Source organism: Daphnia magna, unplaced genomic scaffold (genome assembly GCF_020631705.1).
Source record: "Daphnia magna isolate NIES unplaced genomic scaffold, ASM2063170v1.1 Dm_contigs172, whole genome shotgun sequence".
Lineage (NCBI taxonomy): Eukaryota > Metazoa > Arthropoda > Branchiopoda > Diplostraca > Daphniidae > Daphnia > Daphnia magna.
The window spans coordinates 50,587-122,675 of NW_025533152.1; the positions used below are offsets into that span (position 1 = coordinate 50,587).

The window sequence follows — 72,089 nt, forward strand, 5'->3', positions numbered from 1 at the left end:
GAGTTTTTACTTCTATATGTAAACAGCATCAAATATACTTGTATTCAATGTGAATACACTGTTATACCATGAGTTTCTACTTCTATATGTAAACAGGATCAAATATACTTGTATTCAATGTGAATACACTGTTATTCCATGAGTTTTTACTTCTAGATGTAAACAGCATCAAATATACTTGTATTCAATGTGAATACACTGTTATGCCATGAGTTTTTACTTCTATATGTATACTGCATCAAATATACTTGTATTCAATGAGAATACGCTGTTATACCATGAGTTTTTACTTCTATATGTAAACGGCATCAAATATACTTGTATTCAATGTGAATACACTGTTATACCATGAGTTTTTACTTCTATATGTATACTGCATCAAATATGCTTGTATTCAATGTGAATTCACTGTTATACCATGAGTTTTTACTTCTATATGTAAACAGCATCAAATATACTTGTATTCAATGTGAATACACTGTTATACCATGAGTTTTTACTCCTATATGTATACTGCATCAAATATACTTGTATTCAATGTGGATACACTGTCATACCATGAGTTTTTACTTCTATATGTAAACAGCATCCAATATACTTGTATTCAATGTGAATTGACTGTCATACCATGAGTTTTTACTTCTATATGTATACTGCATCAAATATACTTGTATTCAATGTGAATACACTGTTATACCATGAGTTTTTAATTCTATATGTAAACAGCATCAAATATACTTGTATTCAATGTGAATACACTGTTATGCCATGAGTTTTTACTTTTATATGTATACTGCATCAAATATACTTGTATTCAATGTGAATACGCTGTTATACCATGAGTTTTTACTTCTATATGTAAACAGCATCAAATATACTTGTATTCAATGTGAATACACTGTTAAACCATGAGTTTCTACTTCTATATATAAACAGGATCAAATATACTTGTATTCAATGTGAATACACTGTTATTCCATGAGTTTTTACTTCTATTTGTAAACAGCATCAAATATACTTGTATTCAATGTGAATACACTGTTATACCATGAGTTTTTACTTCTATATGTAAACTGCATTGAATATACTTGTATTCAATGTGAATACACTGTTATACCATGAGTTTTTACTTCTATATGTTAACTGCATGGAATATACTTGTATTTAATGTGAATACACTGTTATACCATGGGTTTTAATTTCTATATGTAAACTGCATGGAATATACTTGTATTCAATGTGAATACACTGTTATACCATGAGTTTTTACTTCTATACGTAAACTGCTTGGAATATACTTGTATTCAATGTGAATACACTGTTATTCCATGAGTTTTTACTTCTATATGTATACTGCTTCAAATATACTTGTATTCAATGTGAATACACTGTTATACCATGAGTTTTTACTTCTATATGTAAACAGCATCAAATATACTTGTATTAAATGTGAATACACTGTTATACCATGAATTTTTACTTCTATATGTATACTGCATCAAATATAATTGTATTCCATGTGAATACACTGTTATACCATGATTTTTTACTTCTATATGTATACTGCATCAAATATACTTGTATTCAATGTGAATACACTGTTATGCCATGAGTTTTTACTTCTATATGTATAGTGCATCAAATATACTGGTATTTAATGTGAATACGCTGTTATACCATGAGTTTTTACTTCTATATGTAAACAGCATCAAATATACTTGTATTCAATGTGAATACACTGTTATACCATGAGTTTCTACTTCTATATGTAAACAGGATCAAATATACTTGTATTCAATGTGAATACACTGTTATTCCATGAGTTTTTACTTCTATATGTAAACAGCATCAAATATACTTGTATTCAATGTGAATACACTGTTATACCATGAGTTTTTACTTCTATATGTTAACTGCATGGAATATACTTGTATTCAATGTGAATACACTGTTATACCATGGGTTTTTACTTCTATATGTTAACTGCATGGAATATACTTGTATTTAATGTGAATACACTGTTATACCATGAGTTTTTACTTCTATATGTAAACAGCATCAAATATACTTGTATTCAATGTGAATACACTTTCATACCATGAGTTTTTACTTCTATATGTAAACAGCATCAAATATACTTGTATTCAATGTGAATTCACTGTCATACCATGAGTTTTTACTTCTATATGTAAACTGCATGGAATATACTTGTATTCAATGTGAATACACTGTTATACCATGAGTTTTTACTTCTATATGTAAACTGCATGGAATATACTTATATTTAATGTGAATACACTGTTATACCATGAGTTTTTACTTCTATATGTATACTGCATCAAATATACTTGTATTCAATGTGAATACATTGTTATACCATGAGTTTTTACTTCTATATGCAAACAGCATCAAATATACTTGTATTCAATGTGAATACTCTGTTATACCATGAGTTTTTACTTCTATATGTAAACAGCATCAAATATACTTGTATTCAATGTGAATACACTTTCATACCATGAGTTTTTACTTCTATATGTAAACAGCATCAAATATACTTGTATTCAATGTGAATACACTGTTATACCATGAATTTTTACTTCGATATGTATACTGCATCAAATATACTGATATTCAATGTGAATACACTGTTATACCATGAGTTTTTACTTCTATAGTTAAACTGCATCAAATATACTTGTATTCAATGTGAATACACTGTTATACCATGAGTTTATACTTCTATATGTAAACAGCATCAAATATACTTGTATTCAATGTGAATACACTGTTATACCATGAGTTTTTACTTCTATATGTAAACAGAATCAAATATTCTTGTATTCAATGTGAATACACTGTTATACCATGAGTTTTTACTTCTATATGTAAACAGCATCAAATATACTTGTATTCAATGAGAATACACTGTTATACCAAATGTTTTTACTTCTATATGTAAACAGCATCAAATATACTTGTATTCAATGTGAATACACTGTTATACCATGAGTTTTCACTTCTATATGTAAACAGCATCAAATATACTTGTATTCAATGTAAATACAATGTTACACCATGAGTTTTTACTTCTATATGTATACTGCATCAAATATACTTGTATTCAATGTGAATACACTGTTATACCATGAGTTTCTACTTCTATATGTATACTGCATCAAATATACTTGTATTCAATGTGAATACACTGTTATACCGTGAGTTTTTACTTCTATATGCAAACAGCATCAAATATACTTGTATTCAATGTGAATACACTGTTATACCATGAGTTTTTACTTCTATATGTAAACAGCATCAAATATACTTGTATTCAATGTGAATACACTGTTATACCATGAATTTTTACTTCTATATGTATACTGCATCAAATATACTGATATTCAATGTGAATACACTGTTATACCATGAGTTTTTACTTCTATAGTTAAACTGCATCAAATATACTTGTATTCAATGTGAATACACTGTTATACCATGAGTTTTTACTTCCATATGTATACTGCATCAAATATACTTGTATTCAATGTGAATACATAGTTGTACCATGAGTTTATACTTCTATATGTAAACAGCATCAAATATACTTGTATTCATTGTGAATACACTGTCATACCATGAGTTTTTTCTTCTATATGTAAACAGCATCAAATATACTTGTATTCAATGTGAATTCACTGTCATACCATGAATTTTTACTTCTATATGTATACTTCATCAAATATACTTGTATTCAATGTGAATACACTTGTTCGGGAGCTCAATTCAATAGAGGAAAACTTCGTAGACTCGAGGGGGGGTATCCCTTAAGGGTGTATTAAACCGATCTCGGGGATACAGAGTAGGGTTGTAAGGCCTACTTGAGAATCACACCTTATGTGTGGGGAGTGTAGCTAAAGAGATCACACCTTATGTGTGGAGAGACACCAACAAAATCAGAGCCCCGCATACAATGCACGCGGGGTTAAATAGGGACAAAACAAAGGCTTTGGGTAAAGGTAAACGCGGGACAAACAAACAAATGAAGCGTACTACGCACAACCCAAAGTTGGCCTCTAGCGGCCCTTATACAAAATAAAACAATTTAATTCTTCGCCGGAACATCCTCCCCCGAAGCGGGTATGTCTGGGACGACATCGCCTGCTGAGCTAACTTCTAATAGCGCGAGAGTGTCGATTCCACGACGGAAAAGTCCTCTTTCCAGCTGCACATCTACGACTCGAACTAGGCCGTCTGGCCCTGGGAATACCTTCGCAATCCTGCCGATATTCCATTGTCCGCGTCGTAGGCTCTTGTCGATCTCCAACACAACATCCCCGACTTTAAAGTTGGGCAGAGGGGATTTCCACTTCTTTCTTCCGGCAAGTGACTGGAGATAAACTTTCTTCCAAAGATCCCAGAATAGATTGGCCATTCTCTGGACGTACCTATAATGCTCACGGGGCAGTGCGTCGTCGAATGTCCAGCTGGTGGGTCGGCCGAACTCGGACGGTTTAGAAAATCGTTAGGAGTTAACGGACGGAAGTCATTCGGATCTGTACTGGCTGCAGTGAGGGGACGACCATTTAATAAACCGGCTACTTCATATAGGAGAGTGCGGAGTGTGTCTTCCGCTGGATGTCGTAGCTTCTTACTCTCCAAGTCAAGAGCGGTATAAAGCGCCTTTTTTGCCGATCTTACAAGCGACTCGTGCGTTCCACCAAAATGTGGTGTTCTGGGTGGCTGGAATCTCCAGTCAATCCTTTTCAAATTCATGAACTCGGCTACTTTCTCATCGGCATACAGTTTTTCGGCTTCTTCTTTCAGCTCGTGTTCAGGACCGACAAAGTTTGTGCCGTTGTCGGAATGCATGACGCGAGGTTTGCCGTAAAGTCCGATAAAACGCCGAAGGCTAAGAAGGAAATCGTCTGATGAGAGTGAGTTCACGAGATCCACATAGACGGCACGGGTAACGAGACAGGTGTACAAAACGGCCCATCGCTTTGCTGTGCGATTTCGCGAAAGTCCTACTTCCAATGGCACAAACAGATCACAGGCTGTTCGAGTGAATGGAGCTGAGCCAGATTCTAGACGCGAATCCGGTAGTTCAGCCATAAGTTGTTCGCCTGGCTTGGCACGTTCTCGTTTGCACTTTTCACACTCGTATCTAATCCTTTTGACTAATTCCCGGCCTCCTGGTATCCAGAAATGCTGCCTTATGTAGCTGATCTGGTAGTCTGTTCCAACGTGCTTAAGCAATACGTGGAACGCTCGAACGATAGTCTTCGTAAAACTATGCTGCGCAGGCAGCAATGGCGGGTGCAATTCTTCATAGGGCAACTTAGCTCGCCCGGCTCGTCCTCCTAGTCTCAAAAGTCCATCCTTTCCGAGAACGGGACAAAGAGAGAGTAAACTTGAGTTAGGCTGAAGCCATTTTCCTTTCTTCAAACGACGAATTTCTTCGCTATACACCTCCGATTGACATCTTTTTACGAGATCGTAGAACACCTTTTCCAGTCTTACTAAGTCCGGAATGTCTTCTACACCGATCTTGACACTTACCCAATCGAACGTTGAAGTAGTAACGGTGGCTTGATGTGATCGCACCGGCCGTATCTCTTCAACCACGGCAATCCATGACAAATCTGCTGGCCATGTTTCTTCGTCGTCTTGTAGGAATTTCGGTCCGTCCCACCAGCGCGATGGAAGGGCTTCCTCTTCAATGGCTGAACGAGTTGCGATATCGGCTGTGTTCATCTTGCCCGGCACAAAACGCCATTCGTCTGGTTGAGTCAGTGTTTGGATTTCTCCAACCCGATGACTGACAAACATCTGATATTTGGACGCGGTTGCTCGAATCCAATTTCTTACGTTGCTGCTGTCGGTCCAGAAATACCGACGGTGCGGAATCCTTGTGAATGCTCCGATCACTGAGCGTGCGAGACGGGCTGCTTGCAGAGCAGCATTTAACTCCAACTTTGGCACGGAAATGCTTCTTTTCGGTGCCAATTTTGTTGACGCCCGCACGTGTCGTACTAGTACTCGACCATCAGAGTACACATTCCGAATGTAGATAACTGCAGCGTACGCTTCTTCCGATGCGTCTCCAAATGCGTGGAGTTCCGATCGGGTGATATTCTCTTCATCTGGGAATAAACAGCGTGGAATGTCGATGTCGTTGAGCTGCTGTAGGACGCTAAACCATTCTTCCCACCAATCACGGTCGTCGCTGCTGACGAGATTGTTCCACTGAAGCCCTTTTGTTCCGAGCTCCCTTAACTTGATCTTGGCTTTAACAATAAGGGGAGCTGCCATCCCTTGCGGATCGAACAAACTCGCAACCTTACTTGCAATTCCAACCCGTGTTTAGGTGATTTCTTCTAGCCCGCTCACTCTGAATTTAAGCGTATCCGAATTCGGGTTCCAGTAAACACCAAGGACTTTCTCAGAGTCGTCCTTGCTTAATGGAAGCTCGGCTGGGCTTTGACTAACACCTTTACTTGTAGGTGCTAAGATTTTCACAAAAGCTGCGGAATTGGAGATCCAGCTTTGAAGGTGCATGTCTCCTTTTGCTAGGGTTTCTTTAACGCCTACTGCTTCTTGAATACCTTCCTCCAGTGTTTTGGCGGAGCTGAGGTAATCGTCAACTTACATCCTTGTGATGATTGCCTCGATGACTTTCGGGTCATCGCTGAGATCAGCAGCAATTTTTCGCGTGGTACTGATCGCAATGAATGGCGAACAGGTAGCGCCGAATGGTAGCCGCTTCATCTCACACACGCACACTTTCTCCTCCCCGTTTCTTTTCCAAAGAAACCTAAAGTACCGTGCGTCTTCTGGTCTCAGTCGTATTCTGCTAAACATGGCTTCTATGTCAGCTGCCCATGTGATTTCGCCTTCCCGAAATTTCAAGATGACAGATGGCAATGGGGTTTGTAAAGCCGGACCACTGAGAATACTGTCGTTCAAGCACTTTCCCTTGAACGGTGCTGCAGCGTCAAACACAACGCGTAGCTTCGGACCTTTTCTCACTCCATGGTGAGCGAGATAATACTCCGGTGGGCCGTAGTCGGCGGGTGCCAACACAATTGCATAGCCCTTTTCGAAGTTCTTTTCCATGGCTTTTCTATACTCCTGCCCGAAATCGGGTTCTTCGTTGAACCGGTGCAGCAGGGTAGCCAATCTTCTTTCGGCCAAATGCCGATTGTTTGGCAGGTCTGGCTCCCCAACCTTCCAGGTGATGGGTGTTTCATAGCCGACGGCCAATTTTCGCGTTCCGCTTTCTAAAATATCGATAGCTTGTCTATCGTCTTTGGAAACGCCATCTGTCTTGTGTTCCGTCCCGAATTCTTCTGTGTCGCAAAAGCGTTTCATCTGCTGCGCTAGTGCGTCGCCTTCCTCTTCCATGCTGGTGAACACTGCGTGCGTTCTCGCCATAAGATTTCTGAATGTATTCCCAATTACTCCTCTTACGACCCATCCAAGGCGGGTACGAATAGCAGTAGGTTCGCCTTCTTGTCCGAAACGAGATTCAATGGCCGTTGTCAAATAGGCCTGATCTATTCCGAGAAGGATGTCTACTCTCCCGCCATTGCTTTCTAATGGCAGGTCTGCTAAATGTCTCCAACGCTTCTTTAAGGTGTTCCAATCTGTAAGTGGAACCGGACTGGCCACAGTAGGCATAGTCGAACCTTGAAGAGTGGCGAATTCGCCTGTGGGTAGCCGAACTCGGAGTTGAATACGACGCGAAGTATATTTTCTCAAAACTCCACCAGCGCCATCAACGGCGAGAGTCTGCGGAACACCTTTCAGTCCAAGTCGGCGAATAAATCCGTCTCGGAAAAGCGTACTGTCGCTACCTTCATCCAGAAATACATTGGCTTTCACAAGGTTTCCCTCTGCATCCAGAACATCCAGTTGGATCATTCCTACAGCTGCTTTCTTCCCCTTTGCTAGGTTGGTGCGGGCTGTAGCGGGGCGAACCGATTCGTCTGCGTCATCCGGCTGGTAGTGAAGCAGTGTATGGTGTGTGCGATTACAGTTAGGGACCGAACACGATTTCTTCATTCTGCAATCTCTAGCAGAATGTCCAGATTTCAGGCAATTGAAACATAACCGACGTCGGATACAAAACGACAGCTTATTTCTAGCCGTAAGACCCTTAAACGACGGACAATCTTCCAACTTGTGGGAGCCTTCGCAATTGAAGCAATAGCTACTGTTGGGCTGACGATTGTCTCTTCCTCTTGTTTCACCCTGAACCTGGTTGGTGCGGGTATGCTGTCTGTCACGAGCTTTACCCGGCACTCCACTTGTTTGGTCTGCCGCAATGCTGTATGCGTTTTGATACGTGGCGGCCCGGTTGCAAAGCCAAGAAACAAACTGGTCGAGGCTTCGCCTTTCAAGTCTACTTCCTCTATCCGTATTCCAAGCTAAGCGATCAGCTAGCTGTAGCTTGAGACAGATTCTTTCAATGATGTCTGCGGCGGCGAATTCGCCTATTCTAGTGAGATCGAACAAGTGTGTGCGGACCTTTTCCGCATAACGCTTGAAAGAAGCAGGATCGTTCTTCTGGAACTCCAGTTTCTCTAACGCTTGAATATGCGCTGCTCGCATGACGTCACGTCTGCCAAAACTGTCCTTAAGCCTGACCAATGCTTGAATGTAAGCAGCTTCTCCCCCCCCCCCCTAGACCGTATACAACGTCTAGACAGTCACCTTGGAGATGTCTCCTCAAAATCGCAAATTTCTCGCCGGCGGCCTTGGATGTGTCGTGTACCAACGCTCGGAACAAATCGATCCATGCGAACCAATCTAGAGCCTTTCCACTGTAATCAGGTAACTCAGCTCGAATTGACGAATGAGGTCCTGCTTCTACTCGCGGAAGGGGTCGTAATCGACCGGCACGATACATATCAATCCAATCGTCTGGAGCTTCTTCCTGTAGGCTCGCTTCTCCTACTGCTCCCCATCTTCTGTTGTCTTGGCACCAGCGATTAACTGCGTCAAGTTCGACTACACCTGGCAATGACCGATATTCTAAGTCATTGTCTTCTAACCTTAGTGACTGTAGAGCCCTTTCTGCTTCCTGGAGGTCCTGTTGCGCTGCAAGGACTCTCTGTTGGGCTTCTGTGTGGGATTGTGGTCTGTCGGCTTCGGGATGAACTGCTGACGACTGCCGGCTACTGTATACAGAGAGTACAATGGCGGGATGGCCATTTCGAACTGATGGTGGATGTGCACGGGGGGTAAGGTAACGTTGAAGCTCTGCTTCCACGGCCTTAACCTGCTGAACATACCTAGTATGTGCCTCGTGCTGCCGATCGAATTCGTCTAGGCCAGCTTCTTCAAGCAGTCTGTTGTTGAGATCACTAGCGGTTCTCAACAATTCCTGCGCGTACTCTGCAAGGGTTTGAACACTGTCTCCTGGGTCACCTCTTCTAATGGCTGTGGTGATTTGGCTGCACGTGTTCGTAATCTGACGCCTTGTAGTAGTTCGCAGGCGTGTCCACTGCGCCATGGCTGCACTGGTGGAATCTATCGCGACTGTTTGGGCTGCTTCCTCTAACACTGGGGCTGCTACCGGGATAGAGGGACTTACTGCTTGCGATCTCGCTGTCGCTGCTATTCTTGCTGCTGCGTTGTTGGTTAGATCATTCATGGCTGCTGCTGTGTAGACCTTGTAGAAAACGGAACGATGTACCTTGGTGTACTTGGTTCGGTAGACTGGGTCACGTGGCACGATGCTGATGATCAGGTGACTAGCCTTATGTTAGTCGAGAACTCTCGGGTCTTCTAAGTTTCCGATAGAGTTGCAGGTACACAAGAACTTACAGGTGCACCAAAACTTCTCTATGGCTTACTGACTTCGTTCCTAGCTTGAAGAACCAATGGATTGAAGACAGTCGGTTGAATAGCTCCGGTTCGAAGGACCAAAATGTTCGGGAGCTCAATTCAATAGAGGAAAACTTCGTACACTCGAGGGGGGGGGGTATCCCTTAAGGGTGTATTAAACCGATCTCGGGGATACAGAGTAGGGTTGTAAGGCCTACTTGAGAATCACACCTTATGTGTTGGGAGTGTAGCTAAAGAGATCACACCTTATGTGTGGAGAGACACCAACAAAATCAGAGCCCCGCATGCAATGCACGCGGGGTTAAATAGGGACAAAACAAAGGCTTTGGGTAAGGGTAAACGCGGGACAAACAAACAAATGAAGCGTACTACGCACAACCCAAAGTTGGCCTCTAGCGGCCCTTATACAAAATAAAACAATTTAATTCTTCGCCGGAACAACACTGTTATACCATGAGTTTTTACTTCTATATGTAAATAGCATCAAATATACTTGTATTTAATGTGAATACACTGTTATACCATGAGTTTTTACTTCTATATGTATACTGCATTAAATATACTTGTATTCAATGTGAATACACTGTTATACCATGAGTTTTTACTTCTATATGTAAACAGCATCAAATATACTTGTATTCAATGTGAATACACTGTCATACCATGAGTTTTTACTTCTATATGTAAACAGCATCAAATATACTTGTATTCAATGTGAATTCCCTGTCATACAATGAGTATTTACTTCTATATGTATACTGCATCAAATATACTTGTATTCAATGTGAATACACTGTTATACCATGAGTTTTTACTTCTATATGTAAACAGCATCAAATATACTTGTATTCAATGTGAATACACTGTTATACCATGAGTTTTTACTTCTATATGTATACTGCATCAAATATACTTGTATTCAATGTGAATACACTGTTAGACCATGAGTTTTCACTTTTATATGTAAACAGCATCAAATATACTTGTATTCAATGTGAATACACTGTTATGCCATGAGTTTTTACTTCTATATGTATACTGCATCAAATATACTTGTATTCAATGTGAGCACGCTGTTATACCATGAGTTTTTACTTCTATATGTTAACTGCATGGAATATACTTGTATTCAATGTGAATACACTGTTATACCAAGAGTTTTTACTTCTATACGTAAACTGCTTGGAATATACTTGTATTCAATGTGAATACACTGTTATACCATGAGTTTTTACTTCTACATGTAAACTGCATGGAATATACTTGTATTCAATCCCTAGCGGAGTTTTGTCGGGTCGGATCCCGTGTTGAACCAGTGTGCTTCACCCGTGTGAAGTGTGACACTGGTGAAACACACTGGTGTTACACCTCTTGTTCGCGTGATAGGGCGGGTTTAACACCGGTGTATGTTATAAAGCTTTACCCGCAAATTTTATAGTTATTTTGCACCGGTATTGTTCTAGTTAAATATACCCGTATAAAGCTCAAATTTGTCCCAGTGAACTTCTCTGATTATCCCTACTATATTAACCGGTGTAATACACTAATATGTAACTGGTGCACTTCTCCAGCTGAAATTTTTGTATAATGGGTGCATAAACCCGTATCAAACCCTTTACATGTACTGGTGATTTTCTCCAGTTTTAATCTCATGCAATTTGTTGGTAGATCACACTAGTGTTACCCTATTGCATTTTTTGGTGCATCGCACTGGTTTTGAACCCTTCAAACATACCAGTTTTCACAGTTACAATCTTGGTCCGTCTCTTTCACGAGTGCAAACAAGCTAGACATTTTCAGTAAACAGACAAGTGCTTTTTACTGCCACGTATTTTATTTCTATTGTACTGCTGAATGAAAAAGCATGACATTAGGGCACAAAACAAGTAATTGATTGACTGATGCAGTCCAGAAGGTCTAATAACCATGAAATGTTAAATAAAAATTGTCACAATGTAAAAACCTAACATTGGAATCTTCTTAGTATACCAACGACAAAACAAATTAAAGACTAAAACAGTTAACTAATGCTTGAAGTAACAAATTCACACAAACTCGCCAACAGGAATTCCCAACTGACATGCACGAGGAATAATTAAACATTAGTCGGGAAATATTAAATTAATAAGCTTAGTTTTACCATCGGCGTTATTCACCACTAAATGCGATCACCACGCGATGTCTTTTTTCCAAGTTCGACTGCGCTTTTTCAGCTTGGAGAATTCTAAAGGTATGGAAAGTCAAATAACAAAAGACGATTGATAAGCGACAGCAAAAGCATTCTTACTGCTGGTATCCATGGCTACCACAATATGTCGTCGTCTGCATTCCCACTTGTGTTTTACAATATTGTAAAGTGAGCGTTTGAAACGCAGTAAACATTGGATGGAAAACTATATTTATGAAACAAGATGTAGACGCGTTTCATTGCAGTGTCAAACCAATATGTTTCTTACAAACTGTGGTAACAAATTGAAATAAAAAATATGAGTGTGGCAAACCAATATGAAATGCATATAGATGTAATTTTAAAAGCTATATGTCAACCACTTTGATGAATATTTCTAAGTCCTTATCGCAGAAAAAGTAAACCAATATGCTGTTTCGTTAACTAGCCTACCCACGCTTTCAAACTGGTGTCACACACACTTAAAAAGGCGCAGAAACCACAAAAAATGTAAGTGTGTGACACTATTATGAAACCAATATTCCCCGAATAAATCCCCAACACCAACTAGATGAATTTTTATGGTGCTTAAATCTAGTTCTACCTAAAGTTCATATTGGTGTCAGACACCCTCCAAAAAATGCCATCAACTAGAGGGGAAAATATCATTAAGGAGTGTCCTGCACCCGTTAGGAATGCTCTTGAATCTGGTTTACAAAAATTACCTTTACTCTAAGTAAAAATGAGGCAAAATAGTTTCGTAACACGAGGATCCGAAGAGTATCAAATGCAGCTTTCACATCGCAAATTCAGAAATACGTTAAACGAGGCTTTTCATTTGAAATTCCTCGGTTGCGTGAAGCACACCCAATTTGAACCATAAATGAAGGGTTTGAAATAAGTGTTTTACACCACACACCAGATCCACACCAAAAAACTCCACTAGGGATGTGAATACACTGTTATACCATGAGTTTTTACTTCTATATGTAAACAGCATCAAATATACTTGTATTCAATGTGAATACACTGTTATACCATGAGTTTTTACTTCTATATGTATACTGCATCAAATATACTTGTATTCAATGTGAATACACTGTTATACCATGAGTTTTTACTTCTATAGTTAAACTGCATCAAATATACTTGTATATAATGTGAATACACTGTTATACCATGAGTTTTTACTTCTATATTGATACTGCATCAAATATACTTGTATTCAATGTGAATACACTGTTATACCATGAGTTTTTACTTCTATATGTAAACAGCATCAAATATACTTGTATTCAATGTGAATACACTGTTATACCATGAGTTTTTACTTCTATATGTATACTGCATCAAATATACTTGTATTCAATGTGAATACACTGTTATGCCATGAGTTTTTACTTCTATATGTATACTGCATCAAATATACTTGTATTCAATGTGAATACGCTGTTATACCACGAGTTTTTACTTCTATATGTAAACAGCATCAAATATACTTGTATTCAATGTGAATACACTGTTATACCATGAGTTTCTACTTCTATATGTAAACAGGATCAAATATACTTGTATTCAATGTGAATACACTGTTATTCCATGAGTTTTTACTTCTAGATGTAAACAGCATCAAATATACTTGTATTCAATGTGAATACACTGTTATACCATGAGTTTTTACTTCTATACGTAAACTGCTTGGAATATACTTGTATTCAATGTGAATACACTGTTATACCACGAGTTTTTCTTTTACATGTAAACTTCATGGAATATACTTGTATTCAATGTGAATACACTGTTATACCATGAGTTTTTACTTCTATATGTAAACAGCATCAAATATACTTGTATTCAATGTGAATACACTGTTATACCATGAGTTTTTACTTCTATATGTATACTGCATCAAATATACTTGTATTCAATGTGAATACACTGTTATACCATGAGTTTTTACTTCTATAGTTAAACTGCATCAAATATACTTGTATTCAATGTGAATACACTGTTATACCATGAGTATTTACTTCTATATTTATACTGCATCAAATATACTTGTATTAAATGTGAATACATAGTTATACCATGAGTTTATTTTTCTATATGTAAACAGCATCAAATATACTTGTATTCAATGTGAATACACTGTTATACCATGAGTTTTTACTTCTATAGTTAAACTGCATCAAATATACTTGTATTCAATGTGAATACACTGTTATACCATGAGTTTTTACTTCTATATTTATACTGCATCAAATATACTTGTATTCAATATGAATACACTGCTATTCCATGAGTTTTTACTTCTATATGTAAACAGCATCAAATATACTTGTATTCAATGTGAATACACTGTTATACCATGAGTTTTTACTTCTATATGTATACTGCATCAAATATACTTGTATTCAATGTGAATACACTGTTATGCCATGAGTTTTTACTTCTATATGTATACTGCATCAAATATACTTGTATTCAATGTGAATACGCTGTTATACCATGAGTTTTTACTTCTATATGTAAACAGCATCAAATATACTTGTATTCAATGTGAATACACTGTTATACCATGAGTTTCTACTTCTATATGTAAACAGGATCAAATATACTTGTATTCAATGTGAATACACTGTTATTCCATGAGTTTTTACTTCTAGATGTAAACAGCATCAAATATACTTGTATTCAATGTGAATACACTGTTATACCATGAGTTTTTACTTCTATACGTAAACTGCTTGGAATATACTTGTATTCAATGTGAATACACTGTTATACCACGAGTTCTTCTTTTACATGTAAACTTCATGGAATATACTTGTATTCAATGTGAATACACTGTTATACCATGAGTTTTTACTTCTATATGTAAACAGCATCAAATATACTTGTATTCAATGTGAATACACTGTTATACCATGAGTTTTTACTTCTATATGTATACTGCATCAAATATACTTGTATTCAATGTGAATACACTGTTATACCATGAGTTTTTACTTCTATAGTTAAACTGCATCAAATATACTTGTATTCAATGTGAATACACTGTTATACGATGAGTTTTTACTTCTATATTTATACTGCATCAAATATACTTGTATTAAATGTGAATACATAGTTATACCATGAGTTTATTTTTCTATATGTAAACAGCATCAAATATACTTGTATTCAATGTGAATACACTGTTATACCATGAGTTTTTACTTCTATAGTTAAACTGCATCAAATATACTTGTATTCAATGTGAATACACTGTTATACCATGAGTTTTTACTTCTATATTTATACTGCATCAAATATACTTGTATTCAATGTGAATACACTGCTATTCCATGAGTTTTTACTTCTAGATGTAAACAGCATCAAATATACTTGTATTCAATGTGAATACACTGTTATACCACGAGTTTTTACTTCTATATGTTAACTGCATGGAATATACTTGTATTCAATGTGAATACACTGTTATACCAAGAGTTTTTACTTCTATATGTAAACAGCATGGAATATACTTGTATTCAATGTGAATACACTGTTATACCATGAGTTTTTACTTCTACATGTAAACTGCATGAAATATACTTGTATTCAATGTGAATACACTGTTATACCATGAGTTTTTACTTCTATATGTAAACAGCATCAAATATACTTGAATTCAATGTGAATACACTGTTATACCATGAGTTTTTACTTCTATATGTATACTGCATCAAATATACTTGTATTCAATGTGAATACACTGTTATACCACGAGTTTTTACTTCTATAGTTAAACTGCATCAAATATACTTGTATTCAATGTGAATACACTGTTATACCATGAGTTTTTACTTCTATATTTATACTGCATCAAATATACTTGTATTAAATGTGAATACATAGTTATACCATGAGTTTATACTTCTATATGTAAACAGCATCAAATATACTTGTATTCAATGTGAATACACTGTCATACCATGAGTTTTTATTTCTATATGTAAACAGCATCAAATATACTTGTATTCAATGTGAATTCACTGTCATACCATGAGTTTATACTTCTAAATGTATACTGCATCAAATATACTTGTATTCAATGTGAATACACTGTTATACCATGAGTTTTTACTTCTATATGTAAACAGCATCAAATATACTTGTATTCAATGTGAATACACTGTTATACCATGAGTTTTTACTTCTATATGTAAACTGCATGGAATATACTGGTATTCAATGTGAATACACTGTTATACCATGAGTTTTTACTTCTATATGTAAACTGCATGGAATATACTTGTATTCAATGTGAATACACTGTTATACCATGAGTTTTTACTTCTATACATTGAACCAGCCAACTGCATTATTTACGCTTTACAGAAGATGGCTAATCTGCACGGACATTGAGTGTAGGCAAGGTGTACTCCAAGGAAACGCCCACATGACTAAGTGACAACACGCCACCGCCATCTAAGCCACACCCAATGTGCCACTTGCAATTCTGTATAAAAAGCAATGTTATTCGCAACAATAGTTAGAGTAGTGTCATGCTTCTTGGTTTGGTTGTATTGCTATTGTAGAAGTCAAATAAATACACGTCTGGCAAATCTTACAATTGGAGGTCCCAACGAGACTTGAAATTGAAAAAAAAGATTTTGTCACCGGTATAAAGAGACTTCGGAACAGTAGACAATATAATTGAATCAGGAGGATAAAGTGCTAATAATTTTTTTTTTCTTACTACTTGCGTCGGTCAACAAAATCCATCACGGTAAGCGAATGCAGAAATCTTTTTTACCACAGACTACTCTCAGGACCGACTCCGTTTACCCAGACTTAACTAACGAAACTTCACCACCACTAAACCCAAATTTGAAAATTCATGATATAACAAGTCCTGACTCTGAAATCAAAACGCCAAGAGCCGCATTTATTCTCAGCTGGAAAGAATTAGTTGAATTAGAATACAAGTATACTAAGGAAAAATCAAAAAGTTATCAAACAACTTTAACAACAACCACGATAAAACAATTGGAAAAAAAGAGGCAAATACAGCGGCGCATAACACCTTATACCAATTTGCGTACTCAATATTAAAAGAAACTTTAAATACGCCAGACGAAATCACTCACGAGACAATAAGTAAAACAACAAAAACTATAAGAGATCAGATTCAGTCACTCGGAGGAGAATTTAGTAACGTAGAAACTCTTTTACAACAGTTAAAAACTGTTAACGGTAAAGAGAAAGAATTCTTGATCAAAGTAAACACCGTTCTACAAGAAGAAGCACTTGCGCAACAAGTCGCAGAGAAAAAACGAACAGACGAAATCAGTTTAGAAAACTTTAACTTACAAAAACAAATTGCAAAAAAAGAAAGGAACCCAAATCAATCGACCGAAAAAATAATAGAAAGTAATGAATTCTTAAAGAATTCACTAGAAAAAACTTATCAGCGAATCAGTGAATTAGAACAAATACTTCGGAAAAACACAGAAAACGAAGAATATCTTAAAAAACTATTGAAAAAGATGGAAGAAACTACAGCACACGTGGAAACCGAAGGTCAGGAAAATATAAACAAACTCCAAAACGAAAACAAGTTACTCCTAGAAAGTTATAATACCGTTAAGAAACACGAAAAGGCACAGAAAGAAAGAAGCGACGAATTAGAAAAGGAGGTAATAGAATTGAAAAACTCTCTCGAAACAACAAAGGGAGAAAGAAGCTGTCTTCACAAAGGGCAACTAGAATTAGCCGCAAGGAATAGAAACCTCGAAAGACAAATAAGAGATAAAGAAACACTCATTTCAACACAGGAGAGCAAGATACAACGCCTTGAGGAACGTCTAGTGGAGTATAAGCAAAAAGAAGCTTTTTACATCGAAGCAGAGAGCTCAGACAATTCTAGAACAGAAGAACATACAGGAGAAGTTTCAAAACTAATAGAACAAATCAACGATCTAACATCACTAAGTGAAATAAACGACAAATCATTACATTTCGAATTAGATACAGAACACGTTTTAAAGCAACCGCAAACTATTGAAACTCTAAAAAAACAAATAGGTCCCAGAATAAAACAATAGAACTATTGCAGAAACAGAACAAACTTTGTAACAAAGAGAAACCAAATTTTAATATCATGGGAGTTGACCACGATACTTCCGAGGAAGCTGAGACTTCGAGACACAACCCAATAGGAAAATCAACAGAAAAAACCCCTACCGCAGAAGAAATAGACATGATCAAAACCTTTACTCAGCCAATAGTAAAAGTATTGGGGGAACTGTTCTCTCGAGAAGATAAAAAATCCATCCCCCCATACAAAGGAAAAAGCACAGACAAATGAAAACGGAATGGCTTAAAACAGCTGAGCACGTAGCAAGAAACAACAACTGGGACGAAACCCAAAAATTACGATTCTTTTCAGACAGACTTAAAGGTGAAGCTCTGGATTGGCACGAAGAATACGTATCAGAGCAAGGAGATGAACTTGAATACGTTGACTGGCGATCAGCAATCATAGCAAGATTCCAAGACGCTTATGATCTAGCAGCCTTAAAGAAAAAATTATTGCAGCTAAAACAGAAACTGGAAGAAAACTGCAGAGCTTTCGTGTCAAGACTAAACAACCTATACGACGGAATCGAAGGAAAAGAAGAAAAACTTGACCACAACAAGATAGTTGTGGAAGGCCAGCCTTTGAGTAAAGTAAAAAAGATGCGGGATATCACAAAAATCAAAATTTTTATCCAAGGGATCTTACCAAAAATAAAAACGGAACTTTACCTACGAATGCCAGAAGATGCCAACGACTTCGATGCACTATGCAAACAACTGTTTATTTCGGAACAGATCTTGCAAAACAAAGAAAACCATGACGACAAAAACTAACAGCAGTCATTGCCGGCATGGCACACCATGGAAAACAACAGGATTTCGAAATAGAGAAATTAAGACAGAAAATTGTAAAGATGGAATGTGCTAATAAAAATGAAATATCACAGGAAAAAACTGCAGTCATAGCAGCCACTGACCAATACGAGCCTCGCAGATCACAATCACGGGAACACAATTCAAGACCACAGTATCCGAGAGTACGATTTAACAATAATCAGCAAAACAGCCGCGAATCAAACTACTCACGCAGCCGAGAACCAAGTTTTTCCAGAAGCAGAGAAGCCAGCCCATATAGAGAAAACTAAAACGCCCAGAGGGGAAGGGAAAGTTTTCAAGAATCAACAACGCAACGCCAAACACCTTATTCATACGGGCCCCATAAAAATGGCCAACGGCAACTAAACCAAAGACAATTTTAACGGCCACAGAATAATTTGTATCAACCGCGAAGGAATATATACCAACCCTCAAATTTTGGGAACCCTCAAAATCAGTCATGGCGTGAATCGACTGGTGATCAGTATCAACAACGAGTACAACCTTTTCACAACACACAACCAGCGAAAAACAGTGACATTACGTGCTACAAGTGTAACAAAAAAGGACACATTGCAAGAGAATGTTGGACAGATATGGCACGTATCAACCGTCAACCACGACGTCAAATGTAGGAAACCACACACTGTATAATTCCAATAGCATTAATCATTATCATGTAAAACCTAACTTTACGGCGGAAATACCTAAACTTATATGTATCCCAATTAGAATTTGTGAAAAAGAAACAAAAGCTTTAGTAGACACTGGTGCCGCAGCAAGTTTAATTTCATCTAGCTTTTATTTTAACATAAGTGATAAAAATTTAAAACGAATAAGAAACAGCGATGATCCGATATTTAGGACAGGATCAGGACAAGAGCTCAAATCATTAGGCCAATATGAATTTAAAATAACAATAAATAAGAATCATTTCATTAACCACAACTTTTATGTAATGGAAAATCTTAATGAAAATTGTATCTTAGGATTAGATTTTTTGGCTAGCAATAACGTAAAAATTAACACAAAAAATAAGCAGATCAGTTATGATCACTATGGAGTAGAACATGGTTTTTGCGAAAGTATATTGCCATTGTATAGCATAACTTTTTCCGAAGTGGGAATAAATATCCCACTAAGGCCTTTATCCAATGAAGAAGAAGAGGAACTTCCATTAACTACAAAAGACTACATTAATTTAAAAGCTTTTAGTCAATTAGATTTATCAATCCAGGAAAATTGAAAATTAAAAAAGAAGGACTTTAAAATACTTAATTTTCCTAATGAAGTAAAAACAAAAAATGAATGGTTGCTTGTAAAAAACGAAAGATTGTTTGCAGATAAAGAATCAGACCTTGGGTTGGCTATTAATGTCAAACATTTCATTAATACGGGAGCTAGCGCACCAATTAATCAGCGTCTGCGTAGAACGCCTGAAGCGCTAAAAAATACGGTAAAATCGAAGATTGATAGTATGCTACAAAATAAAATAATAAGAGAAAGTCATAGTCCATTCTCAGCAGCAATTGTAATGGTTAACAAAAAGGATGGTGAAATGAGAATGTGCATTGACTATAGACAATTAAACAAAATAACGATAAAAGATAGATATCCCTTACCTAGAATAGATGATACCGTAGATGCATTGTGCGGTTCAAAGTATTTTTCAACACTGAATTTATTAAGCGGATACTGGCAAATAGAAATAGAAGAAGGCAATAAATATAAAACAGCCTTTATATGTGAATTTGGACAATATGAATTCAATCGTATGCCATTTGGATTAACAAATGCACCAAGCACTTTTCAAAGAGCAATGAATAACATCCTGAAATATGTACTTTTTAAGTTTGCATTGGTTTATCTAGATGACATTATTGTTTTAAGTAGTTCGATTGATGAACATATAAAACATTTAGAAGAAGTTTTTAAATTGTTGACAAAAGCGGGTTTAAAACTAAAACGAAAAAAATGCGAATTCTTTCAAGAGAAGTTGGACTATTTAGGTTACATAGTATCAGAACAAGACATAACACCAAATCTTAAAATATTGGAATCAATTATTAATTACCCTGCACCTAAAAACACAAAAGAATTGAGTTCATTTTTAGGACTAGCAAGCTACTATCGAAAATTTATCAGAGCTTTCGCTGATAAAGCTCATCCATTGACAGCACTGAAAAGGAAGTCAGTCGAATGGAAATGGGGGGAAGAACAAAGGGACGCCTTTGATTGTATAAAGAACTGCCTCATATCTAGACCTATTCTGAGCTATCCCAATTTCACGCGCGAATTTATCATCTATACGGATGCATCAGGATACGGAATAGGAGCAGTCTTGGCACAAATACAACCTCCACCCCAATCAGCGGATTCAGCTGCGACCGACGAACAGGATCACAGTGAATCAGACGACCTAGAAGTCGTCATCGCGTATACTTGTAAACATCTGAACGACTGTGAAGCCAAATGGTCAACAACAGAGAAAGAAGCATATGCAATCATTCATGCTGTAGATGTATTCAGAACGTACTTATACGGCCGGAAGTTCACGGTATTCACTGATCATCGACCTTTAGAATGGTTGATGAGCAAATCTGAACCGGCAGGACGACTAGCAAGATGGGCATTGAAATTACAAGAATTTGACATCGTAATCGGATATCGACCTGGTAAGTCACACCAAAACGCCGACACTCTTAGTCGTATTCCAATATTACCCATTGCTAAGGTAGAATCGAAAACAGAACACCAGGTTAATAATTTGGAGAAAGAATGGACTGAATTACAGCATGAAGATAACTATTGCCGAAGAATAATAGAGAATCTTAAAAAGATACAGAACGGCAATAAAAAAGGAAATATAAATGGATATAAGTTAAATGAGAAACAAGAACTAATTGATAAATATGGAAGGATAGTAGTTCCCATTGTGAAAATAAGAGAAATCATGGAGGGAAATCATGATCACATACTAGCGGGACATTTAGGTATAACAAAAACTCTAGCAAGACTACAAAGGCAATACTCTTGGCCTAATATGCGATCTGATGTCACGGCATACGTTAACCGTTGTTTAAAGTGTGCAAGACGAAAAGCATTTGGCACGAGTAAAGCACCATTGCAACCTTTGCCACCAGTAGATAGGGTATGGGAAAGAATTTGCAAGTCTTAAGGGATATAAATATATTTTAGTATTGTCAGACTATGCCAGTAGATTTGTCTTTACATTTCCAATGAAAAATCAAACCGCACAAACAATAGCCAATATTCTAGTAAATAAGTTAATAACAAAATATGGAGCCCCAGAAATCGTGTTGACAGATCAAGGAACAAATTTTTTATCAAATATTGTTCAAGAAATATGTAAATTATTTAAGATAAAACAGATGCGTACAACTGCACATCATCCACAAACCGATGAATTAGTAGAAAGGTTTAACAGAACGCTATGTGATATGCTTGCTTGTTATGTGGTAGACGAACCCGAGGAATGGGAGAGATATCTGCCATTCGTCAAATTTGCATACAAAACACGTAAAAACAAGCAACTCTTAAAGATAGCCCATTTTACCTTTTCTACGGAAGAGAACCCATTCTACCAAACGACATTAAGATCAACCGTCATTACGAAATGGAAGGAAATCAACATGAAGAATATTCTCGCCAGTGGAAAAAGGCACAAGAATTAGCAAACCAACATTTGTTCAAAGCTCAAACGAAGCAGAAAAAGTATTATGATGACGGGACAAAAAGTGTCAAGTACAATCCAGGTGATCTGGTACTATTAAAAGCACCGCCCCAAGCAGGAAAATTTATAAATAGATGGAATGGTCCATTTAAAATCATACGCGGTTTCTCAGAAATTTCGTACGAAATCCAAAACATGACAAATGAAAAACAAAAATCGATTGTTCACTGCAACCGACTTAAACCTTATATGGCACGAGATGTTCCGGCCAAACAAGAACAAGAGATCGTCAGAGAGAAAAAAGCAGAAACGACAGCCATTAGACGAAGACCAGGGAGGCCTAAAAAGCAACTTGGACTGGAACAACCCATAATATCATTCTTAGATCCAAGAATGCTATTCCCCAATCCAATAGACCAGACTAATTCTGACTTTAGGCAACCTCACGATATAATTTAAGATCGACAAATCAGGCATCCAATTTCTAAAATGCAATTAATTTTTTTTAAAACAGATGGAGACAAAGTTACTACTCATTGGCATTCTTACTACATTGCAAACAACCCACACAATCTTCTCGTCTGTATGCGATTGCAACTATGTTAAAACACGAGGAATTCTAGATATTAACTCACCATACTATTGCAAAAACACCAGCACTACCCATCAACCACGATACCTAATAAATTATACGCTAATGACTAAACAAAACCCAGTAAAAACTTGGAAAGGATGGACTTGCAAACAATGGATTAAGACAAAGAAAATAACCGGATCTTTCTGGATAGGGTCTTTTGACACAGTTTATTCACAGGAAACAAAATTACTCTCAGCAATTGAATGCCTGGAAATGGTAAATAATAAAAAATGCGGGGGTAATCTTATGCAGGCAGGAACAACAACGTTGAGTTTTACATCAACTCCTACAGGGGAAGGGAAGTGGTATGCTATCAAAGAATACCATGCATTAAATTGCTTAGCGGAAGAGATAACATTAAAACAAGAGACACCAGGAAGCTTAGTGGAAAGTCCATTTGGATTTTTAAACACCACTCAGCAAGAAGAGGAGTATACACAAAATCATAACACCATAGTATGGGGAGATAGATCAACGAATTCATCAAATTCACAAATTATTTTTAAAGGTGAAGGGTATATAGAATTTACAAACTCAATGATTAATGTAAACACTAGCGTCTTCTAGATAATAACAAACAGATAGAAATAACTTTCTCTAACAAACCAGATATAAATAATAAAGAATTTACCCAACCTGGATTTAAAGTAGTAGGGATGCCTTTGACATTTCTTATTTTTCCAGGAGAAACGACCACAAAGTTATATAACAATTTTAAAATTTCATTACCATCCTGTGAGAACCAAGTAAATTTAGATACATGGTCTTGCAATGAATACGCAGACCCAGTAGTGAGCAAAGTAAAACGGTCGACTAATAACGAAATTGAATTTCTTGACAACCGTGCTGAAAAAGAAGCTATGGGGAAAAGACTTTACGGCATATCGTATGCATGGGGTTCGATACAAATGGGACATCCTATAATAACAAACGTAGAAGAAAATGGAATAATGATTAAAAAAGATACAATTGCGTATCTCATGGTTAATGGCTCATCAATAAACACGCAAGTATCAGTCCACAACCAATATGATATCCAAGACCCTTTGCCAACAGGAACAAAATTTGAATACATCGTAGATCACACCATAAGGCTTATAAACACTAACATCTGCATCGTGGCAAATGAAAACAACCAAATTATGACAGAAAATTGTACCGAAAACACATCAAGGTGGATACTGGATTTAACTAACTACCAATGGATTTCTCTGGAAACAGGCCTATGCATCACCTTACATGATGAAGAAGAGGGACGAGTTAGATTGGCAACACTAAAAACATGCAGTAGACAGGGAACAATTAGTGAAAGTCAACAATGGGTTATCGAAATCCTAACAACAAACCCGGATGTGTTGGATAATTTCCCAGATGCATCCATTGACGAATTCGAAGAAATCCACTTGGAACAGAGGACATCAGTAACAATGACCGTCTGTTCGCCAATTTTCGGAGGATTATTAAAACGGAACCATGGGAGAGGAAATATCATATGGGACATGATAGGATGGGGACTAATGAAACATGGTAAGTCACCCGATGAAAAATTTTTAACACACAATGGCGTTAACAAACCAATAACACTCGAAGCATGCGATCCTAATTGGATCAAATGTCAAACAAGCCTACAAAAATTATTAACAAGTAATGACCCCTTGGTGCAATCACAAACAACCGTCGCTAACTGTAGCGAAGCATCCAGCAAGGGCCAAGCCTTCGAATATTCCTCCGACTTCACGATAAGACCATTTAACACAAACAACTGCATTAAAGCGAACACAACGATGCTCATCCTGCACGAATGCTCAGATAAAATTTCCATCTGGGGAACATTCGATCACACAGGACAATTAATGGCCAGTGATAGAACAGGACTTCATTCAGGCGCTTCGGACCGGAAATGCCTAACAAGACGGGTCGACAAATTATCGTTGGGACACTGTCATGAAACAAGCCAGAAACAACATTTTAGCTTCGAGTACCGGAATCCACATCAACCTAGAACATTGTCGGCAGCAGCAATAATATCTCTACATACGCAACACGCCTTATTTGGAAAAAATCTACCAATCTTGCCACCATTAAACCATCGTGATCCAAAGGAGATTAACTATAAAACAAACGCTACGGAAGGAATAACAAAAAATTCAACCATAACGACAAAGTCAGCAACATCCATGACTGCTACAACAGATAAATCAGTCATACCTCCATTGCAGTCACACTAACAACAAGTGCGAAGACAGAAACAACAACAACAACGATTAGGCCGACCACAACCACAACAAAACCGACAACAACATTCAAAACAACAACAACAAAATCAACTACTACCACAAAAAAGCCGACCACAACCACAAAAAAACCGACAACAACCACACAAAAACAGACCACTACCACACAAAAACCGACCACCATCATTCAAAAGCCAAGTACTACCACACTAAAAACAACCACTATCACACAGATACCAGCCTCTACACCCAAATCAACTACAACATCAAAATCTACTACAAAATCAACAGAAGCAGAGAAATTACCAACAAGAACATCAACAACCGCATCAACAACATTAACTAGTACATCACTCAAAACGACTATCACGTCACAGTCATCTACAACTACAGAAAAAGTTAACACAGAAACCACAACGACAGACACAATAAAACCAAAATCTAACCAAGCTAAAATTATTTCGTCCACCGAGCCAAATATAAGCCTAAAATATCTTACAATAAGTCAAATAAGAGAACAGCCAAGCGAAACAACAACGACTGGAATAACAAAATCAAAGGATAACGAAGAAAAAGATATAGACAAAATTAAGAGACAACACAATACAACCCGAGATAAGTCAGAATTTCAAGACAAAAATTCAAATGATCAATTTAAGGCTTCAAGACAACAAAAAGAAAATACAGCACACGAAATTGTAGTAGATGACTATCGACCGCTAAATGACGCTAGTACAAGTAACGGTCTACCACAAGTAACGGTTTCGTTTACGGAAAAAACAACTGTACGATCGGACTCGACGGATGGTCTATTCACCCGTATTCGGAGTGCTTTTGGAAATCACAATTGACAAACATCAACGGATATCCTCATACGTGGCAACATAACGCAACAGCAGGAGACTGGATTAAACAAGAGGCGACCATACACACCTCACATCTGGATTTAATTGCAGAATTCGAAGAACTGCACTTAAACAGTTTCGACTATGGATTAAGGAACCACCCAGCTCATGGAACAATGGAAATGTAACAGCTGAACATCCTAAATGACCTGGTGGGACGAATTAATTAAGGAGAAGGCAAAGAGTTACCTAACATCCTAGTAACAGAAGAACAGGACAATCAAATCGGAAACATGTTTTCCTGGTTTGACACCTTAAAAATCATGGCTATCTCCGCGATAGGATTCATCCTATTTCTCATCTGTCTAAGAATTTTTATTGCCTGTAATCCTATTCCACGGATTAAGGAAAGCTTCAGACGACGCAAACAATCACGTAAAGTGAGTGAAAGTGATATTCAAGAAATGGATTCCATGATACCAGAACCCATCTACAGCGCTGGAGGAGCAAATGAAAAACCATTCATTAGGGAATTTGCACCTTTAATGACGTCAGCGACAGAAACACCAAAAGAAAACCTTACGTCGATAAACACACCGAGTGCACCAAAGAAAGGAAAATTGTATCCTATCGAAGAATTAAAATGGGATAACGAGCAAAACAAGGAATGTACAGGAAGTCACACGACATGCAGCTATGTCGTTGGCTACGGAATGGTGTGGGAGGATCTATGCAGATGTACTCCAGAAGACCATTTAAAACGCACAATTAACAAATAACGATAAAAAAAAAATAATAATAATAATCGTAGATGTAGTAAAGGATTTTATTTCCAATCAGTACTTAAAAAAACAAAACAAAAACAAAAACAAAAACAAAACCATAATGAAAAATAGAGCACACCGACGGAAAGCAAATCAATCATCCTCAGCAAAACCATTCAAATGATTCAAAACAGCCAATCGGACTTGACGGTGCTCAAGTCGTATCTGAATCTCGGAATATGTCAGCTCCGGATATATATTCGAAACCGAAACCGAAGGATGATAAATATCATCCCAGGATTCTGCCCACCACAAGAACCGTGCGTGCAGCAGTAGAAGAATATCGTGAAGTCGGGCGTAGCCAGGATATTCACTATAAAAAAACAAAAAAAAAACAATAATAATAAATAAAAAGAAAATATAAAAAAAAAAAACCATGAAGGAATTCCGAAACAAGAAAAGGATAACACAAATGAACAAGAAGACGGATTTACTTGTAGTAGAAGTCATTACACCACACAGGCTGTACCACAGATACGGGAGCATCGGGACAGGAAACACCACTTCGAACCGTGTTGAATAATTCGTCGAACAACTATACATCGGCAGTGGTGAAGCGACGATATGCACAACACGGATTTGGAAACATCAACGGGTGGAAGAGTGAAAAAGTCGTTTTAATTTCAGCAAGATGCTGAAAAACGAAGTCTAAAGTATACATCACGGGAAGTGGGGATTCAAAAACAACAGCAAATGCAGTCAAGCGACAATTGAAGAACAAACACCACGCTACACCAGACTACTTCGATCGCCTTGACGCAATCTTTAAAAAAAAATAATAATAATAATCAAAAAAAATAATAATTTAAAATAATAAAAAAGGGGAGGGGAAGAAATAACATTCCATAAACCACTTTGCAGAAGAGAGAAATCGTGTACGAGACTGAAACTCTATATAAGTAGGAGTCGTTAAAATCTAGCATTTACATATAAGGTAAGAAGTTTTTTTCTTAAAAAGGAGGGATCAATTAAACAAAACATTCACATATACTGTAGAAAAGCTTCTCAGACTAGAAGATAGTTAAAGACAAAGGACATCTAATAAAACATTGACATTCAAAGTAGATTTCTTTAGTAGATAATCGTAAGCAACCTTGAGCATGTTAGGGGTGGGTATTCCAACTATATAACAGACAAACAAGCAAGAAAAAATTTTTTGTTGTATTACCAACCTTCCACGGAAAGATACATAAAAAAAAATGAATCAAACCAAGAAAAACGAAGAACTAACAAATGAAGACTGGAGTGATGAAATCTTGATGACTTGGATTGAAGAAGATACCCCGCAATTGGAAATAAGTGAAACGCTACCAACAGGAAACGACTGGGAAGACGAACTCTTAGCTAATCTAATGAGTAATGAAGCTAAAGGTGAGATACAAATTAGTGCGAACGCAAGTGAAAGTATGCAGGTATCACGGAATATAAATATGGAAGAAGACGTAACAAGATACAGCAATAGTGACAGTGATTGTGAATTTATGCAAAAGAAAAGATATAGCGATAGTGAAAGCGATTGTGAATTTATGCAAGAGAAAAGTTCTATATCACCATTAGAAACGGAAGAAGAAGAAACATCATCGAGTAAAGTGGGTCACTACTACAGTAAAATAGAAAGTGACTTAGACCCATCGTCGTCAGACAGTGAAACGGTCGCCAACTGTAAGGCAGTAAGTGTAATCAACAACGAAGAAGAACAGGAAACTTGGTCATTACCAGTTCCCTTAATAACACAAACGGCCTACTAAAAAAACTGTATGATGAAAACATTCCCAGCTATGGACACGGAGATGACACGAAGAAGAATCGTCGCCATAACGATGTTGATGAAAGGAGAGTTCAACTACAATTTGCTGGAAGTATCAAGAGAAATGATCAGAAACCACCTACTAGAAGCAAGAGAAAATGGGAAAAACATAAAACAAATTCTGGACACTGTTTTCCCCAATGGAACATCATTATTACACGGGAGTGTGATAAAAGAAAGATTCGATGTGACGGATATGTTCCTTCAATACGGAGCTGATAGTAATATTTACGAGGAGGGGATGACAATAGCACACCGAGCAACAGCAGATAATAATGTCCATTTACTCCGTATTCTATCCCATCACGGTAACACATTCAACATCCAAAAAAGCATGGGAGAGCCACCATTACTAGTGGCTATAGCTCTCAATAATATGAAATGTGTTAAATATTTGTGGATGGATCGAATTATTGTGCACCAAACGCTGGATGAAGAAACAGTGTTACATTATGCTGCTAAATATAACAACAAATTCGTCGTGGAAGTATGTCCAGTGGAATTCATCAATAGGAGATCACGCACATCAAAGGAAACTGCGTTGCAAATAGCTGTAAGGTACAGGCATACAGATATTATAGAAATATTGTTACGTCGAGGAGCTCGAGATGATAACCTCAATACGGACGGAAAATATGCACAGGACTATATAGATGACGAAATTAGCATTTGAAATCTATTCCGAAAATTCCGAGTGATAAAAAGAAAAAATAAGTGTACTAACAGCCAGACATCATCTAAAAGAAAATAACACCCCATTATTTTAATCAGCGCAAAAAGATACCAATGCTACAATATTTTAGACGCTTCTTATAAATATATATTATGGCGCAATTCACGTTGCCTTTCCTAAGACCTGAAGTCTGCACACAAAGGTGAAATTGGAAGACCAATTTATCCTGCCGCACAGGGGGGAAGGAATGTAACGAGCCAACTGCATTATTTACGCTTTACAGAAGATGGCAAATCTGCACGGACATTGAGTGAACGCAAGGTGTACACCAAGGAAACGCCCACATGACCAAGTGACAACACGCCACCGACATCTAAGCCACACCCAATGTGACCCTTTCAATTCTGTATAAAAAGCCATGTTATTTCCAACAATAGTTAGAGTAGTGTCATGCTTCTTGGTTTGGTTGTATTGCTATTGTAGAAGTCAAATAAATACACGTCTGGCAAATCTTACATCGTAAACTGCATGGAATATACTTGTATTCAATGTGAATACACTGTTATACCATGAGATTTTACTTCTATATGTAAACAGCATCAAGTATACTTGTATTCAATGTGAATACACTGTTATACCATAAGTTTTTACTTCTATATGTAAACTGCATGGAATATACTTGTATTCAATGTGAATACACTGTTATACCATGAGTTTTTTCTTCTATATGTAAACTGCATGAAATATACTTGTATTCAATGTGAATACACTGTTATACCATGAGTTTTTACTTCTATACGTAAACTGCTTGGAATATACTTGTATTCAATGTGAATACACTGTTATACCATGAGTTTTTACTTCTATATGTAAACTGCATGGAATATACTTGTATTCAATGTGAATACACTGTTATACCATGAGTTTTTACTTCTATACGTAAACTACTTGGAATATACTTGTATTCAATGTGAATACACTGTTATACCATGAGTTTTTACTTCTATACGTAAACTGCTTGTAATATACTTGTATTCAATGTGAACACACTGCTATACCATGAGTTTTTACTTCTATATGTAAACTGCATGGAATATACTTGTATTCAATTTGAATACACTGTTATACCATGAGTTTTTACTTCTATATGTAAACAGCATCAAATATACTTGTATTTAATGTAAATACACTGTTATACCATGAGTTTTTACTTCTATATGTAAACTGCATGGAATATACTTGTATTTAATGTGAATACATTTTTATACCATGAGTTTTTACTTCTATATGTAAACTGCATGGAATATACTTGTATTCAATGTGAATACACTGTTATACCATGAGTTTTTACTTCTATACGTAAACTGCATGGAATATACTTGTATTCAATGTAAATACACTGTTATACCATGAGTTTTTACATCTATATGTAAACAGCATCAAATATACTTGTATTCAATGTGAATACACTGTTATACCATGAGTTTTTACTTCTATATGTAAACAGCATCAAATATACTTGTATTCAATGTGAATACACTGTTATACCATGAGTTTTTACTTCTATATGTAAACAGCATCAAATATACTTGTATTCAATGTGAATACACTGTTATACCATGAGTTTTTAGTTCTATATGTAAACAGCATCAAATATACTTGTATTCAATGTGAATACACTGTTATACCATGAGTTTTTACTTCTATATGTAAACTGCATCAAATATACTTGTATTCAATATGAATACACTGTTATACCATGAGTTTTTACTTCTATATGTAAACTGCATGGAATATACTTGTATTCAATGTGAATACACTGTTATACCATGAGTTTTTACTTCTATATGTAAACTGCATGGAATATACTTGTATTCAATGTGAATACACTGTTATACCATGAGTTTTTAACTCTATACGTAAACTGCATGGAATATACTTGTATTCAATGTGAATACACTGTTATACCATGAGTTTTTAACTCTATATGTAAACAGCATCAAATATACTTGTATTCAATGTGAATACACTGTTATACCATGAGTTTTTACTTCTATATGTAAACTGCATGGAATATACTTGTATTCAATGTGAATACACTGTTATACCATGAGTTTTTACTTCTATATGTAAACAGCATCAAATATACTTGTATTCAATGTGAATACACTGTTATACCATCAGTTTTTACTTCTAAATGTAAACTGCATGGAATATACTTGTATTCAATGTGAATACACTGTTATACCATGACTTTTTACTTCTATATGTAAACTGCATCAAATATACTTGTATTCAATATGAATACACTGTTATACCATGAGCTTTTACTTCTATATGTAAACTGCATGGAATATACTTGTATTCAATGTGAATACACTATTATACCATGAGTTTTTACTTCTATATGTAAACTGCATGGAATATACTTGTATTCAATGTGAATACACTGTTATACCATGAGTTTTTACTTCTATACGTAAACTGCATGGAATATACTTGTATTCAATGTGAATACACTGTTTTACCATGAGTTTTTAACTCTATATGTAAACAGCATCAAATATACTTGTATTCAATGTGAAAGAACTGTTATACCATGATTTTTTACTTCTATATGTAAACTGCATCAAATATACTTGTATTCAATGTGAATACACTGTTATACCATGAGTTTTTATTTCTATATGTAAACAGCATCAAATATACTGGTATTCAATGTGAATACACTGTTATACCATGAGTTTTTACTTCTATATGTAAACAGCATCAAATATACTTGTATTCAATGTGAATACACTGTTATACCAAGAGTTTTTAGTTCTATATGTAAACAGCATCAAATATACTTGTATTCAATGTGAATACCCTGTTATACCATGAGCTTTTACTTCTATATGTAAACTGCATGGAATATACTTGTATTCAATGTGAATACACTGTTATACCATGAGTTTTTACTTCTATACGTAAACTGCATGAAATATACTTGTATTCAATGTGAATACACTGGTATACTACGAGTTTTTACTTCTATATATAAACTGCATGGAATATACTTGTATTCAATGTGAATACACTGTTATACCATGAGTTTTTACTTCTATATGTAAACAGCATCAAATATACTTGTATTCAATGTGAATACACTGTTATACCATGAGCTCTTACTTCTATAAGTAAACAGCATCAAATATACTTGTATTCAATGTGAATACACTGTTATACCATGAGTTTGTACTTCTATATGTAAACAGCATCAAATATACTTGTATTCAATGTGAATACACTGTTATACCATGAGTTTTTACTTCTATATGTAAACAGCATCAAATATACTTGTATTCAATGTGAATACACTGTTATACCATGAGTTTTTACTTCTATATGTAAACAGCATCAAATATACTTGTATTCAATGTGAATACACTGTTATACCATGAGTTTTTACTTCTATATGTAAACTGCATGGAATATACTTGTATTCAATGTGAATACACTATTATACCATGAGTTTTTACTTCTATATGTAAACTGCATGTAATATACTTGTATTCAATGTGAATTCACTGTTATACCATGAGTTTTTACTTCTATACGTAAACTGCATGGAATATACTTGTATTCAATGTGAATACACTGTTTTACCATGAGTTTTTAACTCTATATGTAAACAGCATCAAATATACTTGTATTCAATGTGAAAGAACTGTTATACCATGATTTTTTACTTCTATATGTAAACTGCATCAAATATACTTGTATTCAATGTGAATACACTGTTATACCATGAGCTTTTACTTCTATATGTAAACTGCATCGAATATACTTGTATTCAATGTGAATACACTGTTATACCATGAGTTTTTACTTCTATACGTAAACTGCATGAAATATACTTGTATTCAATGTGAATACACTGTTATACTATGAGTTTTTACTTCTATATATAAACTGCATGGAATATACTTGTATTCAATGTGAATACACTGTTATACCATGAGTTTTTACTTCTATATGTAAACTGCATCGAATATACTTGTATTCAATGTGAATACACTGTTATACCAAGAGTTTTTACTTCTATATGTAAACAGCATCAAATATACTTGTATTCAATGTGAATACACTGTTATACCATGAGTTTTTACTTCTATATGTAAACTGCATCGAATATACTTGTATTCAATGTGAATACACTGTTATACCATGAGTTTTTACTTCTATATGTAAACTGCATCAAATATACTTGTATTCAATGTGAATACACTGTTATACCATGAGTTTTTACTTCTATATGTAAACAGCATCAAATATACTTGTATTCAATGTGAATACTGTTCAGAACTGATACTGGGTGGTTTGAGCGGACAAGTTTTATTTTGAGACTACAGATACCATAACAGGGAGCTGGAAAAGGACCAATGTTAATCTTTGTTCTTTCTCCGTCAGATCTTGGTTTGTCACTGCCCTTGATAATTCCTTTCCCCCGCTTGAGTCCTACTGCTCACCCGTCGCCGTTCCTTACGCCATCTGTTACCCGAAAGAGCGGTGGTTAATGGAAAGGGGTTGAAGAATTATGATGCATCTTGAACATGGCCGACCCTGTTTTCTGAAGAGAAAACATTCCGCTTTTCTTCTTCTTCCAGGAGACATAGTTTCACGACCGCCTTGTGGTACTCTCCATGTTGATTGGCCACTATCGCCGAGCGTACAACTCCATCAGTACCTGTAAAAACTTGCGTAATTTTTCCCAGTGGCCAATGCCCTTCTGCTGATTTGGAATCAACCACAATGACGATATCGCCGATCTTGATGTTTCGCCTGTGTTCCAGCCATTTCCGTCGTTCAATCTGGCGCGGGAGATATTCCCGGAGCCATTGATGCCAAAACTGTTTGGCCAAGGCAAGTGCCGCTCTGTAGCGCTGACGACAGATAACGTCACGCTCGTCGACGATGTTCAGTGGCACATATGGATTGGCTCTTCCAATTAACAAGTGGTACGGCGTCAGGGCCTCTGGATCGTTTGGGTCAACGCTAACATGCGTTAACGGTCTGCTATTAAGTAGGCCTTCGACTAAAGTGAGTGCGGTCCTCAATACTTCGTCTGTGGTTGTTTGCCCGTGCAAGACGGCGGCAAGGGCGGTTTTAGCTGAGCGGATGAGCCTCTCCCATGCGCCTCCAAAGTGGGGGGCATAAGGGGGGTTGAAATGCCAGGTTGTCTGCTTCGTGGCCTCCTTACTGATGAATTCCGCCTTATTCCAACTTGCTATTCCGTCGCTAATTTCTTTCGCGGCCGATGTAAAATTCGTCCCGTTATCACTGTAACAGTGGGTTGGTTTGCCTTTGTGAACTACGAATCGACTGTAGGCTCGTAGGAAAGAGTCCATCTCCATAGACTCCACCATTTCGAGATGAACCGCGCGAGTCGTCATGCAAGTAAATATGATGCCATAACGTTTAAGTTGGCGTCGAAACATTTTTACAATTAAGGGGCCGAACATGTCGACTCCTGAATGTGTAAATGCGGGATTGTGGGCCTTGAGGCGGCAGGCAGGTAGCGCGGCCATGTAGGGGGCTGCAGGTTTTGCGTTTCATGGGCGACAGAGTAGGCAGGGACTGATGATGGATTTAATTGTTGATCTACCTTTAAGCACCCAATACGTCGAGCGTAAATTGTGACAACATGTACTCCGTTGTCGCATGGGCCAAGTCGTTATGCAGTTTTTGAATAACAAGAGTTGTAAACCTATGTTTAGGATGGAGAAGGATCGGATGTCTAACTGAATACGGAGCTTCTGCCCTTTGGATTCGCCCACCGACACGAAGAATTCCGTCGTGGTCTAGGAAAGGGCGACAGCTGCGCGGGTTTTGAGTCTGGTTGAATGGGGCGCCGATCCATGATGCAATTGATTTCTTGAGAAAAGTAAGCCTGCTGGGATAGCTTTACAAGAAATTGCTTTTCTGCTGAGATTTCCTGTGTAGACAGTTCAGTGGAGGGAGGATGATTACTAGTTTTTTCGTGTCTGGTTTGGTGAAACATGTTGAAGAGCCGTTGAATGTAGGCGGTGGTTCGGACGATTAAATCGACTGAGGATCTCCTTTCCATTAGGGTTTTGAACCGATTGGTTTCGGCTTCTCCTGACAGGCCGACCCAGATTCAAGGGTCAACATTATCGTCTTTCTTGACTTCCGGATCCAACTCGTTTGCAGAGGCTACGTCTGGATCAATAGGGAATGTGGGCCAGTTTTCTCATGTTTTTTTTAGGAAGTCTGGCCCCTGGAACCAGCGGTGTTGGTCCGTCATTTGTTTCGGCGAAACTCCCCTACAGCAATCATCGGCGGGATTTTCTTTACTAGGAACGTATCTCCAGTCGTTAGCGTATTTTGGTTCCAGCATCTCTCCTACTCTGTTGGCGACGTAGGAGTGGTAGCGGCAGTGTTCTGAAGTTAACCATCTCAAGACGGTAGTTGAGTCGGTCCAAATAGTTACATTGTTGATCGTAGCGTCTAATTCAGCCTTCACGGTGTTAATCAATCGATATGCCACAAGGGCGCCGTTCAGCTCGAGCCGTGGGATGGTAATTGGTTTTTTGGGGGAGATCCTGGACTTGGCAATGACAAAGGCTACCTCGATTCTACTTCGAAATTGAGTCCTAATATAGACCACAGCTCCGTAACCCTTTTCCGAAGCGTCGGAAAATGCATGAAGTTCGATGGCAGTCGGTTTTTCATTGGTAGACTTGTAGCAGCGTTGAAGGTTGATTTGACTCAGGGATTCAAGTGATAAATTCCATTCTTCCCAACGGATTATGATACTACGATCCAGAATTTCGTCCCATGTTGTTGATGTTTCCCAGGCGTCTCGTAGCAGCTGCTTTGATATAAACATAACCGGAGCTAGGAAGCCCAACGGATCGAAAACGCTGGCTGCTGAACGTAATAAGTCTCTTTTAGTTGTTCCTATTGTTGGAGCCTTCACTTGGAGCTCAAATGCGTCGCTTTGACAGTTCCAGGTGAGACCAAGCGTTCTCTCCGTCGGAAGGTCTTCCATGTCCAAATTAAAAGTAGGTTTTGATAACAGCGGGTCTGGTAGTGCAGAGAGGATCTTTTTGTCGGCGGAGGCCCATTGGGTGAGTTTAAACCCTCCGCGAAGGAGGCATTCTCTGAGTTGCTTACTGACATACATGGCTTCGGCTTGATCCTCGAATGACTCCATGTAATTGTCGACGTAGAAATAGTTAACGATCCTGTTGGTGACTCCTGGAAAGTCTTCTTCATTATCTGCTCCGGTGCGCCGTAGTGCGTATGAACATATGGTAGGTGACGAGACGGCGCCAAATATCTGCACTTGCATTTCCATAATTTTTGGCTGTTCCAGCGATCCAGGTTCTCTCCACAGATATCTTAAGGCTGGCCGGTCACCGGGAGAAACCTTCACTTGGTGGAACATTTTTTCAATATCTGCCGTCACTGGAAATTTAGCTCGTCGGAAGCGCATCAATAGACCTACAAGGCTAGTCAGCAGGTCAGGCCCTTTGAGCAGCCGATCGTTAAGGGAAACTCCGTTAAATCTTGCTGATGCGTCGAATACTGTCCTCACCTTGTCCGGCTTTTGTGGGTTTACTACGCCATGATGGGGAAGATAAAAGAACTTTCCTGGTGGAGTGGCGTCCGCCTCGGCTCTTGAAATCTCCCTGGCGTGTCCTAAGGCGACGTACTCTGCCATATTCGATGCGTATTTAAGCGCAAAGGGGGGGTCGGATCTGAATTTATCTTCGAGTGAGCGAAGCCGTCAGAAGGCTGCCGAGTGGGTCGGTCGGGCAGGTGTGGTTCTGCTGATTTGAAGGGCAGGCCGATCTCATACCGCTCACCATCGTGTCTTATCGACATTTCAATTTTCTGGAGTGCTATCACGTCGTTTTGCGGGACTGGAGCTTTAACGTTCGGGTGTGTGCCTATCATCTCACCGGTGATAAAGTCTTGAACGACTTTCTTGAAATGGGCTTCATTTTCTTCAATAGTGAGAGTGAAAACGTGGCTAATATTGTGTTGTCTAGAAGGATTTATCTTGTCCAATTTTCCTACTACACACCAACCAAAGGGAGTGGAGAGCGCCATGGGTGCGTTTTTCCATTGGTGTTCTCTTCTTGATTCAACGACGTCGTGGGCGTCGGTTAGTTCCATTCCTATCAATACGGTGACTTCACCGCCGTCGATTTCTTGTAGCTTGATGTCTCTAAGATGAGGCCATTTGGTGAGTGTGGTTGGGGGGATGCTACGTCTGCGAATGTTGAGTTTGTCGATCGAGTAGGCTTCGTCGACGTCGAATTCCTCGCAGCGATTCAATGGCGTTATTGTGAATCGCACCTTTCTTGTCCTGATGAGGGGGTTTTGAGCGTGGAAGGTACCAAATTTTGATCTGCTCCATTCCCCTTCTAGCGACAGGTACGTGGAGACATCGTCGCGAATAAGAGTAACTCTGCTACCGCGGTCGAGAAGTCCGTAGGTCTTGAATTCCTTTCCGTTGGCGCGTACAATGATTGGAACTATCGGTAGGAAGGTATAATCGTCGATTGGGTAGGTGAAGCCACAAAACTGGGATATTGTATAGCTGTCTCTGCTTCGTTGTTGGTGCTGTCTTGGGTTAGATCGCCACATGACTGGGGCGCCATGGAGGAGAACGTGATGCCGCTATTTACAGCCTTCAATCGAACAGTTTGTGTCTTGGCTTCGATGGCCTCCCTTTAAACAACGAAAGCAAAATCTTTTTCCTTTGATGAGCTGGGCTCGTTTTTCTGGGGATAAGCCCTTGAAGCGTTGGCAGTGATCGAGTTGATGGGATTCTTTACATCCTGCTGGACAGCCATTTGCTGCGTTTGTTTCATCGGGGGATATATTGAAGACAGCGTGACGGTCACGATACTGTTTGTCTCTGCTACTGTCTCTAGGTGCCGATTTTTGTGTTCTCGATTCTTCCATGTACGACTCGTCTAACCAATCGTCAAAGTCAACAAGCGTGGGGAGTCTCGGCTGGAGACTCCAGCTCTTCTTTCCCCAACTCTTGCGGAGGCTCATGGGAAGTTTAGCAGCAAGTTGTTGGATGATGGCATAGCATCCCAGTTGAGACTCGTAGCCGCCGTACTTCAGCGTGCACACTACCCCTCGTACCTTGGCGCTGAACTTTTGCAGTGCTTTGTAATCGTCTTCTTTAAAGGCCGAGAGCGCCATTAGTTTTTCGTTACAAGCCTGGGCTACTAATTGGGGGTTGCCGTATTTTCGATGAAGTTCCTTCAGTGCATGTGGGTAGAGGCCTGGGTGTAAAAGTGCATCACCGATACGGTCGTGAACATCTTGGCGTAAGCTATTGCGTAGATGATAAAGGCGTTCTGCATCCGAAGTACAAGCATCATGTATAAGTATCTTGAAGCCCGCGATAAAGGACGGCCAATCTTGCGGGTCGCCAGAAAACATCTGGATCGACATTTGTGGCGCTCTGGGGGGAGCTGAATGCGGAGCAGGCTGGTTGAAGTCCGGCACGCCTAAATTAGTGATCCACATATCAGGTTGTTGGAAACCGTACGATGCTGGTTTGCCGTCAGGCAATGAAAAGAAAGTGGTAGGGCTTGGCTGCGTGGTGTAATTTGAACCGCCCGTGATTGTAAAATAGCCGGCCGATGATGCGGTCGGTACTGTTTGTGTGTCTGGAAAGTAATTTGGCTGATTGACGGACGTTACTGTCGTCGTTGATGGCCGCGGACGGTTGAAGTTTGTCTCGGTTGTAGACGTAACGTTGTGCTGAGTCACTGGGGTCGATCTTGTCGTTGCAGGCGGTCCGGTGACTATAGTATGATTATAGGGAGTAGCTGGAGCTTGAATAGATTGAACCGTTGAAGTAACGTTGACATTTAAGACTGGCTGTACTTGTTGGTTGGAGACGGGCGGGATGGTTACGGATGGACGAGCCGTGTTATCACGGTGTAATGCAGCGGTGGATGGAACTGGCTGATTAAGTGATACGGCGGTAGTCCTTGGAGCCGTCGGATTCGGGTTCGCCATAGTTGTTGCTGTCGGGATCGGAGGAACTGTATTGTCGCTGTTTACGGTGAGATGGTCTGTAATTGCAGGGGTAGTTGCGAGTGGTCGTTGGACCACGGTGGCTTGATTGCTGGAAGTGGCTACTGTCATGGCGGCTGAACTACTAACGGTTTCTTGATTTTGCCAGAAAGGGTTGCTTGAGTTTAGTGTGGTGAGAATCTCCCAGGTTTGACTGGGCTGTGGTTCGGAATGATGTGGATTTATGATGGGCGCCTTTGAAATAGCGGGAGTGACTGTGCGGGGCCTTTTTGCTGCGGAGCAACTAGTCGATGGATCTCTATTATTTGGTTCAGTTTGCAGTTGGTCTGTTCCTATCTTTGCTGAGTTTGGCAGTGTCGGGTTTAGATCTGGAGTAGAGATTGAAGACGTGGTGGATGTTTCATCGATGCGGCTCTCGAGGTGGGCTTCTATGAGGGCGAAGCATTCATTCGTTCTTGTGTCGACTTCTGTTTGCCATACGTCTTCACCTGTGTTGTCTTCGCTAGGAAGAGCCTGGTTGTACAGGCTATTAAGTTTAGTACATTCGTGCAGGATTTCAGCGAGTTGATTACGGTACACTTTTAATACCTTTCGGCTACCTCTCTCTTCCATATGGTTCATGATTCTAGTCATCAATTTTGTGTGTCGCGCCTTTTCGCTCGTTCTCAATCTTTTTATGGTGTCTGGGCTCTCCCTTTCTAAGTCGTCATCGTCAGCACGGGTAGCCATTGAAAGGTTTGAAGAAGAAAAAAAAATAAAAGTTAATAGAAGGCAGTTTCTCTTCTCTTCGTTTTGCGGTGTCGGATGGTTAATGACATGGATCGGGACACCTCTCTCGCCTGTCGTTCGAGTGATTTCTTCTCTGGCGTTTTCTCGTGAGTTGGAGTGGGGGTTAAGCTAGCTAGTAATTCTGGCAGTTGTACGGCCGAATACTGTTGCGCCGGACGAATGAGTGAGAGCAATGGGCGCGGCGACTCAGGCCGGTAAACGACCGAACGCTCGTACGTCGAGGAGAAAAAATAGTGGGGTGATGATTCGGGCCGGCAAATGACCGAGCGATCGGAGGTTGATGCGACAGGAGATTCAGGCCGGTAAACGACCGAACGCTCCGGGGTTGATGTGGAAGAGGGGGGAGATTCAGGCCGGTAAACGACCGAACGCTCGTTCAATGATGATAAATTTGGTGGTGGGGTGATTGACTGCTCCTCGTGCTGTTCAAGAAGGTGGTTTTGCGATGAGGGATGGCGTGGAGATGCAGCTGGAATGAGTGAGTCAATGGCTAGGCGTGGTGTTTCGTCGATTTGGTCTGAGTCGGAGCCGTGACTCGAGTTGAGGTTCTCTTGCTCTTCCAAATTAGCTAGCTGGATTCGAATTGCTTCGTCTTTCTCTCTGGCTGTCGTCATTCGACGTTTTGTTCTTCTTGCCTTGTCACGTTGTCTGCCTTCTGTAGATCGACAACTTCGTTGCCTTTTACCAGGCATCCGTAGTGGAGGGTAGAAGGATGGCTGGGACGCTCTCAGATCTGAGTGGTGGGGATCAAGTGCTAGGCACGAGATCGTCGCGTGGTGACCACGCGGTTGACTTCTCTCTCAGTATTGTTCTGACTCAGTGGGGTTCTTTGTCTTCCCGGTCGATGCACCAAAATGTTCAGAACTGATACTGGATGGTTTGAGCGGACAAGTTTTTATTTTGAGAATACAGATACCAAACAGGGAGCTGGAAAAGGACAAATATTAATATTTGTATTTTCTCCATCAGATCTTGGTTTGTCACTGCCCATGATAATTCCTTTCCCCCACTTGAGTCCTACTACTCACCCGTCGCCGTTCCTTACGCCATCTGTTACCCGAAAGAGCGGTGGTTAATGGAAAGGGTTTGAAGAATTATGATGCATCTTGAACACAATGTGAATACACTGTTATACCATGAGTTTTTACTTCTATATGTAAACAGCATCAAATATACTTGTATTCAATGAAAATACACTGTTATACCATGAGTTTTTACTTCTATATGTAAACAGCATCAAATAAACTTGTATTCAATGTGAATACACTGTTATACCATGAGTTTTTACTTCTATATGTAAACTGCATGGAATATACTTGTATTCAATGTGAATACACTGTTATACCATGAGTTTTTACTTCTATATGTAAACAGCATCAAATATACTTGTATTCAATGTGAATACACTGTTATACCATGAGTTTTTACTTCTATGTGTGAACAGCATCAAATATACTTGTATTCAATGTGAATACACTGTTATACCATAAGTTTATACTTCTATATGTAAACTACATCAAATATACTTGTATTCAATGTGAATACACTGTTATACCATGAGTTTTTACTTCAATATGTAAACAGCATCAAATATACTTGTATTCAATGTGAATACACTGTTATACCATGAGTTTTTACTTCTATATGTAAACTGCATGGAAAATACTTGTATTCAATGTGAATACATTGTTATATCATGAGTTTTTACTTCTATATGTAAACTGCATCAAATATACTTGTATTCAATGTGAATACACTGTTATACCATGAGTTTTTACTTTTATATGTAAACAGAATCAAATATACTTGTATTCAATGTGAATACACTGTTATACCATGAGTTTTTACTTCTATATGTAAACAGCATGAAATATACTTGTATTCAATGTGAATACACTGTTATACCATGAGTTTTTACTTCTATATGTAAACTGCATGGAATATACTTGTATTCAATGTGAATACACTGTTATACCATGAGTTTTTACTTCTATATGTAAACAGCATCAAATATACTTGTATTCAATGTGAATACACTGTTATACCATGAGTTTTTACTTCTATATGTAAACTGCATTGAATATACTTGTATTCAATGTGAATACACTGTTATACCATGAGTTTTTATTTCTATATGTAAACTGCATGGAATATACTTGTATTCAATGTGAATACACTGTTATACCATGAGTTTTTAATTCTATATCTAAACAGCATCAAATATACTTGTATTCAATGTGAATACACTGTTATACCATGAGTTTTTACTTCTATATGTAAACAGCATCAAATATACTTGTATTCAATGTGAATACACTGTTATACCAAAAGTTTTTACTTCTATATGTAAACAGCATCAAATATACTTGTATTCAATGTGAATACACTGTTATACCATGATTTTTTACTTCTATATGTAAACAGCATGGAATATACTTGTATTCAATGTGAATACATTGTTATACCATGAGTTTTTACTCCTGTATGTAAACTGCATGGAATATACTTGTATTCAATGTGAATACACTGTTATACCATGAGTTTTTAATTCTATATGTAAACAGCATCAAATATACTTTTATTCAATGTGAATACACTGTTATACCATGAGTTTTTACTTCTATATGTAAACTGCATGGAATACACTTGTATTTAATATGAATACACTGTTATACCATGAGTTTTTACTTCTATATGTAAACTGCATGGAATATACTTGTATTCAATGTGAATACACTGTTATACCATGAGTTTTTACTTCTATATGTAAACTGCATCGAATATACTTGTATTCAATGTGAATACACTGTTATACCATGAGTTTTTACTTCTTTATGTAAACAGCATCAAATATACTTGTATTCAATGTGAATACACTGGTATACCATGAGTTATTACTTCTATATGTAAACTGCATGGAATATACTTGTATTCAATGTGAATACACTGTTATACCATGAATTTTTACTTCTATATGTATGCGGCATCAAATATACTTGTATTCAATATGAATACACTGTTATACCATGAGTTTTTACTCCTGTATGTAAAATGCATGGAATATACTTGTATTCAATGTGAATACACTGTTATACCATGAGTTTTTACTACTATTTGTAAACTGCATGGAATATGTTGATTTCAAATATTGTTCTCACACTGTTGCCTAAACCTATTTGTGTTGCGGAAACCCACAACACCTCCCTTCCCAAGGTTCGACGGTTTTGCACAACCGTTGTCTGCTTTTACTTGCTTACTTCACGTGTTCTGAACTGGTGTGTACCTTTCTCTGACCGAAAAGGTGACTTAGAGTTTTGTAAAAAGCAAGTTAATCTGTACCCACTTTGTTAAATTACTCAGGTATTAATACAGCAAGTGCTATTCAATAGTTGGTATCTTATTTCTGTTAGCTTAATACTAAAGTTAAATTGAACAGGTTATGGGCCCAGTATTTTGTTCCCATTAACGAAATAAGATGGCCAACCAGATGATTGAAAATCATCTTAGAGATGTTAACCATGTGCCTAAGTTCGACGGTACCAATTTCCGTGAATGGAATTTTGAATTGCGAATGATTTTCCAACAACTTGGGCTACTTGGACTTGTCGAAGGAAGAGAAGGGCACACATTGCCCGAAGAGGTAACCAAAGCATTCTGAAATTTTTTACACATGTCTTCGTCACACTCATATACGTTAAGCACATATGACCCTGTGATACACATGTACATTTCTCATGTATAATTCAAACACATGTTCACATGTAACTATACACATGTTCACATGTATGACTCGTAGACATGGTCACATGTACAACTCACTCTCATGTTCACACACGAGTGTAGATTAGACACATGTCTAATCAAGCTTTCATGTATAACAATATACACATGCTTACTAAAAACCAAACCTATCTTTTACAGATAAGGGATGACCCTGATAATCCACAACGTATTACAAATGTTGCTGCGATTGATGCATGGATTCTCAGAGATGTAACATCCAGAAACTACATCTTTGCGACACTAACCAAGCCAATGAAAGAGAGTTTGTACTCCTGTGAAACAGCTGCAATCATGTGGACAAGATTGGACACACAATACCGGCTTAGAGCAGCTGAGAATCTTCATCTGTTGTGGCAATCATTCTATGATTTCACTCATGACCCTGATGATGATATGACTACCCACATTCGAAAACTCTCATCGATTGCTGACAAACTTAGAGAACTTGGACAACCTCTTGATGAGATGCAGCTTGTAACCAAGGCTCTTGCCACACTCCCTGAACAGTTCAGAATTGTAAGATCTGTCTGGGCAAATGTTCCTCTGAATGAAAGAACGGTTGACAATCTACTACAACGTCTCCGTTCAGAAGAAAATGTTCTTAGATCCTACGAAAGACCTGATGGCTCTAATCAAGCTTTTGCAGCATACGGTCAGACAAGAGGACGAGGAAGCCGTGGCAACAGAAGAGGTGGCAGATCTTTGCATGGAGTCAATCGACAATCACCACGACCGGACGTCCGATGTGGTTATTGCTTCATACCTGGTCATGAGACAAAAGATTGCAGAAAGAAGAAGAGGGCTGAAAGAGAGGAGCAAGCCAACAAAGACCAGGCATTATTGTCATCAACTTCTGTCAACCCGAAGAGTGTTCTCGCCTTCTTCGCAGACTCTGGAGCAACTCAACACATGTCAGACATGAAGACTTTATTCGAAGATTTCATACCGATTCAACCTGGATCCTGGTCAATTGCTGGAATAGGAGACACCCACCTCCAAGTACTAGGAAAAGGCCACATCAGAGCTACTATCAATGTCAATGGCGAAACGTCAACCAGACTCATCGAAGATGTCCTCTATGTAGCAGGTCTTGGCACTAATCTATTCTCAATTCGTGCAGCTACAAGTTACGGACTAGAAGCAAGATTTTCTGATGATCAAGTATTCTTCTATCGTGGAAACCAACTCGTACTAACAGGAAGACGCACTGGAAACACCCTCTATCACCTAGACCTACAACCTCAGACAACTCGCAACAAAACAACATGCCACATCGACGTAGCCAAACAGGCCGGTCTACGAGCTTCCCTTATCGTCTGGCATCAACGGCTGGGTCATATGAGTCATCAGACCATACTGAAGATGGTTTCTCAAGATCTTATATCCGGACTTCATCTAACAAACGAAAAATTTCCTAAAACACTTTGTACTGCATGTGAATTAGGAAAATTTCATCGACAACCACTAAAATCTGGAAGAACGAGAGCTACACGTGTTGGAGAATTAATCCATTCGGATGTTGAAGGTCCAATGCCATCCCCCAGCGTTGGTAACGCACGTTATTATGTACTATTTACAGATGATTTTTCAGGCTGGAGAGTTATTTACTTCATGAAATGTAAATCTGAAGTTCCCGCATTGTTTCGACTCTTCTTCGCTTCCCTTCTAAATGAGACGGGCAATACTGTGCGCACTCTACGTTCGGATAATGGAGGCGAATACACTGGAACTGAATTCAACAAATACCTTGCAGAGAAGGGCATCCGCCACGAAACCAGTGCTGCGTATACACCAGCTCAAAACGGTGTTGCTGAGAGAGGAAACAGGACGCTCCTAGATGGTGCTCGTAGCATGCTTCTCGCCAGTAACCTACCACCTACACTCTGGGCGGAAGCTGTTGGTTACCTTGTCTACATCCGCAACCGCGTACTATCCAGTACCATTGAGGTGACACCATTTGAAACATGGAGCGGAAGAAAACCGGATATCTCCAACATCCGCATCTTTGGATCTAGAGCATTTGTAAGATGCCCAAATGTCAAAAAGCTGGACGCAAGGTGTTTAGAAGGAGCATTTGTCGGAGTTAGCAACACTCAAAAAGCCTCCCGCATCTACGTAACCTCTCCATTACCAAGAATAATCGTGAGCTACGATGTCAAAGTTGATGAAACGGTCATGTACTCAACGACGAAAAAGCGAAATGGACCTCAATGGACGGAACCTACTGACAGAACAGAACCCATTATTTGTGATCCTACTGATAATGCAGTTGAAGCTGACCAAAAACTTACCACCACAGCACAGCCAAGCAACTCTGATCCAGTTAATGAAGCAATTCAAGTTGATCAAGTATTCCCTGAAGAAATGATTCACCTTGAAGCCATGCCCGAAGAAGTTCCGCATCGAGATGAACCTACCCATGACATCATTCAAGAAGAGGCAGTACAAAATCCCATCATCTTAGAAAACAACAACAACGTTGCTGATGTTCCAAATACCGATGACCGCAATGAGACGACTAGCATCCGCAGATCATCACGTCTTCCCCACTACAGTGAACGCTACCTGGCTTATAGGAAATCACTAGGACGTCAAGCTGTTTGCTTCGCAATGCCTGCGAGTACTGAAGACACCAATGCAGTACCTGTTGAACCATCCAGCTATAATGAAGCAACAACCTGTCCAGATGCAAATAAGTGGATTCCGGCCATCTTTGACGAATACGAATCCCTTAATCAAAACAATACATGGACTCTCTGCCCACTTCCACCTGACAGGTCAGCGATTGAAGGCAAATGGGTTCTTTCGTTCAAACCTGGATACCAGCAAGTCTCTCCACGATACAAAGCCCGTTTTGTAGCCAAAGGCTACTCTCAAGTCTATGGCCTCGACTATGTCGACACTTTTTCGCCAGTAGTGAAACATTATTCACTACGCACCGTACTTGCTATTGCTGCCGCCAAGGATCTGGAAATGATACAACTCGACATCAAGACGGCGTTTCTCAATGGTAACCTTCAAGAAGAAATTTATATGAAGCAGCCAGAAGGTTTCGTCATTCCAGGCAAGGAAACTCAAGTATGCAGATTGTTGAAGAGCTTATACGGCCTAAAGCAAGCATCACGGGCATGGAATCAAAAATTTCACGCATTCATTGTCAAGTTTGGCCTAACCCAAAGCAAAGCTGACCCGTGCGTATATTTCCGACATCAACGTGAAGGGAAAGTAGAGGAATTCACTGTACTCATCATTTACGTCGATGACGGAATCATTTTCAGCAGTAAAAAACAAAATCTTACCGATATCCTGAAACATCTGGAAACAGCCTTTGAGATCCGCTCTCTTCCTGCGCACCGGTTTGTCGGCGTTGACATCACTCGAGATCGCCCTAAACTCATGATGTACATCTCACAGCCGGACTACATCACGAAGATAGCTGGAAGATTCAATATGACCCCGTGTACACCCCTTGCTGTCCCGGCTGATCCTTGCTGTGGACTATCTCCTGACATGTCACCCCAGAATGAAGAAGAAGAAGCGGAAATGAAAACTATCCCCTTCAGAGAAGCTGTAGGATCCCTTATGCATATCATGGTCATGACTAGACCAGATATCGCCTATGCTGTAGGACAAGTGGCACAATACGCTCAGAAACCAGGAAAACAACACTGGCGTGCAGTCAAAAGGATTCTAGCCTACCTCATCAAAACCAAAAACTTTGGTTTGTGCTTTGGAAGATCTAGCGACCAACTAATAGGATTTTGTGATGCAGATTATGCCGGAGATTTACAGACTCGTCGCTCTACATCTGGTTTCCTTTTTCTTTATCTTGGAGGACCAGTTTCGTGGGCCAGCCGGCGCCAACCGTGTGTAGCACTTTCCACCACAGAAGCCGAATTTGTTGCAGCTGCAGAAGCCACCAAAGAAGCTGTATGGTTCAAACAACTACTGTCTGAACTAGGAATAGACGGTCGCTCAACAACTCTTTATTGTGATAATCAAAGTGCCATTGCCTTAGTGAATAACCCTACCTTCCATCAACGCACAAAACATATCGATGTACGACTCTTTTACATCAGAGAGCAGCAAGAGAAGAAAACAATCAATGTTGTTTACATCAACACGGAGCAACAACTTGCTGATATACTCACAAAGCCATTGGCAGTCCCAAGATTTGAAAAATTACGAGATGCCCTAGGAGTTGTTCCAATCAACATTTAGAGCTTAATATTTGAGGGGAAGTGTTGATTTCAAATATTGTTCTCACACTGTTGCCTAAACCTATTTGTGTTGCGGAAACCCACAACACCTCCCTTCCCAAGGTTCGACGGTCTTGCACAACCGTTGTCTGCTTTTACTTGCTTACTTCACGTGTTCTGAACTGGTGTGTACCTGTCTCTGACCGAAAATGTGACTTAGAGTTTTGTAAAAAGCAAGTTAATCTGTACCCACTTTGTTAAATTACTCAGGTATTAATACAGCAAGTGCTATTCAATAGTTGGTATCTTATTTCTGTTAGCTTAATACTAAAGTTAAATTGAACAGAATATACTTGTATTCAATGTGAATACACTGCTATACCATGAGTTTTTACTTCTATATGTAAACTGCATGGAATATACTTGTATTTAATGTGAATACACTGTTATACCATGTGTTTTTACTTCTATATGTATACTGCATCAAATATACTTGTATTCAATGTGAATACACTGTTATACCATGAGTTTTTACTTCTATATGTAAACAGCATCAAATATACTTGTATTCAATGTGAATACATTGTTATACCATGAGTTTTTACTTCTATATGTAAACTGCATGGAATATACTTGTATTCAATGTGAATACACTGTTATACCATGAGTTTTTACTTCTATATGTAAACTGCATGAAATATACTTGTATTCATTGTGAATACACTGTTATACCATGAGTTTTTGCTTCTATGTGTAAAAAAACAGCATCAAATATCCTTGTATTCAATGTGAATACACTGTTATACCATAAGTTTATACTTCTATATGTAAACAGCATCAAATATACTTGTATTCAATGAAAATACACTGTTAAACCATGAGTTTTTACTTCTATATGTAAACAGCATCAAATATACTTGTATTCAATGTGAATACACTGTTATACCATGAGTTTTTACTTCTTTATGTAAACAGCATCAAATATACTTGTATTCAATGTGAATACACTGTTATACCGTGAGTTTTTACTTCTATATGTAAACTGCATGGAAAATACTTGTATTCAATGTGAATACACTGTTATATCATGAGTTTTTACTTCTATATGTATGCTGCATCAAATATACTTGTATTCAATGTGAATACACTGTGATACCATGAGTTTTTACTTTTATATGTAAACAGAATCAAGTATACTTGTATTCAATGTGAATACACTGTTATACCATGAGTTTTTACTTCTATATGTAAACAGCATCAAATATACTTGTATTCAATGTGAATACACTGTTATACCATGAGTTTTTACTTCTATATGTAAACAGCATCAAAAATACTTGTATTCAATGTGAATACACTGTTAAACCATGAGTTTTTACTTGTATATGTAAACTGCATCAAATATACTTTTATTCAATGTGAATACACTGTGATACCATGAGTTTTTACTTTGATATGTAAACAGAATCAAATATACTTGTATTCAATGTGAATACACTGTTATACCATGAGTTTTTACTTCTATATGTAAACAGCATCAAATATACTTGTATTCAATGTGAATACACTGTTATACCATTAGTTTTTACTTCTATATGTATACTGCATCAAATATACTTGTATTCAATGTGAATACACTGTTATACCATGAGTTTTTACTTCTATGTGTAAACAGCATGGAATATACTTGTATTCAATGTGAATACACTGTTATACGATGAGTTTTTACTTCTATATGTATATTGCATCAAATATACTTGTATTCAATGTGAATACACTGTTATACCATGAGTTTTTACTTCTATATGAAAATTGCATGGAATATACTTGTATTCAATGTGAATACACTGTTATACCATGTGTTTTTACTTCTATATGTATACTGCATCAAATATACTTGTATTCAATGTGAATACACTGTTATACCATGAGTTTTTACTTCTATATGTAAACTGCATGAAATATACTTGTATTCAATGTGAATACACTGTTATACCATGAGTTTTTGCTTCTATGTGTAAACAGCATCAAATATCCTTGTATTCAATGTGAATACACTGTTATACCATAAGTTTATACTTCTATATGTAAACAGCATCAAATATACTTGTATTCAATGAAAATACACTGTTAAACCATGAGTTTTTACTTCTATATGTAAACAGCATCAAATATACTTGTATTCAATGTGAATACACTGTTATACCATGAGTTTTTACTTTATGTAAACAGCATCAAATATACTTGTATTCAATGTGAATACACTGTTATACCGTGAGTTTTTACTTCTATATGTAAACTGCATGGAAAATACTTGTATTCAATGTGAATACACTGTTATATCATGAGTTTTTACTTCTATATGTATGCTGCATCAAATATACTTGTATTCAATGTGAATACACTGTGATACCATGAGTTTTTACTTTTATATGTAAACAGAATCAAATATACTTGTATTCAATGTGAATACACTGTTATACCATGAGTTTTTACTTCTATATGTAAACAGCATCAAATATACTTGTATTCAATGTGAATACACTGTTATACCATGAGTTTTTACTTCTATATGTAAACAGCATCAAATATACTTGTATTCAATGTGAATACACTGTTAAACCATGAGTTTTTACTTGTATATGTAAACTGCATCAAATATACTTTTATTCAATGTGAATACACTGTGATTCCATGAGTTTTTACTTCTATATGTAAACAGCATCAAACATACTTGTATTCAATGTGAATACACTGTTATACCATGAGTTTTTACTTCTATATGTATACTGCATCAAATATACTTGTATTCAATGTGAATACACTGTTATACCATGAGTTTTTACTTCTATGTGTAAACAGCATGGAATATACTTGTATTCAATGTGAATACACTGTTATACGATGAGTTTTTACTTCTATATGTATATTGCATCAAATATACTTGTATTCAATGTGAATACACTGTTATACCATGAGTTTTTACTTCTATATGAAAATTGCATGGAATATACTTGTATTCAATGTGAATACACTGTTATACCATGTGTTTTTACTTCTATATGTATACTGCATCAAATATACTTGTATTCAATGTGAATACACTGTTATACCATGAATTTTTACTTCTATATGTAAACAGCATCAAATATACTTGTAATCAATGTGAATACATTGTTATACCATGAGTTTTTACTTCTATATGTAAACTGCATGGAATATACTTGTATTCAATGTGAATACACTGTTATACCATGAGTTTTTACTTCTATATGTAAACTGCATGAAATATACTTGTATTCAATGTGAATACACTGTTATACCATGAGTTTTTGCTTCTATGTGTAAACAGCATCAAATATCCTTGTATTCAATGTGAATACACTGTTATACCATAAGTTTATACTTCTATATGTAAACAGCATCAAATATACTTGTATTCAATGAAAATACACTGTTAAACCATGAGTTTTTACTTCTATATGTAAACAGCATCAAATATACTTGTATTCAATGTGAATACACTGTTATACCATGAGTTTTTATTCTTTATGTAAACAGCATCAAATATACTTGTATTCAATGTGAATACACTGTTATACCGTGAGTTTTTACTTCTATATGTAAACTGCATGGAAAATACTTGTATTCAATGTGAATACACTGTTATATCATGAGTTTTTACTTCTATATGTATGCTGCATCAAATATACTTGTATTCAATGTGAATACACTGTGATACCATGAGTTTTTACTTTTATATGTAAAAAGAATCAAATATACTTGTATTCAATGTGAATACACTGTTATACCATGAGTTTTTACTTCTATATGTAAACAGCATCAAATATACTTGTATTCAATGTGAATACACTGTTATACCATGAGTTTTTACTTCTATATGTAAACAGCATCAAATATACTTGTATTCAATGTGAATACACTGTTAAACCATGAGTTTTTACTTGTATATGTAAACTGCATCAAATATACTTTTATTCAATGTGAATACACTGTGATACCATGAGTTTTTACTTCTATATGTAAACAGCATCAAATATACTTGTATTCAATGTGAATACACTGTTATACCATGAGTTTTTACTTCTATATGTATACTGCATCAAATATACTTGTATTCAATGTGAATACACTGTTATACCATGAGTTTTTACTTCTATGTGTAAACAGCATGGAATATACTTGTATTCAATGTGAATACACTGTTATACGATGAGTTTTAACTTCTATATGTATATTGCATCAAATATACTTGTATTCAATGTGAATACACTGTTATACCATGAGTTTTTACTTCTATATGAAAATTGCATGGAATATACTTGTATTCAATGTGAATACACTGTTATACCATGTGTTTTTACTTCTATATGTATACTGCATCAAATATACTTGTATTCAATGTGAATACACTGTTATACCATGAGTTTTTACTTCTATATGTAAACAGCATCAAATATACTTGTATTCAATGTGAATACACTGTTATACCATGAGTTTTTACTTCTATATGTAAACAGCATCAAATATACTTGTATTCAATGTAAATACACTGTTATACCATGATTTTTTACTTTTATATGTAAACAGCATCAAATATACTTGTATTCAATGTGAATACACTGTTATACCATGATTTTTTACTTCTATATGTAAACAGCATCAAATATCATTTTATTCAATGTGAATACACTGTTATACCATGAGTTTTTACTTCTATATGTAAACAGCATCAAATATACTTGTATTCAATGTGAATACACTGTTATACCATGAGTTTTTACTTCTATATGTAAACAGCATCAAATATACTTGTATTCAATGTGAATACACTGTTATACCATGAGTTTTTCCTTCTATATGTAAACTGCTTGGAATATGCTTGTATTCAATTTGAATACACTGTTATACCATGAGTTTTTACTTCTATATGTCAACAGCATCAAATATACTTGTATTCAATGTGAATACACTGTTATACCATGAGTTTTAACTTCTATATGTAAACAGCATCAAATATAATTGTATTCCATGTGAATACACTGTTATACCATGAGTTTTTACTTCTACATGTAAACAGCATCAAATATACTTGTATTTAATGTGAATACACTGTTATACCTTGAGTTTTTACTTCTATATGTAAACAGCATCAAATATACTTGTATTCAATGTGAATACACTGTTATACCATGAGTTTTTACTTCAATATGTTAACAGCATCAAATAAACTTGTATTCAATGTGAATACACTGTTATACCATGAGTTTTTACTTCAATATGTAAACAGCATCAAATATACTTGTATTCAATGTTAATACACTGTTATACCATGAGTTTTTACTTCTATATGTAAACTGCATGGAATATACTTGTATTCAATGTGAATACACTGTTATACCATGAGTTTTTACTTCTATATGTAAACTGCATGGAATATACTTGTATTCAATTTGAATACACTGTTATACCATGAGTTTTTACTTCTATATGTATACTGCATCAATTATACTTGTATTCAATGTGAAGACACTGTTATACCATGAGTTTTTACTTCTATATGTAAACAGCATCAAATATACTTGTATTCAATGTGAATACACTGTTATACCATGAGTTTTTACTTCTATATGTAAACAGCATCAAATATACTTGTATTCAATGTGAATACACTGTTATACCATGAGTTTTTACTTCTATATGTAAACAGCATCAAATATACTTGTATTCAATGTGAATACACTGTTATACCATGAGTTTTTACTTCTATATAAAAATTGCAAGTAATATACTTGTATTCAATGTGAATACACTGTTATACCATGAAGTTTTTACTTCTGTATGTAAACAGCATCAAATATACTTGTATTCAATGTGAATACACTGTTATACCATAAGTTTTTACTTCTATATGTAAACTGCATGGAATATACTTGTATTTAATGTGAATACACTGTTATACCATGAGTTTTTACTTCTATATAAAAACTGCATGTAATATACTTGTATTCAATGTGAATACACTGTTATACCATGAGTTTTTACTTCTATACGTAAACTGCATGGAATATACTTGTATTCAATGTGAATACACTGTTATACCATGAGGTTTTACTTCTTTATGTAAACAGCATCAAATATACTTGTATTCAATGTGAATACACTGTTATACCATGAGTTTTTACTTCTATATGTATACTGCATCAAATATACTTGTATTTAATGTGAATACACTGTTATACCATGAGTTTTTACTTCTATATGTGAACAGCATCAAATATACTTGTATTCAATGTGAATACACTGTTATACCATGAGTTTTTACTTCTATATGTAAATTGCATGGAATATACTTGTATTCAATTTGAATACACTGTTATACCATGAGTTTTTACTTCTATATGTAAACAGCATCAAATATACTTGTATTCAATGTGAATACACTGTTATACCATGAGTTTTTACTTCTATATGTAAACTGCATGGAATATACTAGATTCAATGTGAATACACTGTTATACCATGAGTTTTTACTTCTATATGTAAACTGCATGGAATATTTTGTATTCAATTTGAATACACTGTTATACCATGAGTTTTTACTTCAATATGTAAACAGCATCAAATATACTTGTATTCAATGTGAATACACTGTTATACCATGAGTTTTTACTTCAATATGTAAACAGCATCAAATATACTTGTATTCAATGTTAATACACTGTTATACCATGAGTTTTTACTTCTATATGTAAACTGCATGGAATATACTTGTATTCAATGTGAATACACTGTTATACCATGAGTTTTTACTTCTATATGTAAACTGCATGGAATATACTTGTATTCAATTTGAATACACTGTTATACCATGAGTTTTTACTTCTATATGTATACTGCATGGAATATACTTGTATTCAATTTGAATACACTGTTATACCATTAGTTTTTACTTCTATATGTAAACAGCATCAAATATACTTGTATTCAATGTGAATACACTGTTATACCATGAGTTTTTACTTCTATATGTAAACAGCATCAAATATACTTGTATTCAATGTGAATACACTGTTATACCATGAATTTTTACTTCTATATAAAAATTGCAAGTAATATACTTGTATTCAATGTGAATACACTGTTATTCCATGAGTTTTTACTTCTATATGTAAACAGCATCAAATATACTTGTATTCAATGTGAATACACTGTTATACCATGAGTTTTTACTTCTGTATGTAAACAGCATCAAATATACTTGTATTCAATGTGAATACACTGTTATACCATGAGTTTTTACTTCTATATGTAAACTGCATGGAATATACTTGTATTTAATGTGAATACACTGTTATACCATGAGTTTTTACTTCTATATAAAAACTGCATGTAATATACTTGTATTCAATGTGAATACACTGTTATACCTTGAGTTTTTACTTCTATACGTAAACTGCATGGAATATACTTGTATTCAATGTGAATACACTGTTATACCATGAGGTTTTACTTATTTATGTAAACAGCACCAAATATACTTGTATTCAATGTGAATACACTGTTATACCATGAGTTTTTACTTCTATATGTATACTGCATCAAATATACTTGTATTCAATGTGAATACACTGTTATATCATGAGTTTTTACTTCTATATGTATACTGCATCAAATATACTTGTATTCAATGTGAATACACTGTTATACCCTGAGTTTTTATTTCTATATAAAATTTGCATGGAATATATTTGTATTCAATGTGAATACACTGTTATACCATGAGTTTTTTCTTCTATACGTAAACTGCATGGAATATACTTGTATTCAATGAGAATACACTGTTACACCACGAGTTTTTACTTCTATATGTAAACGGCATGGAATATACTTGTATTCAATGTGAATACACTGTTATACCATGAGTTTTGACTTCTATATGTAAACAGCATCAAATATACTTGTATTCAATATGAATACACTGTTATACCACGAGTTTTTACTTCTATATGTAAACTGCATGCAATATACTTGTATTCAATGTGAATACAGTGTTATACCATGAGTTTTTACTTCTATGTGTAAACAGCATCAAATATACTTGTATTCAATGTGAATACACTGTTATACCAAGAGTTTTTACTTCTATATGTATACTGAATCAAATATACTTGTATTCAATGTGAATACACTGTTATACCATGAGTTTTTACTTCTATATGTAAATAGCATCAAATATAATTGTATTCAATGTGAATACACTGTTATACCATGAGTTTTTACTTCTATATGTAAACTGTATGGAATATACTTGTATTCAATGTAAATACACTGTTATACCATGAGTTTTTACTTCTATATGTATACTTCATCAAATATACTTGTATTCAATGTGAATACACTGTTATACCATGAGTTTTTACTTCGATATGTAAACAGCATCAAATATACTTGTATTCAATGTGAATACACTGTTATACCATGAGTTTTTACTTCTATATGTAAACAGCATTAAATATACTTGTATTCAATGTGAATACACTGTTATACCATGAGTTTTTACTTCTATATGTAAACAGCATCAAATATACTTGTATTCAATGTGAATACACTGTTAAACCATGAGTTTCTACTTCTATATGTAAACAGGATCAAATATACTTGTATTCAATGTGAATACACTGTTATACCATGAGTTTTTACTTCTATTTGTAAAATGCATCAAATATACTTGTATTTAATGTGAATACACTGTTATACCATGAGTTTTTACTTCTATATGTAAACTGCATGGAATATACTTGCATTCAATGTGAATACACTGTTATACCACGAGTGTTTACTTCTATATGTAAACTGCATGGAATATACTTGTATTCAATGTAAATACACTGTTATACAATGAGTTTTTACTTCTATATGTATACTTCATCAAATATACTTGAATTCAATGTGAATACACTGTTATACCATGAGTTTTTACTTCTATATGTAAACAGCATCAAATATACTTGTATTCAATGTGAATACACTGTTATACGAAGAGTTTTTACTTCTATATGTATACTGCTTCAAACATACTTGTATTCAATGTGAATACACTGTTATACCCTGAGTTTTTATTTCTATATAAAATTTGCATGGAATATACTTGTATTCAATGTGAATACACTGTTATACCATGAGTTTCTACTTCTATATGTAAACGGGAACAAATATACTTGTATTCAATGTGAATACACTGTTATACCATGAGTTTTTACTTCTATATGTATACTGCATGGAATATATTTGTATTCAATGTGAATACACTGTTATACCATGAGTTTTTTCTTCTATACGTAAACTGCATGGAATATACTTGTATTCAATGTGAATACACTGTTACACCACGAGTTTTTACTTCTATATGTAAACGGCATGGAATATACTTGTATTCAATGTGAATACACTGTTATACCATGAGTTTTGACTTCTATATGTAAACAGCATCAAATATACTTGTATTCAATATGAATACACTGTTATACCATGAGTTTTTACTTCTATATGTAAACTGCATGCAATATACTTGTATTCAATGTGAATACAGTGTTATACCATGAGTTTTTACTTCTATATGTAAACAGCATCAAATATACTTGTATTCAATGTGAATACACTGTTATACCAAGAGTTTTTACTTCTATATGTATACTGAATCAAATATACTTGTATTCAATGTGAATATACTGTTATACCATGATTTTTTACTTCTATATGTAAACAGCATCAAATATAATTGTATTCAATGTGAATACACTGTTATACCATGACTTTTTACTTCTATATGTAAACAGCATCAAATATACTTGTATTCAATATGAATACACTGTTATACCATGAGTTTTTACTTCTATATGTAAACATCATCAAATATACTTGTATTCAATGTGAATACACTGTTATACCATGAGTTTTTACTTCTATATGTAAACTGCATGGAATATACTTGTATTCAATGTGAATACACTGTTATACCATGAGTTTTTACTTCTATATGTAAACTGCATGGAATATACTTGTATTCAATGTAAATACACTGTTATACCATGAGTTTTTACTTCTATATGTATACTTCATCAAATATACTTGTATTCAATGTGAATACACTGTTATACCATGAGTTTTTACTTCTATATGTATACTGCATCAAATATACTTGTATTCAATGTGAATACACTGTTATACCATGAGTTTTTACTTCTATATGTAAACTGCATCAAATATTCTTGTTTTCAATGTAAATACACTGTTATACCATGAGTTTTAACTTCTATATGTATACTGCATTAAATATACTTGTATTCAATGTGAATACGCTGTTATACCATGAGTTTTTACTTCTATATGTAAACAGCATCAAACATACTTTTATTCAATGTGAATACACTGTTATAACATGACTTTTTACTTCTATATGTAAACAGCATCAAATATACTTGTATTCAATGTGAATACACTGTTATACCATGACTTTTTACTTCTATATGTAAACAGCATCAAATATACTTGTATTCAATGTGAATACACTGTTATACCATGAGTTTTTACTTCTATATGTAAACAGCATCAAATATACTTGTATTCAAAATGAATACGCTGTTATACCATGAGTTTTTACTTTTATATGTAAACAGCATCAAATATACATGTATTCAATAAGAATACACTGTTATACCATGACTTTTTACTTCTATTTGTAAACAGCATCAAATATACTTGTATTCAATGTGAATACACTGTTATACCATGAGTTTTTACTTCTATATGTATACTGCATCAAATATACTTGTATTCAATGGGAATACACTGTTATACCATGATTTTTACTTCTATATGTAAACAGCATCAAATATACTTGTATTCAATGTGAATACACTCTTATACCATGAGATTTTACTTCTATATGTATACTGCATCAAATATACTTGTATTCAATGTGAATACACTGTTATACCATGAGTTTTTACTTCTATACGTAAACGGCATGGAATATACTTGTATTCAATGTGAATACACTATTATACCATGAGTTTTTACTTCTATATGTTATTTGCATGGAATATACTTGTATTCAATGTGAATACACTGTTATACCATTAGTTTTTACTTCTATATGTAAACAGAATCATTATACTTGTATTCAATTTGAATACACTGTTATACCATGAGTTTTTACTTCTATATGTAAACAGCATCAAATATACTTGTATTCAATGTGAATACACTGTAATACCATGAGTTTTTACTTCTATATGTAAACAGCATCAAATATACTTGTATTCAAGGTGAATACACTGTTTTACTATGAGTTTTTACTTCTATATGTAAACAGCATCAAATATACTTGTATTCAATGTGAATACACTGTTATACCATGAGTTTTTACTTCTATATGTATACTGCATCAAATATACTTGTATTCAATGTGAATACACTGTTATACCCTGAGTTTTTACTTCTATATGTAAACAGCATCAAATATACTTGTATTCAATGTGAATACGCTGTTATACCATGAGTTTTTACTTCTATATGTATACTGCATCAAATATAGTTGTATTCAATGTGAATACACCGTTATACCATGAGTTTTTACTTCTATATGTAAACTGAATGGAATATACTTGTATTCAATGTGAATACACTGTTATACCATGACTTTTACTTCTATATGTTAACAGCATCAAATATACTTGTATTCAATGTGAATACACTGTTATACCATGAGATTTTACTTCTATATGTATACTGCATCAAATATACTTGTATTCAATGTGAATACACTGTTATACCATGAGTTTTTACTTCTATACGTAAACGGCATGGAATATACTTGTATTCAATGTGAATACACTGTTATACCATGAGTTTTTACTTCTATATGTTATTTGCATGGAATATACTTGTATTCAATGTGAATAAACTGTTATACCAGGAGTTTTTACTTCTATATGTAAACAGCATCAAATATACTTGTATTCAATGTGAATACACTGTTATACCATTAGTTTTTACTTCTATACGTAAACGGCATGGAATATACTTGTATTCAATGTGAATACACTGTTATACCATGAGTTTTTACTTCTATATGTAAACTGCATGGAATAAACTTGTATTTAATGTGAATACACTGTTATACCATGATTTTTTACTTCTTTATGTAAACAGCATCAAATATACTTGTATTCAATGTTAATAAACTGTTATACCATGAGTTTTTACTTCTATACGTGAACAGCATCAAATATACTTGTATTCAATGTGAATACACTGTTATACCATGAGTTTTTACTTCTATATGTAAACTGCATGGAATATACTTGTATTCAATGTGAGTACACTGTTATACCATTAGTTTTTACTTCTATATGTAAACAGGATCAAATATACTTGTATTCAATGTGAATACACTGTTATACCATGAGTTTTTACTTCTATATGTAAACATCATCAAATATACTTGTATTCAATGTGAATACACTGTTATACCATGAGTTTTTACTTCTATATGTAAACTGCATGGAATATACTTGTATTCCATGTGAATACACTGTTATACCATGAGTTTTTACTTCTATATGTAAACTGCATGGAATATACTTTTATTCAATGAAAATACAATGTTATACCATGAGTTTTTACTTCTATATGTATACTGCATCAAATATACTTGTATTCAATGTGAATACACTGTTATACCATGAGTTTTTACTTCTATATGTAAACAGCATCAAATATACTTGTATTCAATGTGAATACACTGTTATACCATGAGTTTTTACTTCTATATGTAAACTGCATGGAATATACTTGTATTCAATGTGAATACACTGTTATACCATAAGTTATTACTTCTATATGTAAACAGCATCAAATATGCTTGTATTCAATGTGAATACACTGTTATACCATGAGTTTTTACTTCTATATGTAAACAGCATTAAATATACTTGTATTCAATGTGAATAAACTGTTATACCAGGAGTTTTTACTTCTATATGTAAACAGCATCAAATATACTTGTATTCAATGTGAATACACTGTTATACCATTAGTTTTTACTTCTATACGTAAACGGCATGGAATATACTTGTATTCAATGTGAATACACTGTTATACCATGAGTTTTTACTTCTATATGTATACTGCATGGAATAAACTTGTATTTAATGTGAATACACTGTTATACCATGATTTTTTACTTCTTTATGTAAACAGCATCAAATATACTTGTATTCAATGTGAATAAACTGTTATACCATGAGTTTTTACTTCTATACGTGAACAGCATCAAATATACTTGTATTCAATGTGAATACACTGTTATACCATGAGTTTTTACTTCTATATGTAAACTGCATGGAATATACTTGTATTCAATGTGAGTACACTGTTATACCATTAGTTTTTACTTCTATATGTAAACAGGATCAAATATACTTGTATTCAATGTGAATACACTGTTATACCATGAGTTTTTACTTCTATATGTAAACATCATCAAATATACTTGTATTCAATGTGAATACACTGTTATACCATGAGTTTTTACTTTCTATATGTAAACTGCATGGAATATACTTGTATTCCATGTGAATACACTGTTATACCATGAGTTTTTACTTCTATATGTAAACTGCATGGAATATACTTTTATTCAATGAAAATACACTGTTATACCATGAGTTTTTACTTCTATATTTATACTGCATCAAATATACTTGTATTCAATGTGAATACACTGTTATACCATGAGTTTTTACTTCTATATGTAAACAGCATCAAATATACTTGTATTCAATGTGAATACACTGTTATACCATGAGTTTTTACTTCTATATGTAAACTGCATGGAATATACTTGTATTCAATGTGAATACACTGTTATACCATAAGTTATTACTTCTATATGTAAACAGCATCAAATATGCTTGTATTCAATGTGAATACACTGTTATACCATGAGTTTTTACTTCTATATGTAAACAGCATTAAATATACTTGTATTCAATGTGAATACACTGTTATACCATGAGTTTTTACTTCTATATGTAAACAGCATCAAATATACTTGTATTCAATGTGAATACACTGTTATACCATGAGTTTTTACTTCTATATGTAAACTGCGTGGAATATACTTGTATTCAATGTGAATACTCAGTTATACCATGAGTTTTTACTTCTATATGTATACTGCATCAAATATACTTGTATTCAATGTGAATACACTGTTATGCCATGAGTTTTTACTTCTACATGTAAACAGCATCAAATATACTTGTATTCAATGTGAATACACTGTTATACCATGAGTTTTTACTTCTATATGTAAACAACATCAAATATACTTGTATTCAATGTGAATACACTGTTATACCATGACTTTTTACTTCTATATGTATACTGCATCAAATATACTTGTATGCAATGTGAATACACTGTTATACCATGAGTTTTTACTTCTACATGTAAACAGCATCAAATATACTTGTATTCAATGTGAATACACTGTTATACCATGAGTTTTTACTTCTATACGTAAACGGCATGGAATATACTTGTATTCAATGTGAATACACTGTTATACCATGAGTTTTTACTTCTATATGTAAACTGCATGGAATATACTTGTATTCAATGTGAATAACTGTTATACCATGAGTTTTTACTTCTATATGTAAACAGTATCATATATACTTGTATTCAATGTGAATACACTGTTATACCATGAGTTTTTACTTCTATATGTATATTTTATCAAATATAATTGTATTCCATGTGAATACACTGTTATACCATGAGTTTTTACTTCTATATGTATACTGCATCAAATATACTTGTATTCAATGTGAATACGCTGTTATACCATGAGTTTTTACTTCTATATGTAAACAGCATCAAATATACTTGTATTCAATGTGAATACACTGTTATACCATGACTTTTTACTTCTATATGTATACTGCATCAAATATACTTGTATTCAATGTGAATACACTGTTATACCATGAGTTTTTACTTCTACATGTAAACAGCATCAAATATACTTGTATTCAATGTAATACACTGTTATACCATGAGTTTATACTTCTTTACGTAAACGGCATGGAATACACTTGTATTCAATGTGAATACACTGTTATACCATGAGTTTTTACTTCTATCTGTATACTGCATCAAATATACTTGTATTCAATGTGAATACACTGTTATACCATGAGTTTTTACTTCTATATGTAAACAGCATCAAATATACTTGTATTCAATGTGAATACACTGTTATACCATGAGTTTTTACTTCTATATGTAAACTGCAAGGAATATACTTGTATTCAATGTGAATACACTGTTATACCATGAGTTTTTACTTCTATATGTAAACTGCATGGAATATACTTGTATTCAATGTGAATAACTGTTATACCATGAGTTTTTACTTCTATATGTAAACAGTATCATATATACTTGTATTCAATGTGAATACACTGTTATACCATGAGTTTTTACTTCTATATGTATATTTTATCAAATATAATTGTATTCCATGTGAATACACTGTTATACCATGAGTTTTTACTTCTATATGTATACTGCATCAAATATACTTGTATTCAATGTGAATACGCTGTTATACCATGAGTTTTTACTTCTATATGTAAACAGCATCAAATATACTTGTATTCAATGTGAATACACTGTTATACCATGACTTTTTACTTCTATATGTATACTGCATCAAATATACTTGTATTCAATGTGAATACACTGTTATACCATGAGTTTTTACTTCTACATGTAAACAGCATCAAATATACTTGTATTCAATGTAATACACTGTTATACCATGAGTTTATACTTCTTTACGTAAACGGCATGGAATACACTTGTATTCAATGTGAATACACTGTTATACCATGAGTTTTTACTTCTATCTGTATACTGCATCAAATATACTTGTATTCAATGTGAATACACTGTTATACCATGAGTTTTTACTTCTATATGTAAACAGCATCAAATATACTTGTATTCAATGTGAATACACTGTTATACCATGAGTTTTTACTTCTATATGTAAACTGCAAGGAATATACTTGTATTCAATGTGAATAAACTGTTATACCATGAGTTTTTACTTCTATATGTAAACAGCATCAAATATACTTGTATTCAATGTGAATACACTGTTATACCATGAGTGTTTACTTCTATATGTATACTTTATCAAATATAATTGTATTCCATGTGAATACACTGTTGTACCATGAGTTTTTACTTCTATATGTATACTGCATCAAATATACTTGTATTCAATGTGAATACACTGTTATACCATGAGTTTTTACTTCGACATGTAAACAGCATCAAATATACTTGTATTCAATATGAATACACTGTTATACCATGAGTTTTTACTTCTATATGTAAACAGCATCAAATATACTTGTATTCAATGTGAATACACTGTTATACCATGAGTTTTTACTTCTATATGTAAACTGCATGGAATAAACTTGCATTCAATGTGAATACACTGTTATACCATGAGTTTTTACTTCTATATGTATACTGCATCAAATATACTTGTATTCAATGTGAATACACTGTTATACCATGAGTTTTTACTTCTATATGTAAACTGCATGGAATATACTTGTATTCAATGTGAATACACTGTTATACCATGAGTTTTTACTTTTATATGTAAACTGCAGGGAATATACTTGCATTCAATGTGAATACACTGTTATACCATGAGTTTTTACTTCTATATGTATACTGCATCAAATATACTTGTATTCAATGTGAATACACTGTTATACCATGAGTTTTTACTTCTATATGTAAACTGCATGGAATATACTTGTATTCAATGTGAATACACTGTTATACCATGAGTTTTTACTTCTATATGTAAAAAGCAACAAATATACTTGTATTCAATGTGAATACACTGTTATACAATGAGTTTTTACTTCTATATGTAAACTGCATGCAATATACTTGTATTCAATTTGAATACACTGTTACACCATGAGTTTTTACTTCTATATGTAAACAGCATCAAATATACTTGTATTCAATGTGAATACACTGTTATACCATGAGTTTTTATTTCTATATGTATACTGCATCAAATATACTTGTATTCAATGTGAATACACTGTTATACCATGAGTTTTTACTTCTATATGTAAACAGCATCAAATATACTTGTATTCAATGTGAATTCACTGTTATACCATGAGTTTTTACTTCTATATGTGAAAAGCATCAAATATACTTGTATTCAATGTGAATACACTGTTATACCATGAGTGTTTACTTCTATGTGTAAACTGCATGGAATTTACTTGTATTCAATGTGAATACACTGTTATACCATGAATTTTTACTTCTAAACGTAAACTGCATGGAATATACTTGTATTCAATGTGAATACACTGTGTAAGGACGGGGAATGAAAATAGTTTTCCTTACTTTTAATATTGAATATGGGGAATAGTTGGGTGTGATGATGATGAGTTTATTGTTACACAAAGTTTTTGGCAAAGACCGAGATAACAGTTAACAAGACGAGTCCAATTTAAAGAGACTTACTGATGAAGACTGACACAAGACTGACACAAGACTGACTCAAGACTGACACAAGACTGACACAAGACTGACTGACAATCGGGGAAAAGGGCAACATTTATACGAAGGAGCAAGGTCACTTAGGGTTAGGTGTCGCAAAGGGAATTAATATTTTGTGTGTAAATGTAACACCTATGTGGAGAATTCACACGTTTGAAGGCCAGGTAGAAGGGAGATTGAAGGCCGGAGCCATCGGTAGATGACCTATCGGTGGAAGAGGGGAAAAGGGTTGTAAGCGTGGGAAGGGAGAAAGGGATGTAAGGAACGCGGCTGACCGTTTCTTACATAACATCCCGTGCCGAAAGATTGCGTCCCGCAATCTATAAAAAGATATAAGTTCAAATCTGAATCGGGAAAACAAAGGTGCAACATTTTTTTTTTTATTTTTGAAGAGGGGACGTGTTTTCCGCAGCGGCGAGAATCCAGAGGTCCAAGAATGTGGAGATCCACCCGGTATCTGTAATGCCAGAAACGACTGTAACATAGGCAGATCCAGGGCTGAAATGTCCGTAGATGCATGAGCGTTGAACTCGACGTGGTCTCTTCGGATTCAAACGTCTACTTCAGTTCGTTAGCTCTTGTGGCTGAGAGGGGGTGTCTAAACCTAGTACACCTTGCCTGTCAGAAAGGGGAGAATGACGACTGGGACAATTTCTATTTCTTAGCACATCATCGCGGCAGTCGAAGGATAATGAGGGATGCGCTCCGTCTGGCGGAGGATAATTCTATATAATTTTTGAAGGATTTTTTTTTTGTTCACCGATGAAAAACAAATTTGATATTAGACCTTTAAAGTTAGTTTTGAGGCTTAGGTTGTTACAAAAAATAAAATAGTCAAGGAAATTAGAAAAAGAATGGTGATGTCAGCGAAGTCATTTGAAACAGTAAATGCATTGATCGATAGTCCGTGGGTGAATCTCCTTTCCGTGATGGGTCAAATATCCGTGGATAAATCTTCTTTCCTTGGTGGCTGTTGAGTCACTTGTGCTGATGAACATGTTGGTGATAGTAAATTGTGTTTGGAAGTACGATGAGAATGGCGAAAACTTGGTCAAGAATCGGCTGTTGGAGATGGTTGGTGACGTCGTCGTGGTGGATTTAAGTGGTATTTTTCATCTTTACATTGGGGCTTGGGTGGTATAATGGATCGCTGAATCGCTGAATGCTGTTGTAGTGGCCTTTTAAAGCTGTAAGGCACTTTTCAAATTTTATGAACTGCTCCCAATATTTTGGTAGAATGTACTTAATCAGGGTGTTTGAAAGGAGGTTGTTGAACTGCTTTTTGATGCATGATGGTCTGAAGTTAACAGCAGATGAAGCGGTTGTTCTAGTAAAACAAAGAGCCGAACACTTTAAGGTAGTATTTGTTGGTGAATAGGTAGTATCTTTGATATTGCTCGGTTCTCGATGGCAATGTGTTTGAATTTCTTCAGTTGACGAAAAAAGGCTATTTATCTTGATATTCTTCGGGAAGACTTGATCCTCGTTTTGGTAGTAAGAGATGGCTGTTAAATCTTCTTGAACAACCGTTAAGGTAGTGCATTTTGTTAAAGATTCGTTTTCCTCCAATTTTGTCGAGGCTTCATTTGAGGATTGATCTTCTATCATTGTTGGAAGTTCAATGGTGATGGAAAAAGCTTCGCTGTTGCCTATGCTTGTGTTATCTGGCGATTGTTTGGCACTGATGATTATAGCAGGTTCTTGTGTAGGAACTTGAGTTTCAAACTTACGTGTAGAAATGTCTCTCAAAATTTTTCCAAATTTCTTCAATTGACGTGTAATTTTTTCGTTCCATACTGTCTTAAGCATCGTCGTATTTATCTTTATTGTTTTTTGCATTTTGAATTAATTTTTCAGTAACGGATGGATGGCGCTAAAATGTTACTTTAGGTTAACGTGGTACTGGTTAAAGTCTTTTCGGGGGTTCAGGGTACGAAGTTCACTGTAACCAAATGTAAGGACGGGGAATGAAAATAGTTTTCCTTACTTTTAATATTGAATATGGGGAATAATTGGGTGTGATGATGATGAGTTTATTGTTGCACAAAGTTTTTGGCAAAGACCGAGATAACAGTTAACAAGACGAGTCCAATTTAAAGAGACTTACTGATGAAGACTGACACAAGACTGACACAAGACTGACTCAAGACTGACACAAGACTGACACAAGACTGACTGACAATCGGGGAAAAGGGCAACATTTATACGAAGGAGCAAGGTCACTTAGGGTTAGGTGTCGCAAAGGGAATTAATATTTTGTGTGTAAATGTAACACCTATGTGGAGAATTCACACGTTTGAAGGCCAGGTAGAAGGGAGATTGAAGGCCGGAGCCATCGGTAGATGACCTATCGGTGGAAGAGGGGAAAAGGGTTGTAAGCGTGGGAAGGGAGAAAGGGATGTAAGGAACGCGGCTGACCGTTTCTTACATAACATCCCGTGCCGAAAGATTGCGTCCCGCAATCTATAAAAAGATATAAGTTCAAATCTGAATCGGGAAAACAAAGGTGCAACATTTTTTTTAATTTTTGAAGAGGGGACGTGTTTTCCGCAGCGGCGAGAATCCAGAGGTCCAAGAATGTGGAGATCCACCCGGTATCTGTAATGCCAGAAACGACTGTAACATAGGCAGATCCAGGGCTGAAATGTCCGTAGATGCATGAGCGTTGAACTCGACGTGGTCTCTTCGGATTCAAACGTCTACTTCAGTTCGTTAGCTCTTGTGGCTGAGAGGGGGTGTCTAAACCTAGTACACCTTGCCTGTCAGAAAGGGGAGAATGACGACTGGGACAATTTCTATTTCTTAGCACATCATCGCGGCAGTCGAAGGATAATGAGGGATGCGCTCCGTCTGGCGGAGGATAATTCTATATAATTTTTGAAGGATTTTTTTTTTGTTCACCGATGAAAAACAAATTTGATATTAGACCTTTAAAGTTAGTTTTGAGGCTTAGGTTGTTACAAAAAATAAAATAGTCAAGGGAATTAGAAAAAGAATGGTGATGTCAGCGAAGTCATTTGAAACAGTAAATGCATTGATCGATAGTCCGTGGGTGAATCTCCTTTCCGTGATGGGTCAAATATCCGTGGATAAATCTTCTTTCCTTGGTGGCTGTTGAGTCACTTGTGCTGATGAACATGTTGGTGATAGTAAATTGTGTTTGGAAGTACGATGAGAATGGCGAAAACTTGGTCAAGAATCGGCTGTTGGAGATGGTTGGTGACGTCGTCGTGGTGGATTTAAGTGGTATTTTTCATCTTTACATTGGGGCTTGGGTGGTATAATGGATCGCTGAATCGCTGAATGCTGTTGTAGTGGCCTTTTAAAGCTGTAAGGCACTTTTCAAATTTTATGAACTGCTCCCAATATTTTGGTAGAATGTACTTAATCAGGGTGTTTGAAAGGAGGTTGTTGAACTGCTTTTTGATGCATGATGGTCTGAAGTTAACAGCAGATGAAGCGGTTGTTCTAGTAAAACAAAGAGCCGAACACTTTAAGGTAGTATTTGTTGGTGAATAGGTAGTATCTTTGATATTGCTCGGTTCTCGATGGCAATGTGTTTGAATTTCTTCAGTTGACGAAAAAGGCTATTTATCTTGATATTCTTCGGGAAGACTTGATCCTCGTTTTGGTAGTAAGAGATGGCTGTTAAATCTTCTTGAACAACCGTTAAGGTAGTGCATTTTGTTAAAGATTCGTTTTCCTCCAATTTTGTCGAGGCTTCATTTGAGGATTGATCTTCTATCATTGTTGGAAGTTCAATGGTGATGGAAAAAGCTTCGCTGTTGCCTATGCTTGTGTTATCTGGCGATTGTTTGGCACTGATGATTATAGCAGGTTCTTGTGTAGGAACTTGAGTTTCAAACTTACGTGTAGAAATGTCTCTCAAAATTTTTCCAAATTTCTTCAATTGACGTGTAATTTTTTCGTTCCATACTGTCTTAAGCATCGTCGTATTTATCTTTATTGTTTTTTGCATTTTGAATTAATTTTTCAGTAACGGATGGATGGCGCTAAAATGTTACTTTAGGTTAACGTGGTACTGGTTAAAGTCTTTTCGGGGGTTCAGGGTACGAAGTTCACTGTAACCAAATGTAAGGACGGGGAATGAAAATAGTTTTTCTTACTTTTAATATTGAATATGGGGAATAGTTGGGTGTGATGATGATGAGTTTATTGTTGCACAAAGTTTTTGGCAAAGACCGAGATAACAGTTAACAAGACGAGTCCAATTTAAAGAGACTTACTGATGAAGACTGACACAAGACTGACACAAGACTGACTCAAGACTGACACAAGACTGACACAAGACTGACTGACAATCGGGGAAAAGGGCAACATTTATACGAAGGAGCAAGGTCACTTAGGGTTAGGTGTCGCAAAGGGAATTAATATTTTGTGTGTAAATGTAACACCTATGTGGAGAATTCACACGTTTGAAGGCCAGGTAGAAGGGAGATTGAAGGCCGGAGCCATCGGTAGATGACCTATCGGTGGAAGAGGGGAAAAGGGTTGTAAGCGTGGGAAGGGAGAAAGGGATGTAAGGAACGCGGCTGACGGTTCCTTACAACTGTTATACCATAAGTTTTTACTTCTATATGTAAACTGCATGGAATACACTTGTATTCAATGTGAATACACTGTTATACCACGAGTTTTTACTTCTATATGTGAAAAGCATCAAATATACTTGTATTCAATATGAATACACTGTTATGAAATGAGTTTTTACTTCTATATGTAAACAGCATCAAATATACTTGTATTCAATGTGAATACACTGTTATACCATGAGTTTTTACTTCTATATGTAAACAGCATCAAATATACTTGTATTCAATGTGAATTCACTGTTATACCATGAGTTTTTACTTCTATATGTGAAAAGCATCAAATATACTTGTATTCAATATGAATACACTGTTATGAAATGAGTTTTTACTTCTATATGTAAACAGCATCAAATATACTTGTATTCAATGTGAATACACTGTTATACCATGAGTTTTTACTTCTATATGTAAACAGCATCAAATATACTTGTATTCAATGTGAATACACTGTTATACCATGAGTTTTTAATTCTATATGTAAACTGCATGGAATATACTTGCATTCAATGTGAATACACTGTTATACCATGATTTTTTACTTCTATATTTATACTGCATCAAATATACTTGTATTCAATGTGAATACACTGTTATACCATGAGTTTTTACTTCTATATGTAAACTGCATCAAATATACTTGTATTCAATGTGAATACACTGTTATACCATGAGTTTTTACTTCTATATGTAAACAGCATCAAATATACTTGTATTCAATGTGAATACACTGTTATACCATGAGTTTTTACTTCTATATGTAAACAGCATCAAATATACTTGTATTCAATGTGAATACACTGTTATACCATGAGTTTTTACTTCTATATGTATACTTTATCAAATATAATTGTATTCCATGTAAATACACTGTTATACCATGAGTTTTTACTTCTATATGTATACTGCATCAAATATACTTGTATTCAATGTGAATACGCTGTTATACCATGAGTTTTTACTTGTATATGTAAACAGCATCAAATATACTTGTATTCAATGTGAATACACTGATATACCATGACTTTTTACTTCTATATGTAAACAGCATCAAATATACTTGTATTTAATGTGAATACACTGTTATACCATGAGTTTTTACTTCTATATGTATACTGCATCAAATATACTTGTATTCAATGTGAATACACTATTATACCATGAGTTTATACTCTATATGTAAACAGCATCAAATATACTTGTATTCAATGTGAATACACTGTTATGCAATGAGTTTTTACTTC

The 72,089-nt window shown here is 35.8% G+C and overlaps 2 protein-coding genes across 2 annotated transcripts; both read right to left on the reverse strand.

Annotated features, from left to right (window-relative positions):
• Window positions 1-4,245: 4,245 nt before the first annotated feature.
• LOC123467325 lies at window positions 4,246-6,315 on the reverse strand. The gene has a single exon (XM_045167280.1). It carries the CDS (start codon window positions 6,313-6,315, stop codon window positions 4,246-4,248), a length of 2,070 nt encoding a protein of 689 aa, XP_045023215.1.
• A 27,940-nt stretch (window positions 6,316-34,255) lies between these two features.
• Window positions 34,256-35,248, reverse strand: LOC123467326. The gene has a single exon (XM_045167281.1). It carries the CDS (start codon window positions 35,246-35,248, stop codon window positions 34,256-34,258), a length of 993 nt encoding a protein of 330 aa, XP_045023216.1.
• Between the last annotated feature and the right edge of the window lie 36,841 nt (window positions 35,249-72,089).

What these genes read in the sequence shown, in the direction of transcription:
- LOC123467325 (XM_045167280.1), bottom strand. Translation starts at nt 6,315, where the DNA reads ATGGCAGCTCCCCTTATTGTTAAAGCCAAGATCAAGTTAAGGGAGCTC.
- LOC123467326 (XM_045167281.1), bottom strand. Translation starts at nt 35,248, where the DNA reads ATGGCCGCGCTACCTGCCTGCCGCCTCAAGGCCCACAATCCCGCATTT.